Source organism: Microcebus murinus, chromosome 4 (genome assembly GCF_040939455.1).
Source record: "Microcebus murinus isolate Inina chromosome 4, M.murinus_Inina_mat1.0, whole genome shotgun sequence".
NCBI classification, from domain to species: domain Eukaryota; kingdom Metazoa; phylum Chordata; class Mammalia; order Primates; family Cheirogaleidae; genus Microcebus; species Microcebus murinus.
The window spans coordinates 10,894,160-10,963,398 of record NC_134107.1 but is presented as its reverse complement, the minus strand read 5'-3'; the positions used below and the strand labels follow the sequence as shown (position 1 = coordinate 10,963,398).

Sequence of the window (69,239 nt, the reverse complement as noted above, 5' to 3'; positions counted from 1 at the left end):
CCCCAGCAGCGCCCTCCAACTGGCCACGTGCAGCGCTGGTCCGCACAGATGTCGAGGGATGGGGAGGTGGTATGCAGCCACGTCCTGGCGCCCGACATTTTCCATATCACTTTCAACGGGGCAGCTCAAACTTTCTTTGAAATCTCCTGACTCACTAAAAGCCTGCACAATTAAGCAATATTCAAGGCAGTGTCTGCCGGGTCCTGGCTCATCACCAGGGGACCCTCTGTTTCTGGGGCTGTGTAGGGGGGCTCGTCACAGCCATTTCATCCCCTGTGAGCAGGAGACTAGGAACATCATGATGCTGGTGCACAAGGACAGTGAGTTTATCACCATCATTATCATGAATGCCCAGGGTGGGGAACTCTTTCTGGAGAGGCCAGATAGGGAATATTTTAGGCGCTGCAGGCTGCGTGGGAAGCTTAGCACGTTCAGCCCCACCCCCACACATCCTCCAGAAAGGGCAGAGGGGCTGGAGCCTGGGTTGGTAAGTCAGGCCTATGTCAGGAAACTTCCAGAAAAGCCCTGAACTACTCAGTTCACAGAGCTTCTGTGCTGCTGAGCAGGTGGGGGTGCCTGGAGGAGGCAGGGCAGCCCCCAGCCTTCCGCACTCCTGGCCCTGTGCGTCTCTTCCATCTGCTGCTCCCTGCACCCTCGCTTGTGCGCTTTCTGATAGACCAGGACATGGAAGGAAACCGTTTCCTGAGTGCCGGGACCACCGTCGGAGGGGTTGGGAAGCCCCGATTCATACCCTTCAGTCAAGAGTTCCAGGGACCCAGACTTGTCATTGGCATTTGAAGCAGGCACAGTGTTGAGGGACTCAACCTTTTACCTGTGGGACCTGATGCCAACGTAGGGAGGGAGCGGCTGATCTGAATGGAATCCTAGGTCACCAGGTGGCCACCACCAGAACGCTGGTCACGTGGGGAAAATCCCCACACATGTTGATGACCAGGACGTTGAGTGAGCGAGCAGGAAGCAGCTGGGTTTCCCACGTGAGGCAGAGCCTCAGACAGCTTCCCCCAGGGGATGACGGGACTGGCGGGCAGGCACAGCAGCCAGAGGACAGCAGGGCTCCTTCACGAGGAGTCCCTGTTTGGGGGACGTGAGCCTGGGACCAGGGACCGAGTGGTGTGAACGCTGCGCACAGCTGAGCCCTGCCCAGCGCGGTGGCACTCACAGCGGCCCCCTCCAACACTGGCTTGGGGACAGGGCGGGAAGCAGCGGGGGCAGCGCCACGCTGGAGGCGCAGAGGGGCAAGAGCGGCTTGCCAGGAGGAGGAGGAGGCCTCGGGGCAGCTGGAGCACGGCCAGGGGACAGCGTTGAGGGACACTGAGGCTTGTTGGGTCCAATCCTGCAGGTGGCCAGTAAGATGAGGTCAGAGACGGAAGCTCTGGGCTTGGCGACAGGCAGGGCGTGGGGACTTGGGGAGAGCAGCGCCGCAGTGGGGGAACTGGGGGAAGGCAGGTGCCGGTGGTGGGCGCTGAGGGGGAGAGACAGGGTCTCCTGCCTCAGTCTCCTGCCCTTTCTGCCACTCGGCTCTGCCTCTGCAGAGACCTGGACTGGGCGTCTGGTTTCTGCTTCTGGTCCTGGCTGTGCCCTGGCTGGGCCGATGGCCTTGGGCAAATGTCACCTTCCCTAGTCTGCATTTCCATGTGTCAGCAGCTGGGTGAGCCCAGACCAACAAGGCCTCCTCAGGCTTTTATGCTCATTGCTCTGTGGGGCTGGGAGTGACTGAGGCCTTTGGGTGATGGCTTGTGGGGAGGAGCCGAGAACGCCCCCAGTTGGCAGTGAGCTGTCACCCAGGATGGCCTCTCGTCTACTCTGGGCCGAGGGGTCTAGAACACGGGACTGATAGGACACATGGCAGGAGAGGAAGGGGACTGTGTTCCAACAAGCTCTGTGGTGATTTCAGCAGGACAGGTGGCAGGTGGCAGGTGCCCCATGTAGAGGAGCACCAGGTGTATGAGAAGCTGCTTCCCCTGGGGTGACTCGCTGCAGCAGGTGAGCCATGTCCCCCGCACCTGAGTTAACTCAAGGTCAGAGCCGTCAGGAAGGAGGCTGTGGGAATGGGGTGAGGGTCAGGGTGGGGACGGGAGTCCTGCAGAATGAGGAGCCTAAGGGGACAGGGCCATGTGAGGGTTAAGGTCAGGGGTCACCTATACTGGATGGAGGAACACCCAGAGACCTGGTGAAGGGCGTTGCCGGGTGAGTAAGTGAGTCCTGAGCAGAGGACAGTGTGAGTGTCAGTGATCTGGGGGACAAGATCCGCCCTCAACGTGGCCGGGACCACCCAACCCCCTGGGGTGTGGGGAGAACACAGAGAAACACAGATGTGTCCATGTCCCTGCTGGAGCTGGGACACTCCCTTCCTCCCTTGTCCTAGGACAACAGCGCCAGGCTCCCCAGCCTGGGGACTCCAGGGCACATGCCAGTGATCCCCTGGGTGCTCAGGCTTTGGCCGCAGACTGGGGACAGCATGGGCTTCCCTGCCTCTGAGCCAGCGCACTTGCACTGAGCCCTGCTGCCAGCACCCCAGGGTCTGTGGCTGGCAGATGGCCTGTCCTAATAGTTGTCATCCTCCCTCACCTGAGAGCCCATCCCCCTCACATACATCCCTCTCCTCCCCCTGACTGTCCCTGTCCCCACCTGCCCAGCCTGTTCCTGTGTCTCTGCCGAGCCCCGACTCACACGGGCAGCAGAGGCGCCAATGAGGAGGGACATGGGGACAGGGGGACTCGCTCTGCCCGCCCAGCCCCCAGAGGGTGGTCACAGGGCTCAGCCCACCCAGGGATTCCAACTCACTGACGTCCTGGCTACAAACAGGCACGGGCAGGGCTGCTCCAGAATCGCACGCACATCCCGTGTTCTATTTGTCACACTCATTTCGATTGTGAGGGATTCTAGGGCCTGTCTAGCTCCGGCAAATGAAAAGCCACCTGAGGCCTTATCTCTTCCTGAGTGGGTGACGGGCTGCAGAGGACCCTGTCAGAGCAGATGCAGGTGCAGGAGGGACGGACCTGTGACTACAAGCCTTTGGGAAGAAACCTGTAAGATCAACTCGGAGGACAAAAAATATTTGCAACAGTAAAATCATGTTGTGTATTTATTAACCAAATAATCCCAATCAAATCAAAATCAAAGTTGCTTCTGTAGCTAAGGAAAGCGAGACAGCGCCAGCAAGTGATAGATGATGCTGTGACCTGTCACACTGTGACCCGTGGATGTGATCTCTGTGGATAATGTTATTTACTCTCTCCTCTGTAAACACACAAGTCATAGACACAGCCCTCTCTCTCTGGAGTGAGACCTTACATTTTTCAAGTAACGCTGTGCAACACTAGCCTCACGCCTGGAGATGTCTGATCCGGACACCCTGGACCTTCCCGAGTTCTGTCCCCGCCGTGGCAGCAGCACAGGAAAGGACTGATCGTCTCAGGGGGTGGCCCACTGTCCCCAAAGCTCCTGCACACAGTGTGGGGCCTCGTGACACAGAGGAACCCGTCACTGTCCTCTAATGCCCCACTCGGATGGCGCCTCCCCAGCCAGGCCTGGTCCCCACTGTCCCCTTCCCTGCCGCGCCACTGCCAGAGTGACTCTCACGCAGCTCCGTGCTCCTCCTGGGTGTCCCTCACGCTGCCCCGTGTGCGGGAACCTCCGCCCATGGTGTCCTGTCTCCTGACCCAGGACTTCCTGGAGGGGACGGACTGTGTCACGCTCACCATTGTCCCCCTCCTGCCAGAGAGAGTCTTGACCACATGAAATGCTCACTCGTGTTTATTAAATGCAGCAGTGAATGAAGAGTTAGGGTTAAGCGGCTAGATATTTGTTCCTCCAACCCACGAGCTCACGTGCAGGGGGGCACAGGGAGGGTGTCCCCCAAGGCCCCAGGCACGGGCGCCCCCACACAGATGCATGTTTCCTACGCAGGCCTCCTTGTTAAAATCCATCTTAAATCCCCCTCTTCTGTGGATACAGGAGCAGCGCGATCCAGCGGGCTGAGGTGCAGAGTGCAGGCTGCACTGGAGCGTGGAGGCGATTATGCAGACAGTGGCAGAGACATTTCCCTAGGTGTCCGGACAGGGACACCCAGGGTCATGGAGACCTGGAAGAGAAGGACTTCTTTTTGTCCCAATGACAGATGCTTGTAGAATCTTTAGCGTTGCTGTTACTGAGTATAAGACCTCATTGGAACACTACGGAAACGAGGTGCCACTTGCATGCTCCTTGACATCCGCTAGTCTCTCCTGGACAAACAGACACACGGGAGGGGTGTTAAGGGGGAAGGAGGGGCGGCACTGAGGCCCTGAGACCCTGAGACCCCGTGGGGCTCCTCCCATCCTGGGCAGGGAACAACAACCTGCAGGACCCACCAGTCTCCACCCTTGGGGGCATCTGTGCACCCTCTGAGGAGCTCCGGGGCTCACCTGTGGTACTCTTGTTGGTGGGACCTGAGGTACTTGTAAACACAGACGACACCGACCACGGCCACCACAGCGACCACCGCAATCTAGGAGAGCAGAGAGTTGGGGATGGAGGTGGGTTGGGGCCTTGGAGGGGTGAGGGGTGATGGTGATGTGAGCGCAGGACCAGGAGTCTTTATCTGCCATCAAAGTGTGGCCTGCCAAGGACCATCTCTGACTTTGGGGGGTTGGGGTCCCCTGTCTTCTCTCAGCCTCACGGGGCAACATCCCACCAGGTGTCTGTGAGGGTCACGTGTGGGGTGAGAGCTTGGGGATTTCAACACTCCCTGCCAGCGCTCCCTGAGGGACAGGGTCATCTGTCTGGGGAAACACCTTGACAGGTGGCTTCAGGTGAGGGGGGCCTGAGGTGGGATCTGGAGTCACACAGGGAAATGGAGCTGTTTGTGCATGGCGGGAATAGGAATTTGAGGGTCCACGCAGGCCACAGAACGAAAAGCAAGACAGTGGCCGGGGACGGATGGTCTGAGCACCATGGTGGCAGGTGCAGCCTGCAGGGAGAGGCTCCTGCCCAAGACCCAGACTTGCCAAGCAGGGCTGGCGACGCCCCAGGGTGGGGCTGTGATGTGAACCTCCATCCTCCCGCTGACCCTCTGCAGAGAGCCAGCCACTGAGAGGACCTTCTGGGCTCTGACAGTGACATTTTGTGGAGGAGAGGAATGGGGGCTGCCCCTTTGGCTTGGGAAAAAGAGTCAGTGAAATGATCCCCACATTGGACTAATTGAGCAGCAGGAGGGACCCAGGAGCAATGCAGGCCTCTGCTTGTTGCCCCCTAGAACCCCCAGGGGTGCGGGGTCTCACAGAGCAGCTGGGAGGAGAGTTTCCAGAGAATCCATTTGCATTTGAGGGACAAGGGAAGACCCCAGGTGCCATTTGGGTTCCATTATGTGAAATGATAAACATGACAGTATTAATCTTATCTCAATATTAATAAGGCGCATGGCACCTGGTAGGTAACAAAGAAAAATTTGTCAATAATCATTTTTAAACTGGCCTTAGGGGGAGCCAGCTGCTCAGGGACTTGTCCCTTTGGAGAGGCGTCTCCTTAGCCCTTTCCTTCTCCTCCCTCAACTGAGTACTAGTTGCCACACGTCCACTCAGTACCCGAGGCTGAGAGCAGCACCCTGATAGGCACAAGCTGGGAGGGGACAGGTGTAGACCAGAGGAGTGTCACTCACAGCAGAGGGGTAAGAGCCATAAAAGAGCAAAAAGAGGGTCTCAGGGCTCTGAGGGGAGGGAGGTTTGCTTCTCCCCAGGGGCCTTAGCGAGGGTGGGGTGGGAGCGGCCTCCCAGGCAAAGGGGGGGCAGGATGAAGGAGTCGGAGTCAGTGAGTCCCGGGAGCTCAGAGTAGAAGCTGGGCCTTCTGCACTGAATATGCGGTGCTTTTCCATGGTGTTGTTAAAGAAGATTCTTTTTATATCTAGAACCTTCCTAGGTAAAAGGGTCCCTCAAGTAGCTGAGATTATTGCTATTTTATGAGAAATAATTCCTGCTGTCAGACCCTGGAGCCCCTGCATTTTGGGGTCATCATGGGCAAAGGTGGGACACAGGGTGGCTGTCCAGGGTCAGATGGGGCAGCTGAGCCTGGAAGGTGGGGTTTGGGTGGGCATGGGGGAGGTCTCGTCCTAGATCATTCTTTGGTGGACTGAGATTACAACTGAATTCCCAGACTGGGGCTCTATCCACTACAGGGTGTCGGCTGTGCTGCTGGGGTTAGTCTTTCCTGAACCTGCCCAGCTTCCCCTCCCTTAGCTCCTTCCCCAGCTTCCTGTCCCTTAGCTCCTCCCCCAGCTTCCCCTCCCTTAGCTCCTCCCCCAGCTTCCTGTCCCTTAGCTCCTCCCCCAGCTTCCCCTCCCTTAGCTCCTCCCCCAGCTTCCTGTCCCTTAGCTCCTCCCCCAGCTTCCCCTCCCTTAGCTCCTCCCCAAGGAAAAGTCCCAGGTTTTTCCTACTTCCTCCATTCCTGCCCAGGTATCCAGGGCCTCCCCAGGCACCTGGCTCATTACTGGGGCGTTTCTCACTTTCCCTGCTTGTGCCTGTCCTCAAAGGACAACAAACCCCTCCACCCGCATCCCAGCTGCCCGTCCTAGTGTCCAGCAACAGTCACCCCCTCTTAGAGCCAACCATTAACTCTCCCCCAGGCCTAACTGTGCGCTTCCCTAAGAATTTCTGAGAACTGGCCTTGAGCAACTGACTCTGACCCCAAAGGCAGCAGCACGCAGGGCCCGGCGGTTCCTCTGCCATCCGCTGCGGTCCCCTCTGCCCGCCAGCCCACGGAGAACGCGCTGCCCAGGGGCCCTGGGAGGACGGGCTGACCTGCACACAGCGGCCCCTGTGCGTCCTTTGTCACAGCTGCTTCCCTGTCCAGTCCCGCAGTCGCCTCAGGAGCTGAGATGGCCTTTGGGACCCGAGTCCCCATGTCCTCAGCTGCTCGGCTCCTGAATACACCTGCTATGCCTGACACCCACCCCCTCTCCAGGGGGCTCCTCCGTGTGGCCAGCAGCCCACCCTGCTTTGGGCAGCCATTGACCAGCGTCAGCCGACCTTTGCCCTCCTCCTGACAATGTCCTCCCAGTGAGCACAGCCAAGCAGCACAGACACCCAATGTTCCTCCTGGTCCTTTCCTGGTCCATTTCCTGGCACTGACTTGTTCAGGCAGCCATGTCCCTGCCTCAGTGACCCCCACGGTCCCCTGACTGGCTCTACATCCTGACCCTGCCACTCCACATCCAGCTCAGGACCACGGAGGCCTCCCATGGGGACCTCTGGCCATGACCTTCCTCTGGACTCTGGGTGCAGGACACCCCTGCGGGCAGCTGCAGGCCCTTCCTGACCGGCCTCCCTCCCCTCCTCCCCTGACCATCTGCCACCCTGACATCCGTGTCTCTCCCCCCACACCCCAGGCAGGAGGGGCTGCCCTGATGGCCCCAGCCTGACTCAGAGACCCCTCCCTGGGATGCCCACGTCTCTCCCAGAGCCTCCCCTCCTCAACAGGAGACCCAGGACAGCTCTCTGGATACAGAAAGGACATAGCCCCTCCACCACGAACTCCTAATCTCTCACAGAAACTGATAAGAACAGAATTTTTATGCAACTTTTGAAATAAAATCTGGCACTCATACATCCCCATTCTAGGAAACCGGACTGAGTCCTTCTCATGGGGGGGCAGCCCCTGTGGATTTCCCCTGAAATATCAGGAGGCCCTTACCTTGAATATCATCATGAAGCCACAGTCAAAGTATTCTTGTTCCCCTGCTGCAGGACGTTGTCTTAAAGTCTAGGAATTTCACTTTTGATTTCATGTTTTTCACTGCTGCCAGCCAGTGAAGAACAAGAACAGAAAACACGTGACAAGTGCATAAGGCAGTATAATCAATCACCTGGCCCCTCACACCCAGGAACTGGAAGGGAACCAGTGCACCCTGTGTAGCCAGCCACATGCCCTTCCCCCTCTGCCTGAAGCCAAACGCTGCTGAGCCCAGAGGCCTCTCCACTGCCCCAGCCCTCATGCTCCGTGAGTGAGGAAGAAATCTCTGTCCTGTGTCAGTGAGATGCTGGGTTTGCTTGTTTCCAGAGCAAAAGCTGACTCAGTAATCAGGGTGATGATCAGGGGACATTGAGCTGGCTCCAAAGCAGCCCTTCCCCAGGTCAGGACGGACTGTCGGCATGTGGTTGGCTACACAGGGTGCACTGGTTCCCCTGCAGTTGCTGGGTGTGAGGGGCCAAGGGATTATACTGCCTTACGCACTATTCACGTGTTTTCTGTTCTTGTTCTTGACTGGCTGGGAGCAGCGAAACATGAAATCGAAAGTGAAATTCGGATTTTATAGCATTTTTATATAATTCAAGATTGTCAGAGTTGGAAGGGACCCTGGAGATCACTAGTACCACCCCCAACCCATAGGTAAAATGAAGCCCAGAAACTGACATTATCACACAGCCAGGTGGGAACAGAACGAGAACTAGAATACAAATGCCAACTCCCAATTCAGTGTTCTTTGCACTACACCACCTCCCAATCTCTGGTAAGTTATTAAAACTTCTTTCCCTGATAGGTGTGCCAAGGGCCGACATGTGCTGGGCAGTGCAGGCCACCCCGGTGCAGGTGTACTTCCTGGGGGTGGCAAAGAACTGCCACTTGCTTGGGATGAGTATGCTGAGCTGTGCAGGGCAGCTCGTGGTGTAGGCCTGGGCTGCAGGGGGACACAGGGTTTATACTCAAGTTTAGAGTTTCCCTTTCACTTTCCTTCTCAGGAGGGTCTAAAGTGCAGTCAGGCGAAGACCTCTGCTTCGGGTCACCCAGAACCCGGAGTGTGCCCGGGCCCCTCCACACGGGTAACTGTCCCTCGGCAGTCCCCACCGACAGCTAGCTCAGCCCCTGGAGAAGATTAGAGAGCAGCCAGACGAGGTCCCGGTTCTGAACAGCAGAGTCCACGTAGGAGAGGACAGAGGGCAGGGTCAGGTGCTGGGGACACCCCAAATTAGGGAGGAGGACCCTGGCGCATCCCAGGACAGGTGGCCAGTGCCGACTGTGCAGGATGCATGATGACAGGAGCTATGCTGATGAGCCTTAAGTAAATCACACACCCTCTCTGAGCTTCTGTAGCCCTAGATGAGAAATACTTGCTCTGATTTCCCTGCCAGGGTTGAGGGAGGGGCGGCTATTAAAACAGCAGCTCTGGTTTGAACAGGGCTTCCCAGTGTCCACCTCACCTACGCTCCTATATAATTACCTCAGGATGTAGACCAGACGGGGCCACCTGCCCCATTTTCCTGGAGGAGGAAACAGTCTCAGCAGGGTGCACTGGTGTGGAGAAGGTCTCTCAGCTGCCAGGGTCACTGTGGGAACCCGACTGGCCGTGTGGCCTTCAGAGCAACAGGTCCCCACCCGTGTCCCACTCTGATGTCGCCTTGGAATGTTTTTGCAGACTGAGACGTGCTCTCCAAGGACGTGACACGGCTCGGTTCACTCCTGACGTGACGCTGGACAAGTTGGACAAGTTCCCTCAACTCTGTGAGCCCAGGTCCCCACGTGCAGACAGGACATAAAGAGCGAGGCCCTCTGACATGCTGGGTGCTGCAGTATTAATATGAGAATGCTATTAATACTCTAGTATTGATACTGTGGCATTAACATGGAGTATTAATGTGAGAAATTCCATGGCAGCTCCACTGGTGGGTCCCCAAACCCCACCTGTGACTGTCCCTCAGTCACTGCAGCCAGAAAGTGTGTCCTTGTCCTCATTTCCCTTCCTCAGCTCCCCTGTGCAGCTCCACCCCCGACCCCAGAGCTCTCAACTGCAATCCCTGTCCCCAATATGCCTAGGTGTTCCTACTGTCACCACCTGGAGGGGACATTAAACAGCTGTATGCTGGTCACCCACATCCCTGTCCCCAATCAGCCTAGGTGTTCCCACTGTCACCACCTGGTGGGGACATTAAACAGCTGTTTGCTGGGCACCCACATCCCTGTCCCCAATCAGCATAGGTGTTCCCACTGTCACTGCCTGGTGGGGACATTAAACAGCTGTTTGCTGGGCACCCACATCCCTGTCCCCAATCAGCATAGGTGTTCCCACTGTAACTGCCTGGTGGGGACATTAAACAGCTGTTTGCTGGGCACCCACATCCCTGTCCCCAATCAGCATAGGTGTTCCCACTGTCACTGCCTGGTGGGGACATTAAACAGCTGTATGCTGGTCACCCACATCCCTGTCCCCAATCAGCCTAGGTGTTCCCACTGTCACCGCCTGGAGGGGACATTAAACAGCTGTTTGCTGGGCACCCACATCCCTGTCCCCAATCAGCATAGGTGTTCCCACTGTCACTGCCTGGTGGGGACATTAAACAGCTCTGTGCTGGGCGCCCACATCCCTGGCCCCAATCAGCCTAGGTGTTCCCACTGTCACCACCTGGTGGGGACATTAAACAGCTGTTTGCTGGGCACCCACATCCCTGTCCCCAATCTGCCTAGGTGTTCCCACTGTCACCACCTGGAGGGGACATTAAACAGGTCTGTGCTGGGCAACCACATCCCTGTCCCCAATCAGCCTAGGTGTTCCCACTGTCACCGCCTGGTGGGGACATTAAACAGTTCTGAGCTGGGCACCCACATCCCTGTCCCCAATCAGCCTAGGTGTTCCCACTGTCACCACCTGGTGGGGACAGTAAACAGCTCTGTGCTGGGCACCCACATCCCTGTCCCCAGTCAGCCTAGGTGTTCCCACTGTCACCACCTGGTGGGGACATTAAACAGCTCTGTGCTGGGCACCCACATCCCTGTCCCCAATCAGCCTAGGTGTTCCCACTGTCACCACCTGGTGGGGACATTAAACAGCTCTGTGCTGGGCACCCACATCCCTGTCCCCAATCAGCATAGGTGTTCCCACTGTCACCGCCTGGTGGAGACATTAAACAGCTCTGTGCTGGGCACCCACATCCCTGTCCCCAGTCAGCCTTGGTGTTCCCACTGTCACTGCCTGGTGGGGACATTAAACAGCTCTGTGCTGGGCACCCACATCCCTGTCCCCAATCAGCATAGGTGTTCCCACTGTCACCGCCTGGTGGGGACATTAAACAGCTCTGTGCTGGGCACCCACATCCCTGTCCCCAATCAGCCTAGGTGTTCCCACTGTCACCGCCTGGTGGAGACATTAAACAGCTCTGTGCTGGGCACCCACATCCCTGTCCCCAATCAGCATAGGTGTTCCCACTGTCACCGCCTGGTGGGGACATTAAACAGCTCTGTGCTGGGCACCCACATCCCTGTCCCCAATCAGCCTAGGTGTTCCCACTGTCACCACCTGGTGGGGACATTAAACAGCTCTGTGCTGGGCACCCACATCCCTGTCCCCAATCAGCATAGGTGTTCCCACTGTCACCGCCTGGTGGGGACATTAAACAGCTCTGTGCTGGGCACTGACATCCCTGTCCCCAGTCAGCCTAGGTGTTCCCACTGTCACCGCCTGGTGGGGACATTAAACAGCTCTGTGCTGGGCGCCCACATCCCTGTCCCCAGTCAGCCTAGGTGTTCCCACTGTCACCGCCTGGTGGGGACATTAAACAGCTCTGTGCTGGGCGCCCACATCCCTGTCCCCAATCAGCCTAGGTGTTCCCACTGTCACCGCCTGGTGGGGACATTAAACAGCTCTGTGCTGGGCACCCACATCCCTGTCCCCAATCAGCATAGGTGTTCCCACTGTCACCGCCTGGTGGGGACATTAAACAGCTCTGTGCTGGGCACCCACATCCCTGTCCCCAATCAGCATAGGTGTTCCCACTGTCACCACCTGGTGGGGACATTAAACAGCTCTGTGCTGGGCACCCACATCCCTGTCCCCAATCAGCCTAGGTGTTCCCACTGTCACCACCTGGTGGGGACATTAAACAGCTCTGTGCTGGGCACCCACATCCCTGTCCCCAGTCAGCCTTGGTGTTCCCACTGTCACCGCCTGGTGGGGACATTAAACAGCTCTGTGCTGGGCACCCACATCCCTGTCCCCAATCAGCCTTGGTGTTCCCACTGTCACCGCCTGGTGGGGACATTAAACACCTCTGTGCTGGTCACCCACATCCCTGTCCCCAATCAGCATAGGTGTTCCCACTGTCACCGCCTGGTGGGGACATTAAACAGCTCTGTGCTGGTCACCCACATCCCTGTCCCCAATCAGCATAGGTGTTCCCACTGTCACCGCCTGGTGGGGACATTAAACAGCTCTGTGCTGGGCACCCACATCCCTGTCCCCAATCAGCATAGGTGTTCCCACTGTCACTGCCTGGTGGGGACATTAAACAGCTCTGTGCTGGTCACCCACATCCCTGTCCCCAATCAGCATAGGTGTTCCCACTGTCACCGCCTGGTGGAGACATTAAACAGCTCTGTGCTGGTCACCCACATCCCTGTCCCCAATCAGCCTAGGTGTTCCCACTGTCACCGCCTGGTGGGGACATTAAACAGCTCTGTGCTGGGCACCCACATCCCTGTCCCCAGTCAGCCTTGGTGTTCCCACTGTCACCGCCTGGTGGGGACATTAAACAGCTCTGTGCTGGGCACCCACATCCCTGTCCCCAATCAGCCTTGGTGTTCCCACTGTCACCGCCTGGTGGGGACATTAAACACCTCTGTGCTGGGCGCCCACATCCCTGTCCCCAATCAGCCTTGGTGTTCCCACTGTCACCGCCTGGTGGGGACATTAAACAGCTCTGTGCTGGGCACCCACATCCCTGTTCCCAATCTGTCTAGGTGTTCCCACTGTCACCACCTGGTGGGGACACTAAACAGCTCTGTGCTGGGCACCCACATCCCTGTGCACTTCCCCAACCCTGACTATGTCCTTACAGAAACCGCTGTCCCTGACACAGGACAGTGACACCCAATGCTGGGAGCCGCTGTAAGTCCCAGTGGTGGTTGGATCCGCACAGGAAGGAACTCAGGAGCAGCTGCCCGCGCAGAGTGAAGTGAGACGTTAGCCTCGGAGCCCAGACGGAGACTCACGGAGCCTCCCGTGAGGCCAAATGCTGTTTATTTCCCAGCTCTGGGTACGGATGGGGGGAGACTAAAAAAGGCGTCCACATGGGAAAAGGGAAGAGCCTTGGGTTTCATAGAAGGCTTCTCTGGGAGGAGAAAGTACATTCTTTTCAAACAACCAGGAGGGATGAGCGTCCTCCTTTCAGGAGGGAGGAGGAAGTGAGCGCCCTTAGCTCCCTGGGGTCCGGCAAACGCTCCCTGCCTAGCACGGCCCTGGCAAGGGGAGAGCGGTGGGCTTGAGAGGAGGTGTGGGTGGAAGACGGGGAGGGGGGGTTCTGTAAGCCCAGCAGAGATCTGCTCAGAAACGCGGGGAGCCTGCTCCGCAGCAGAGCAGAAGTGCCGCTCCCTGCAGAGGAGGCCTGAGCCGGGTTCCTCCAGGGCCTCTATTGGATCAGCCTAACCACAGGCTAAACAAGGGGAGAAATATTCATGCCATTTCTTGGAAAGGGCAGGTGTTTTCCTGGAATTAGTGAGACTTTGTCCTTTTCGTTGAACAGGAAGCGTTCTCGGGTCAGGCAGGAAGTGGGTGGTTCCCTTAGAAAGTTTCTGGACCTGAAGTGCATAGAGAAGCAGTGAGGGCCAGCGCTGGTCCATTTCTGCAGGATTCTGGCTTTAATGGGTTGGAAGTTGTCCTGCCTCGGGCTGTCTGGTTTTCATGAGGGAAGCTCTAACTTGGTTTTAAAACTTCCTGACTCACTTTAAAAAAGCCTGCACAGTTCAGCAACGCCCAGGGCTATGCCCAGAGCAGTGTCTGCCAGTTCCCAGCTCATCACCAGGGAACCCTCTGATGGGGGGGGGGGTTAGTCACAGCGATTTCACCCCCTGTGAGCAGGTGACTTGGAACATCATGATTCTGGTGCACAAGGACAGTGACTTTATCATCATCATTATCATGAATACCCAGGGTGTGGAACTTTTTCTAGAACAGGCCAGATAGGAAATATTTTAGGCGCTGCAGGCTGCCTGGGAAGCTTAGCACGTTCAGCCCCACCCCCACACATCCTCCAGAAAGGGCAGAGGGACAGGAGCCTGCATTCACAAGTCAGGCCTAAATCCGGAAGCCTCCAGAAAAGCCCTGAACTAGGGGAGGTCACAGAGCTTCTGGGCTGCTGAGCAGGTGGGGGTGCCTGGAGGAGGCAGGGCAGCCCCCAGCCTTCCGCACTCCTGGCCCCGTGCGTCTCGTCCATCTGCTGCTCCCTGCACCCTCGCTCATGTGCTTTCTGATAGACCAGGACATGGAAGGAAACCCCTTTCCTGAGTGCCAGGACCACAGGAAAAGGGGTTGGGAATCCCTGATTTATAGTTACCTGGTCAGCAGTTCCAGGGACCCAGCCTTGTCATTGACATGTGAAGCAGGGACAGTGTTGAGGGACTCAACCTTTAACCTGTGAGATCTGATGACAACGCAGGGAGGAAGCGGCTGATCTGAATGGAATCCTAGGTCACCAGGTGGCGACCACCAGAACGCTGGTCACGTGGGGAAAATCCCCACACATGTTGGTGCCCAGGACGTTGAGTGAGCGAGCAGGAAGCAGCTGGGTTTCCCACGTGACGCAGAGCCTCAAACAGCTTCCCCCAGGGGGTGGCTGGGACTGGCAGTCGGGCACAGCAGCCAGAGGACAGCAGGGCTCCTTCACGAGGAGTCCCTGATGGGGGACGTGAGCCTGGGTGTTAGGGACCGACCTTCCACAGCCCCACCGGACAAAAAAGCAGAGACATCGAGGATGCAATCACACAAGAGGAGGTTTATTTTCTGGCTAGCCAGGGTCCAAGCCCCAGAGCACCAACGCAGTGGCCACTCTCACAGGCAAGGACCCCGACCGGAACAACGGCATGCCTTTTATCCCCATGGTGCACAAGCTGCGCACAAGCTGACTACGCATGGATCATGTGTTGACCTTTAAAATGATTGGTTGCCCACCATTGCCTTTTGAAATAATTGGCGGGTTGGTTGCCCTCTATTGCCTGATGGGCCAGTCGCCCGTGCTTCAATGACCTCATCCCATAATTCCCCTTACAGCGGTGTAGCAAGCAAGCAATGACCAGAAGCAAAGGTTTGTGGTTAGCTCATTGCCCCACCCAAGTAAATTCCCGAAATTGGAAGAATTCCTCTGCCCTTCCTCTGCTCTACAAATTCCTCTGCCCTACACTGGGACCAGGGGCCGAGTGGTGTGAACGCTGCGCACAGCCAAGCCCTGCCCAGCACGGTGGCACTCACAGCAGCCCCCTCCAACACCGGCTTGGGGACAGGGCGGGAAGCAGTGGGGGCAGCGCCACGCTGGAGGCACAGAGGGGCAAGAGCGGCTCGCCAGGAGGAGGAGGAGGCCTCGGGGCAGCCGGAGCACGGCCAGGGGACAGCGTTGAGGGACACTGAGGCTTGTTGGGTCCAATCCTGCAGGTGGCCAGTAAGATGAGGTCAGAGACGGAAGCTCTGGGCTTGGCGACAGGCAGGGTGTGGGGACTTGGGGAGAGCAGCACCGCAGTGGGGGAACTGGGGGAAGGCAGGTGCCGGTGGTGGGCGCTGAGGGGTAGAGACAGGGTCTCCTGCCTCAGTCTCCTGCCCTTTCTGCCACTCGGCTCCGCCTCTGCAGAGACCTGGACTGGGCATCTGGTTTCTGCTTCTGGTCCTGGCTGTGCCCCGTCTGGGCCGATGGCCTTGGGCAAATGTCACTTTCCCTACTCTGTGTTTGAATCTGTCAGTAGCTGGGTGAGCCCAGACCGCCAAGGCCTCTTCCGGCTTTTATGTTCATTGCTCTGGGGGCTGGGAGTGACCGGGACCTGGGAGTGACGGTTTGTGGGAGGGAGCAGAGAACGCCCCCAGTTGGCAGTGAGCTGTCACGCAGGATGGCCTGAGGTCTCCTCTGGGCCGAGGGGTCTAGAACACGGGACTGATAGGACACATGGCAGGAGAGGAAGGGGACTGTGTTCCAACAAGCTCCGTGGTGATTTCAGCAGGGCAGGTGGCAGGTGGCCCATGTGGAGGAGCACCAGGTGTATGAGAAGGTGCTTACCCTTAGGTGACTCTCGCTGCAGGAGGTGAGCCCTGTCCCCCGCGCCTGAGTTAACTCAAAGGTCAGAGCCATCAGGAAGGAGACTGTGGGAACGGGGTGAGGGTCAGGGTGGGAACGGGAGTTCTGCAGAATGAGAGGCGTAAGGGGACAGGGCCATGTGAAGGTTAAGGTCAGGGGTCAGCTTGACTGGATGGAGGAACACCTAGAGACCTGGTGTAAGATACTGGGCTATAAGAACATGGGACACCTTCCAGCTTCTGTTTACTGCTTGCTTGCTAACCCCAAGGCATTATGGGTACATTGTGGGATGCAGAGGAGAAAGACAAAGACTGCGGAAACCTGAGTCTCTCAGCTAGGACCGGGAACAGGTTAGAGCCTATCAGGGGCAGGATGAAGTCAGAATCACTGTGGGGGCGGATGCATGATCAGTGTGTAAACAGCTTGAGTATAAAAGGTCACTAGCACACAAAGGGGGGTCACTGCTCGAAGAAGAGGCCACTGCACTGGCATTCTGGGGCCTCGGACCCTAGCTTGAGCCAGATAACAAAACTCCTTTTGATAATTACAGCCTCGGTGACTCTGTCTCTCTGTCCCTTGGCCCTGTGAATCTTGGCTATATAACACTGGCGAAGGACGTTGCTGGTGAGCGAGTGAGGGTGAGTCCTGACCAGAGGACAGTGTGAGTGTCAGTGATCTGGGGGACAAGTTCCGCCCTCAGTGTGGCCGGGACCACCCAACCCCCTGGGGGTGTGGGGAGAACACAGACAAATGCAGATGTGTCCATGTCCCTGCTGGAGCTGGGACACTCCCTTCCTCCCTTGTCCTGGGACAACAGTGCCAGGCTCCCCAGCCTGGGGACTCCAGGGCACATACCAGTGATCTCCTGGGTGCTCAGGCTTTGGCCGCAGACTGGGGACAGCATGGGCTTCCCTGGCTCTGAGCCACCGCACTTGGACGGAGCCCTGCTGCCAGCATCCCAGGGTCTGTGGGTTGGGGATGGCCTGTCCTGGTACTTGTCATCCTCCCTTACCTGTGAGCCCATCCCCCTCACATACATCCCTCTCCTGTCTCTGCCTGTCACTGTCCCCACCTGCCCAGCCTGTTGCTTGTGTCTCTGTGGATCCCAGACTCACACGGGCAGCAGAGGCACCAATGAGGAGGGATGTGGGGACAGGGGGACCTGCTCTGCCCGCCCAGCCCCCAGAGGGTGGTCCACAGGGCTCAGCCCACCCAGGAAGCCCGACTCGCTCACGTCCATTGCAAACAGACATGGGCAGGGCTGCTCCGGAACCAGAATTTTGCCTGTCCAGTGTTGATTCGTCACACCCATTTTCGTCATGAGCAATTCTAAGGCCTGTCTAGCTCTAGGAAATGAAAAGCCACCTGAGGGCATGGAACCTAGGCTCTTCCTGAGTGGGTGACGGGCTGCAGAGGACCCTGGTCAGGGCAGTTGCAGGTGCAGGAGGGGACGGACCTGTGACTACAAGCCTTTGGGAAGAAACCTGTGAGAGGAACTCAGAGGAGAAAAGTATTTGCAATAGTAAAATCATGTTGTGTATTTATTAACCAAATAATCCCAATCAAATCAAAATCAAAGGTGCTTCTGCAGCTAAGGAAAGCGAGACAGCGCCAGCACGTGACAGGTGATGCTGTGACCTGTCACAGTGTGACCGTGGATGCCAGGTGATCTCCGTGGACAACCTTATTTACACTCTCGTCTGTAAATACACAAGTCATAGACGCAGCCCTCTCTCTGGAGTGAGACCTTACATTTTTCAAGTAGCGCTGTGCAACACTAGCCTCACGCCTGGAGATGTCTGATCCGGACACCCTGGACCTTCCCGAGTTCTGTCCCCGCCGTGGCAGCAGCACAGGAAAGGACTGATCGTCTCAGGGGGTGGCCCACTGTCCCCAAAGATCCTGCACACAGTGTGGGGCCTCGTGACACTGAAGAACCCGTCACTGTCCTCTAATGCCCCACTCGGATGGCGCCTCCCCAGCCAGCCTGGTCCCCACTGTCCCCTTCCCTGCCTGGCCACTGCCAGAGTGACTCTCACGCAGCTCCGTGCTCCTCCTGTGTGTCCCTCACGCTGCCCTGTGTGCGGGAACCTCCGCCCATGACGTCCTCTCTCCTGACCCAGGACATCCTGGAGGGGACGGACTGTGTCACGCTCACCATTGTCCCCCTCCTGCCAGAGAGAGCCTTGACCACATGAAATGCTCACTCGTGTTTATTAAATGCAGCAGTGAATGAAGAGTTAGGGTTAAGCGTCTAGATATTTGTTCCTCCAACCCACGAGCTCACGTGCAGGGGGGCACAGGGAGGGTGTCCCCCAAGGCCCCAGGCACGGGCGCCCCCACACAGATGCATGTTTCCTACGCAGGCCTCCTTGTTAAAATCCATCTTAAATCCCCCTCTTCTGTGGATACAGGAGCAGCGCGATCCAGCGGGCTGAGGTGCAGAGTGCAGGCTGAACTGGAGCGTGGAGGCGATTATGCAGACAGTGGCAGAGACATTTCCGTAGGTGTCCGGACAGGGACACCCAGGGTCATGGAGACCCGGAAGAGAAGGACTTCTTTCTGTCCCAATGACAGATGCTTGTAGAATCTTTACGTTGCTGTTACTGAGTATAAGACCTCATTGGAACACTACGGAAACGTGGTACCGCTTGCATGCTCCTTGACATCCGCTAGTCTCTCCTGGACAAACAGACACACAGGAGGGGTGTTAAGGGGGAAGGAGGGGTGGCACTGAGGCCCTGAGACCCTGAGACCCCGTGGGGCTCCTCCCATCCTGAGCAGGGAACAACAACCTCTGAGGACCCGCCAGTCTCCACCCTTGGGGGCATCTGTGCTCCTCTGAGGAGCTCCGGGGCTCACCTGTGATACTCAGAGTCCTCTCGGTTGGGGGACGCCGATTCCCTTTGTGGTCTGCGTGGAGAGGAGTTGTGGTACATATAGATCAAGCCGCACACGACCAGCACGGCCATAACCACGATCTCACCAACCTAGGAGAGCAGAGGGCGGGGATGGAGGTCAGATGGGGCCTGGGGGGTGAGGGGCGATGGTGATGTGAGCCCAGGACCAGGAGGCTTTGTCCCAGCTCAAAGTGTGGCCTGCCAAGGACCAACTCTGACTTCGGGGGTTGGGGTCCCCTGTCCTCTCTCAGCCTCACGGGGCAACATCCCACCAGGTGTCTGTGAGGGTCACGTGTGGGGTGGGAGCTTGGGGATTTCAACACTCCCTGCCAGCGCTCCCTGAGGGACAGGGTCATCTGTTTGGGGAAACAGCTTGACAGGTGGCTTCAGGTGCGGGAGGCCTGAGGTGGGGTCTGGAGTCACACAGGGAAATGGAGCTGTTTGTGCATGGCAGGAATAGGAATTTGAGGGTTCACGCAGGCCACAGAATGAAAAGCAAGACAGTGGCCGGAGATGGATGGTCTGAGCGCCATGGTGGCAGGTGCAGCCTGCAGGGAGAGGCTCCTGCCCAAGACCCAGACTCGCCAAGCAGGGCTGGCGACGCCCCAGGGATGGGTGGTTTGTGGGCTGTGATGTGAACCTCTGCCCTCCCGCTGACCCTCTGCAGAGAGCCAGCCACTGAGAGGACCTTCTTCTCATGTGACAGTGACATTTTGTGGAGGGGAGGAATGGGGGCTGCCCCTTTGGCTTGGGAAAAAGAGTCAGTGAAATGATCCCCACATTGGACTAACTGAGCAGCAGGAGGGACCCAGGAGCAATGCAGGCCTCTGCTTGCTGCCCCCTAGAACACCCAGGGGTGTGGGGTCTCCCAGAGCAGCTGGGAGGAGAGTTTGAGGAGAATCCATTACATCTGAGGGACAAGGGACAAGGGAAGACCCCAGGTGCCATTTGGGTTCCATTATGTGAAATGATAAACATGACAGTATTAATCTTATCTCAATATTAATAAGGCGCATGGCACCTGGTAGGTAACAAAGAAAAATTTGTCAATAATCATTTTTAAAAGGCCTTTGGGGGATCCAGCTGCTCAGGGACTTGTCCCTTTGGAGAGGCATCTCCTAGCCCTTTCCTTCTCCCCCTCAACTGAGCAGCGGTTGCCACAGGTCCACTCGGTACCCGAGGCTGAGAGCAGCACCCTGACAGGCACAAGCTGGGAGGGGACAGGTGCAGACCAGAGGAGTGTCACTCACAGCAGAGGGGTAAGAGCCATAAAAGAGCAAGAAGAGGGTCCCAGGGCCCTGAGGGGAGGGCGGTTTGCTTCTTCCCAGGGGCCTTAGCGAGGGTAGGGTGGGAGCGGCTTCCCGGGCAAAGCCGGGGCAGGATGAAGGAGCCGGAGTCAGTGAGTCCCGGGAGCTCAGAGTAGAAGCTGGGCCTTCTGCACTGAGTATGCGGTGCTTTTCCATGGTGTTGTTAAAGAAGATTCTTTTTATACCTAGAACCTTCCTAGGTAAAAGGGTCCCTCAAGTAGCTGAGATTGTTGCTATTTTATGAGAAATAATTCCTGCTGTCAGACCCTGGAGCCCCTGCATTTTGGGGTCATCATGGGCAAAGGTGGGACACAGGGTGGCTGTCCAGGGTCAGATGGGGCAGCTGAGCCTGGAAGGTGGGGTTTGGGTGGGCATGGGGGAGGTCTCGTCCTAGATCATTCTTTGGTGGACTGAGATTACAACTGAATTCCCAGACTGGGGCTCTGTCCACTACAGGGTGTCGGCTGTGCTGCTGGGGTTAGTCTTTCCTGAACCTGCCCAGCTTCCCCTCCCTTAGCTCCTCCCCCAGCTTCCCCTCCCTTAGCTCCTCCCCAAGGAAAGGTCCCAGGTTCTTCCTCCTTCCTCCCTTCCTGCCCAGGTATCCAGGGCCTCCCCAGGCACCTGGCTCATTACTGGGAAGTTTCTCACTTTCCCTGCTTGTGCCTGTCCTCAGAGGACAACAAACCCCTCTACCCGCATGCCAGCTGCCTGTCCTAGTGTCCAGCAACAGTCACCCCCTCTTAGAGCCAACCATCAACTCTCCCCAGAGGCCTAACTGTGCCCTTCCCTAAGAATTCCCGAGAACTGGCCTTGAGCAACTGACTCTGACGCCAAAGGCAGCAGCACGGCCCGTGAAGGGCAGGGCCCGGCGGTTCCTCTGCCATCCGCTGTGGTCCCCTCTGCCCGCCAGCCTGCGGAGAACGCGCTGCCCAGGGGCCCTGGGGGGGACGGGCTGACCCGCACACAGCGGCCCCTGCGTGTCCTTTGTCACAGCTGCTTCCCTGTCCAGTCCCGCAGTCGCCTCAGGAGCTGAGATGGCCTTTGGGACCCGAGTCCCCACGTCCTCAGCTGCTCGGCTCCTGAATACACCTGCTGTGCCTGACACCCACCCCCTCTCCAGTGGGCTCCTCCGTGTGCCCAGCAGCCCACCCTGCTTTGGGCAGCCATTGACCAGGGTCAGCCGACCTTTGCCCTCCTCCTGACAATGTCCTCCCAGTGAGCACAGCCAAGCAGCACAGACGCCCAACGTTCCTCCTGGTCCTTTCCTGGTCCATTTCCTGGCACTGACTTGTTCAGGCAGCCATGTCCTTGCCTCAGTGACCCCCACGGTCCCCTGACTGGCTCCACCTCCTGTCCCTGCCACTCCACATCCAGCCCAGGACCACGGAGGCCTCCCATGGGCACCTCTGGCCATGACCTTCCTCTGGTCTCTGGGTGCAGGACACCCCTGCGGGCAGCTGCAGGCCCTTCCTGACCGGCCTCCCTGCCCTCCTCCCCTGACCCCTGCCACCCTGACATCCGTGTCTCTCCCCCCACACCCCAGGCAGGAGGGGCTGCCCTGATGGCCCCAGCCTGACTCAGAGAACCCTCCCTGGGATGCCCACGTCTCTCCCAGAGCCTCCCCTCCTCAACAGGAGACCCAGGACAGCTCTCTGGACACAGAAAGGACATAGCCCCTCCACCACGAACTCCTAATCTCTCACGGAAACTGATAAGAACAGAATTTTTATGCAACTTTTGAAATAAAACCTGGCACTCACACTTCCCCATTCTAGGAAACCGGACTGAGTCCTTCTCATGGGGGGGCAGCCCCTGTGGATTTCCCCTGAAATATCAGGAGGCCCTTACCTTGAATATCATCGTGAAGCCACAGTCAAAGTGTTCTTGTTCCCCTGCTGCAGGGTGTTGTCTTAAAGTCTAGGAATTTCACTTTTGATTTCATGTTTCACTGCTGCCAGCCAGTGAAGAACAAGAACAGAACACACGTGACAAGTGCATAAGGCAGTATAATCAATCACCTGGCCCCTCACACCCAGGAACTGGAAGGGAACCAGTGCACCCTGTGTAGCCAGCCACATGCCGACAGTCCTTCCTGACCCGGGGAAGGCTGCTTTGGAGCCAGCTCAATGTCCCATGATTGTCACCCTGCCTACTGAGTCAGCTTTTGCTCTGGAAACAAGAAAACCGAGCATCTCGACCACTCAGGACAGAGACTTCTTTCTCACTCACGGAGCACGAGGGCTGGGGGCAGTGCAGAGGCCTCTGGGCTCAGCAGTGTTTGGCTTCAGGCAGAGGGGGAAGGTCAGGTCCCCACCTTCTGGGTTACACTCTGGGCCCTGGTGAAAGGAGTGGCCCCACCAGGGGCATCTCCTCCTGGCAAAGTGCACGGGAGCCCAAGGAGCTGACACCAGCCACGCAGGGCCCTCTGTGAACTCCTGCTCAGCTGTGCTCAGAGGCGGTGTGCTCACTCCCTTCCACTGGCCAAAGAGATCACACGACCAAGCCACAGGCAATGAGGAACCCTGGTAGGCCCCAGATAATGGCAGGGACATGTCCTGTATCACCTTGAGGGGGCACAGCAGCAGGGGGTGGGCAGGGGAACCAGTCTGAAGCCAGAGACACTTCCCACAGCCATTCAGAACTGAAGCCCCAGAAAATGCTGGGCTGAGGGACGAGGGACGGCGGCTGGGTGGGGACACTGCATCCAGGTGTGTCCACAGGCACAGGCACAGCAGGTGCGCGTCTAGTGAGGCTCTGGGGTGTCAGGGGATGCGCCGCCTTCACTGGAAGCCCGTGGCTGCAGGTCACACACTGCACTAGCTGGGGCTCTCCAGAGAAGCAGAACTGTTAGGAGACACGTGCATACATATGGGGATTAACTGTGCAGAGTGGCTCATGGGACGCAAGCGTCATCCAGGAAAGCCAGGCTGGATTGAAACTGAGACTGAACCCACCACAACCAGGAGAGCCCTGGGGTCACTCCCCGTCCACGGGCAGAAGAGGAGATGGGAGGTCCCAGCCTTAGCAGTGAGGCAGGAAGAAGGGGTGAAGCCCTCCTTCCTCCACCTCGTGTCCTCTTCAGGCCCTGCAGGGGTGGGTGATGCTGGCACATTGCTGGGGGCACAGAGAGCACCACGTCCCCTACTCAAATGCTCGTCTCTCCCGCAAACGCCTGGCAGATGCTCCCAGAGCGATGTGGAATCTGAGCCCTCCTTGGCCCGGTCAGGTGACACCCAAACTACACCAGGACAGCTACTAAATACAATGGATGTGACAGCAGGAAATCCTCTCTTCAGATAAGGAGATGTCAAGACCCCGTGTGGCCGGGCACCGTGAGACTTTAGTGCCCAGCGTTACTCTGATGACCAGACGACGTGCGCTGTGCCGAGGCCCTGCTCACTCGCACAGGTGAGCCGCTCCCCTGCCCAGCACCCCTCGCTCCCACGGCGCCTGCCAGTGCTGCTGTGCTTTGTGTTCCTGTCACACAGGAAGTGGTGACTGCAGGGTGGTGAGGAAACTGTGTGAGATTGTCTTGCAGAAGGAAGAAATGCCTTGAAAAACTTGCAAATAGCTCCTGATGCCCAGAGTGTGGTGACTCAGGTGCCATCAGACACCAGAACCCCACAGACCCCTTCCCATTGCTCCCCGAGCCATGAAGCCTCCGGCCCCAGTTCTTAAGAAGATGCGCTGGGGAGATTTTGTTCTCTCGTCTTCTCACTTTGGTGAAATCAAATAAACCTTTCTCTGTCTCTGAGCACTATTGTCACAGTGTGTAGCTTTAGCTGCACATCCGGGACACAAGCCTGCATTGGTGTCAGCAACGGTGGGAGGGAGGAGAGGGGCTCTGACCATAAGGGGTTTTTGGGAGCTGTCCCAAACCCGGGAGAGTTAAAGTGTGGTTGCTGCCCGGAACACTGGGGTCCTTGAGACACAGCACCTGGCGCCTTAACTCAGAGCTCTGACATTCTTGGCCTTTCTTCCAGCTCACGGAGGGTGCTGGAGACAGCAGTAGCAGTTATAGAAGGTCACTGAAGTCATCCTGCGCACACAGCCCTCATAACTTATAGCCCCCCCCCGAGGCCCTGCACACTCCTTTCCCAGAATTGTTAATTACGCTTGGGTGCTCTTTCCTTGAACTGTCTGAGTGATCATAGTTGAGTATTTGTAGCTTTTTTGATATCAGAAAAATGTTAAGTTGTAGATTAGAAAACTGCTTAAGCGAGGGAAAGGGCTATCAAAGTGACGTAAGGTTGAAAGAAACAAGAACTGTTTTGTTTTCTGGTTTAATGAAGACATGCACCACCTGTTCCATTGCATTTCACTTCTCCTTTGTTCTTATCTGTATAAATACAGCAACTGAAATAAACGAGGCGCGGCAGTCAGCAAGGACTCCGTCCTCCCGTCCCCATCTGTTTGTGGTCTCTTCATTTCTCAGCCTCGCCTCCTAACTCCAGGTGCCGCACGTCGCCGGCTGGCTCTGGCAGGACAGAATTCACCCCATGACATGGAGCTCCAGGCTCCCTGCAAGACGGGACTGGGGAGAGAGAAGTGAAGAAGGAGCAGGCTTTTGCATTGAGCAATGGCAGGAAGGAGCTGACATGCAGAGGCTGCGGCTGGAAGAGGTTTGGGAGATCAGGAGTCCAGTTTGGAAGTGCTGGGTTTGAGACACCTATGAGACACGCTGTAGGGATGTCGGGGGACAGGGCAGCTGGTCCTGGAGTCTGGGGTTCAGGAGGGAGGTCTGGGCTGGGGACGGATAAGCCATCAGCCTGCATGAGGCCAGCAAGGGCGCCGTGAAGCCAGAAGCTCTGAGGGGTCTGAGATGCTGCTTTGGAGCTCATGTAGCAGCTGCAGCACCTCGGAACTGGTTCCCCAGCCCACTCCCCACGTGGCAGAACCAGATGTCACCTGGGCATGTGGCGAGGATGCCTCTCAGGGGAGGAAACTCCAAATCCTGATACTGAAAGCTTTGTTAGGGAGACTGGGACATCGGCCACTCCCACCCCCTGCAGAGAAACAGAGGCCTTGTGTTTACTTTGGAATGGAAACAATCCCCTTGGGAGGTGTGTTGGGGTCCCCAAGAGCAGCCCCAGGTTGGATGACTCAGTATGAGGACTCACACGGCTGAGCACAGAGGTGGCCTCACAGCTGTGATTGTGACATGAAGGGTCACAGGGCAAAAGCAACCTCCTAAAGGTGCACGGAGGGCAAGTCTGAGGGACCAGACTTGCAGGCCTCCAGCAATCCTCTCCCAGTGGATTGACACAGGACATTCTGAATTCCACCAGAATTCACCTGTGACACCACCTGTGAAATGACTCGGGGGCAGGTTGTTGGGGGCAGGTCACGTAGGCACCCTCTGCAGAGCATGTAGCAAATTCCAGACTCCCAGGGGGAAAGCAGGCATTTGGCATAAACGGCATCATCTGCATAAATAGCTCAGGCACAGTGAGTAGCTCTAGTCCACTAGGGGCTGGGGGCACCCCTCCTGCCAGGATGCCAAGTTTGCAGATGCCAGCCATGGGCGGGCCTCTTGAGCAAGCCATTGTGAGAACAGGGCTCAGTCCTCCCGTGTCCTCTCTTCTCTGTGTAGTTCTTCCCCTGGGCCCTTGGCAGCATCTTTACAGCAAAACTCTCAGCAGGGCCCACAGCAGGACGAGCCCCCTGCAGTGCCAGCCTGTCATGCCCTGCAGGGGTCCTGGGCGTGGCCCATGGCCCATCTCAGTCTGCTCCAGGCTGGGCTCCCCAGAACCGTTTCCTGTTCACCTGTCCCTCCTGCCTGAGGCTCCTCTCAGCTCCAGCACCACCTGGGCAGTAAGTGCTTCGGGACTGAGGCTGCGTCTTTTCTTTTTGTTAAAAAGATGAAAACTCAGATTGCATTTTATTAAATACTCTCAAAATGGGGACGAATTTTCATAGGGAAAATGAAGACAGAATCGGGTTCGTTTACAGCTCAAAGGGGTATCTCCGTTTGAGGAAATGACCCCAGTGTACTTTGGGAGGTGCATGGTACAGCTCCTCTACCAAAATTTACAAATGAAATAAAATGGGAAACTGCCGTGGTTACCCAGGAGCGAGGCTGACGGCGCACAGGTTGCTGGGAAGCCCCCAGAAGGATGTTTCCCTCCTGATCTCTCATTTGTGTTCCGAGGAGCCTCTCTTTGCGTAAAATTGAACATCTGTCAGACATTCAGGCATCCTCTCTTGGTGAAAGGTGTTTACAAGACTAGTGCTGTTCCCACGATCCCCTTCTGCACATGGTCTGCTGTGGAGAACATCACAGGTGCTAATCTTGCAAAATGTACTTTGGGAAATAGTCTTTTTGCCTCTTTTTGGCAGGTGTTTTGCCTCCAGGAGCTTCTTCCTCCTCTTGCTCTGCCTCCTCGTTCTCCTGCAGACTGGGACCCAGCTCCTCTGCTACTTTGCAGTGTCTCAGTAGTCAGACGCCCAGCTAGGCCGGTCCCAGGGGCCCGCACGGTAGCTCTGGAGACATGGCGCATACACCGGCTAGGCCACCCATGCAGGGCCTGCGTTGGGGCGGCAGCCAGGCTAACAGGGCCTCGGTGCGACCTCCAACCTTGGACCTCCACACGGGGCTGTCAGTCTCTATCCTAATAATCCAATTCCACCTTGGTTTTGAGGGACTGCCCAGGGCAGTGGGTTGCACACAGTGTTACTTGTCTCTGACACCTGTCTGCCCCTCTCAGCGGGGCGGGCTATGTCTGCAGCTGCTCCTCCCGGGCAGGGCAGGGCAGGAGCTGGGCCACCCCTGCTGTCCAGACCCGTGCTGCCAGGCTCAGTGTGTGCAACGTGCCGCAGCAGCTTGGAATGTTCCCTGGAGAAGCAGCTCTGAAAACCGCGGGTCATTAATGTCCTCCCTGCTCCCCACTCCCCTCCCTCCAAGTGGCAGGTGTTTTCTCCCGCTCTCTTGTCACAAAATCAGAGTGACAAGGTAATCAAAACTTGACAGTTTTTCAGTCATTCCCTCCATTTCATCTGGAAGCACAGAAGGATTTTCACAGAGAAACATCCTGATAAGACTTAACCAGAGGACACATGACACTCAGGAACTGGGTCAGGTTGAAGTCCCCGATCTTCAAAGCTGTCAGGATGGGCTTGCACAACCTTTCCCTCTTGCTGCCCGGCTCATTGACCCAGGGAGCGGGCCAGGAACGATCGATCTCCCTGTGGGAGCAGATCCGTTTCATGATCAAACTGTCCTGCTAAGCCGTGAGCACAGGAGGAAGGCGAGGGACGTGGCTCTCCGTCCACTGCTGCCAGCGGGGCAGCTCTGGGTAGTGAGCCACAGGGAGCCAGTGCAGAGAGACGCCCCTGAAACAGGGTTCAGAGCTAGAAACTGCCTTTTATACAATGAATAAGAGGCAGTAAGGTGGGCACTGTGCTAGGGGCCTGAACTCTGCCAAGGTGCAGCCGTAGGTAAGGACATATATATAAAACCAGCCATGGTTCCCTGGCTTGCTTTCCTGTAAATGCTACTACTCTGCAGTCACGTAGCTGATGGTCACAGTGATTCTTGCTGCGATATTAAACTCTCCGCTGCCGGGCCTCTCTCGGTGTGCTGGCTTCCTGTCGAGCCTCGGGCACTCAAGCTGGTTGGGGGGAACAATCTGACGACCTGGGTGGAGGGGTCACAGTCCCTGCGATGTGCTCTCCGCCAGCCCGCAGCTGGGGCAGGGTCACCAGTGAGGAACAGGCAGCGTCTGCTCCAGACATTCGGCCGGCCGGCAGAGCAAGCCCTTCCTGGTCAGCATCTGCACTTGACCCGGTGGTCCAGCCGGCAGGCGCCGCATTCACCCAGGTCAGGGCCCGCCCCCAGGTGCCAGTCAGCCCCAAAGGACTAACTCCACCCGGGGCCCAGAGGTTGCACTACGACTCAGTGGCCGATTAAACGCGTTCGAGTTCCCGCTTTACTGCGAGGCTGTCACACACCGACAGCCGTGCAGATGCACTGAACACACACAGGCAGTGACACGACAGGGGAAGGAAGCATGGCTAGTCGCTCTGGGCACCTGCACGCTGACAGGTGAGTGGAGGCCTGGAGTGCCCCACTGCCACCGACCAACCGGCTCAGCCACCGCCCTGCCTTGAAGAGCTTCCAGGGCCGCGCGGCTGTCAGGAGGAGGTTCAGGGCTCCCCATGGCGGTGCCTCTGCGGGCAGCTGGGCCCCGCCAGTCTCTGCCATTTCTATGGCCATTTGGGGAACCTGCCGGGCCACAACGGGCGTTCTCACCTCTGTCCATCATATATATGTTTATGGCTTTGACGTGCCAGCAGTTTTACTGTGGGCCGAGTCACCTGTCATTAAGTGACTCCACTTTGAAACTCTTGGGATCATAAAACGTTGTTATTACTCTTGGGATCATAAAACGTTGTTATTATACATGAGAGTCCCACAAAGAGATTTCTCGAGTCCGCCGCCATTCCAAAGTCTGGGCTCTGCTCATTGAACTCCCGCCTTATGGACCAATAAAAAATTATGTTGGTCCTTTGCCCCCAGTTCCCCGCACAGGGCTCCTTGGCATTTCCCGACAACAGGTTCTTCTGACAACAACCAAGCACAGGTGTTGAGTGGTAGGATGTTCTGAATGACAGGGTGTCTTCTGTTATTCGGAACGAGCCCCTTTCACCCAATCTGAGTTTATGGGAATGAGGTGACTCTTGGCTGAGGAGGGGAGCAGATGGCTTCAGGACCAGGGCTGACCACCCTTATGAAATCAATCATGCCCATGTCATGAAACCTCCCGGAAAGCTCCTACATGACAAGGTTGGTGGCTCACGCCTGTAATCCTAGCACTCTGGGAGGCCGAGGTGGGCAGATCATTTGAGCTCAGGAGTTCAAGACCAGCCTGAGCAAGAGCGAGACCCCTGTCTCTAATAAAAATAGAAATAAATTGCCTGGATGACTAAAATTATATAGAAAAAAATAGCCGGGCATGGTGGCACATGCCTGTAGTCCCAGCTACTCGGGAGGCTGAGGCAGGAGGATTGCTTGAGCCCAGGAGTTTGAGGTTGCTGTGAGCTAGGCTGACGCCACGGCACTCACTCTAGCCTGGGCAACAGAGCCAGACTCTGTCTCAAAAAAAATAAAAATAAATAAATAAATAAAAAACAGCGTTGGGAGTACTTCCGGGGTGTTGGACACAATGTCGTGGTAGCAGTGTGACCTGGCTGGAACAGCCATGGTGACAAAGGTTCTCTGCTTTCATGCCACGATGGCAGGGTATATGGCCTCTTGGAGTGCAAAGCCTAAAATATTTACTACTTGGTCCTTCAAAGAGAAAGATTGCTAGAGGTTTACCAATGTTATTGATTTTTTCAAAGAAACAGCCTTGGATTCACTGATTTTTTTCTATTTTTTTTTTCTATTTCACTGATTGCTGCTTCTATATTATTTCCTTTCTTTGCTTATTTTGGTTTTCATATGCTTTTTTTCCTCCTATCTATCTTCATAAGGCACTATAGAAAGTTAGATCACTGAGTTATTTTTTCTTTTCTAATGTGAGTGAATACTATCAATTTCTCTGTGAACACCTCTTTAGCTCTATCCCTCTGACAATATAGGAATAAACACCAAGGAGCTTCTTCTACTGTCTCACTCGGCAATGAGCAACGCAGGAGACTTCTGTGGCCCTGGCTCACCGGGAGGAGTGTGGAGTCTTCTCCCACCGACGACGAATTCGTCCATTCCGCAGCAGACACCTGCGGCGTGTCCTCTCCCTCAGTTCGGTTGCGACACTGTCACTGGAGACAGTGTCGGGTCCCACAGGGCGAGGGCTCAGCACACGATGTCCCCCACCCCCACCGAGGCCAACTGCCAGCTTCAGCCTGTTTAGCCCGGGCTCACGACCCTCGGCCGCCGTGTTCGGGTGCGATTCACTGGCTGGAGCTGCTGTCGGAACTCAGGGAAACACGTGCCTACGCTCACCAGTTCCTTATGGAGGATGTCAGTGCGCAAAGCCACACCGCCGTCCCCCCGGGTCCTCTCGCTCGCCAGGCAGACAGCCAGCTACTGAGACCGCAGAGACTGCCGGGGAAGAAAGGGATTTCGACGTGAAAGACGAGTGCCTTGCCGGGAGAATGGGAGAAATAGTGTCACATGTGTCTCCCGACTCGCTAGGGGCAAGGGCACGGACGAGGGGCGCGGGCGCAGGTCAGGCTGTGAGGGTTTGACGTCACGGGGTCTTCAGGGGCTGCTCCAAGAATGAGCTGCTGCTGAGGGCTGCTGAGTCCTGGGCAGAGGCTGCTTACCACTGGTTGTTAGGCTTGACTATCAAGTCAGAGGGAACAAAAACTAACCCAAAAAGAGGGTCATTTTGCTAGGCTGAGTACGCTACAAAGGAAAGAGATGAAGACAGCATGAGCGAGGTAGTGGGGAGGGACCGAGCTCACGCCCTCCAGCACCTCCATGGCTCAGCTACCTGGAAGCTCTCCAAACCCCAGCCTCTAGGGTTTCAATGCAGGCGACATTACACAGGCATAGTTGAGAACCTCGTGCAAAAGGCACATGACCTAAATCACCCATAACATCGCTCCTGTAATCCTAGCACTCATGGAGGCCAAGGCGGGTGGATTTCTCGAGGTCAGGAGTTCAAAACCATCCTGAGCGAGACCCCGTCTCTACCAAACATAGAAAAATTAATTGACCAACGAAAAATATATATACAAAAAATTAGCCGGGCATGGTGGCGCATGCCTGTAATCCCAGCTACTCGGCAGGCTGAGGCAGGAGGATCGCTTGAGCTCAGGAGCTTGAGGTTGCTGTGAGCTAGGCTGACACCATGACACTCTAGCCCGGGCAACACAGTGAGACTCTGTCTCAAAAAAATAAAATGAAATGAAATAACAACAATTTAAAAAAAAAAAAAAGGAAACCATTAGAAGTCATGAGGGGCAAGGTGTTATGTTCAGCTTTCCCACATACGCCCACGCCACCTTACAAACTGGATAAACCAACTTACATTCTTACTGGGAATTTCCAGATGATTCCCTTTCCTGAAGGCACTTATTATTGACCTTTTTTTCATTTTTGTCCCTCTAGAGTGACACAGTTGTACACGTGATTTTAACTTGCATTCACTTGATCAGTGATGATGTTAAACAACTCTTCATAGTGTTTTACATGAAATCACAAGAATCATATACAATTAGCAAACCTTCCAATATGATGATGGCCACATGAATATCATTATTTGAAAAATACCTGCTCAACCCTCTGGACGTTTTTTATTGCACTGGGTATTTCTTCACATTTGTCCATTCATATTTTTTAAATTTTAAATCACACTTTTGAGTCTTTGCCTAAGCAAACATCTCGGTCATGTTTGAATGCACTTCTGTGGTTGGGCCATTTTATTCCTTGCTGATCAGTCACCTTTTCAGTCTTTGCTTATCTAGAATTTATATTCTGTGCTGGACATTGTGTGATATAGTAGTCACTATTTACCTCTGTGGAATGGCAAATTTTAATAAGGCAGGCAATTAAATTACAGTGAATTACCTTGGTCCCATGCAAACTTGATTTTAGACTTTGCTAGGTCAGGACTATTCAATTAGCACTTTGCTTCTAAAACATAGCTATTATTACCAGGGCGTATCTTTTCAGCTTTTTTGTTTCAACAGAATCCCTGGGTTGTTAAGCTTTTGGCCCTTTATCAGATGGTTCTGCTGGACCTCCTGGGATGTCTTCCCATATATTTATGCAGCTTAGCTGTGGCTCAAACACAAGGAACATTTTAACACAATTTCTGAGGGCCCTTGCTCTGAAGCTCCCTCGTCTCTGGTACATTTCTTAGACCATCCTGAAATGTGATCTGCTTCCTCCACTTAATGCAGCTGCCAGTCACTGTTTGCCTCCACTTTCCTGCACCGCGGTTTGAAAACTACTGTCAGGGAGCAGTGAGAATGCACGCGAGACTCGCCTCCACGGCCAGTTTTCTATCAGGCATCATGTTGCTGTCCGGTGCCCGCACGTGCTTTTGCAAACAGTTCACACATTCATGGAGTGGTGCAGAGGTAGTACATAGAAGTTTCCTGTACTTTCTCTCAGTTTCTCTCCATGATTCCATCTAAGAAAACTACAAAAAATATCAAATTCAGTATGGTGACATTGTTACAATGCCTGTGGATATTTCCTTTTTACCAAACGTGTAGATTTGTGCAGCCACCAGCACTGTGAAGAGACAGACCGTCCCTGACAACAAGCTCTCTCTCTCATGCTATCCCTTATGGTCAGAGCCCCTCTCCTCCCTCCCACCGTTGCTGACACCAACGCAGGCTTGCGTCCCCGATGTGCAGCTATGCTGACACACGGTGTCACTAGTGCTCAGAGATAGAGATTTCACCAAAGTGAGAAGACAAGAGAACAAAATCTCCCCAGCCCATCTTCCTAAAGAACTAGGGCCCGGCACTTTCATGGCGTGGGGAGCAAGGGGGAGGGGTCTGTGTGGTTCTGGTGTCTGATGGCACCTGAGTCACCGCACTCTGGGCATCAGGAGCTACTTGAAACTTTTTCAAGGCACTTATTCCTTCTGCAAGACAATCTCACACCGTTTCCTCACGACCCTGCAGTCACCACTTCCTGTGTGACAGGAACACGAAGCACAGCAGCACTGGCAGGCGCCGTGGGAGTGAGGGGTGCTGGGCAGGGGAGCGGCTCACCTGTGCGAGTGAGCAGGGCCTCGGCACAGCGCACGTCGTCTGGTCATCAGAGTAACGCCAGGCACTAAAATCTCCCGGCCACACGGGATCTTGACATCTCCTTATGTGAAGAGAGGATTTCCTGCCGTCGCATCCATTGTATTTAGTAGCTGTCGTGGTGTAGTTTTTGTGTCACCTGACTGGGCCAAGGAGGGCTCAGATTCCACATCGCTCTGGGAGCGTCTGCCAGGCGTTTGCGGGAGAGACGAGCATTTGAGTAGGGGACGTGGTGCTCTCTGTGCCCCCAGCAATGTGCCAGCATCACCCACCCCTGCAGGGCCTGAAGAGGACACGAGGTGGAGGAAGGAGGGCTTCACCCCTTCTTCCTGCCTCACTGCTAAGGCTGGGACCTCCCATCTCCTCTTCTGCCCGTGGACGGGGAGTGACCCCAGGGCTCTCCTGGTTGTGGTGGGTTCAGTCTCAGTGTCAATCCAGCCTGGCTTTCCTGGATGACGCTTGAGTCCCATGAGCCACTCTGCACAGTTAATCCCCACATGTATGCACGTGTCTCCCAACAGTTCTGCTTCTCTGGAGAGCCCCAGCTAGTGCAGTGTGTGACCTGCAGCCACGGGCTTCCAGTGAAGGCGGCGCATCCCCTGACACCCCAGAGCCTCACCTAGACGTGCACCTGCTGTGCCTGTGCCTGTGGACACACGTGGATGCAGTGTCCCCACCCAGCCACCGTCCCTCGTCCCTCAGCCCAGCATTTTCTGCGGCTTCAGTTCTGAATGGCTGTGGGAAGTGTCTCTGGCTTCAGACTGGTTCCCCTGCCCACCCCCTGCTGCTGTGCCCCTCAAGGTGATACAGGACGTGTCCCTGCCATTATCTGGGGGCCTACCAGGGTTCCTCATTGCCTGTGGCTTGGTCGTGCAATCTCTTGGGCCAGTGGAAGGGAGTGAGCACACCGTCTGTGAGCACACCTGAGCAGGAGTTCACAGAGGGACTTGCGTGGCTGGTGTCAGCTCCTTGGGCTCCCGTGCACTTTGCCAGGAGGAGACGTCCCTGGTCGGGGCCACTCCTTTCACCCGGGCCCAGATTGTAACCCAGGAGGTGGGGACCTGACCTTCCCCCTCTGCCTGAAGCCAAACGCTGCTGAGCCCAGAGGCCTCTCCACTGCCCCAGCCCTCGTGCTCCGTGAGTGAGAAAGAAGTCTCTGTCCTGAGTCGTCGAGATACTGGGTTTGCTTGTTTCAAGAGCAAAATCTGACTGAGTAATCAGGGTGATGATCAGGGGACACTGAGCTGGCTTCAAAGCAGCCCTTGCCCAGGTCAGGGAGGACTGTCCGGTATGTGGTTTGTGACTCAGGTGGCACTATTTCTCCTCCCGTTTCTGGGTGTGAGGGGTCAAGTAATTACACATGTCATGCATCTGTTGGGTGTTTTTTGTTTTTGTTGTTCAAAATTCAGTTAGAAAATGATTGGCTGGGAGTAGAGGAAGATGAAACTGAAAGTAAAATTCCCAGCCTTTAAGAGAACACCCTGCAGGCAGGGGACAGAACACCTGACACAGCGGCTGTGGCTTCAGTATGTCTGGGGTGGTAAGTAGTTCCTGATATTTCAGGGAAAATCCACAGGGGTTCGACCCCCCATGGGTAGGAATTACTATGGTTTCCCACTCTGGGGACCTGTGAGAGCCAATTTCTAATAAGAAAGTGGTATCAAAATCCTGTTCTTATGCAAAATCTGTTTCCGTGAGAGATTAGGAGTTGGTAGCAGCGGGGCTAAGCCCTTTCTGTGTCCAGAGGGCTGTCCTGGGTCTCCTGTGGAGGAGAGGAGGTGCTGGGAGAGACGTGGGCATCCCAGGGAGGGGCTACTGAGCCAGGCTGGGGCCATCAGGGCAGCCCGTCAGGCGTGGGGTGTCAGGGGGAGAGACCCGGATGTGAGGGCTGTGGGGGCCAGGGAGGAGGGGGGAGGGAGTCTGATCAGCAAGGGCCTGCAGCTGCCCGCAGGGGTGTCCTGCACCCAGAGTCCAGAGGAAGGTCACAACCAGAGGTGCCCATGGGAGGCCTCCGTGGTCCTGGGCTGGATGTGAACTGGCGGGGACAGGAGGTGGAGCCAGTCAGGGGACCGTGGGGGTCACTGAGGCAGGGACATGGCTGCCTGAACAAGTCAGTGCCAGGAAATGGACCAGGAAAGGACCAGGAGGAGCGTTGGGCGTCTGTGCTGCTTGGCTGTGCTCACTGGGAGGACATTGTCAGGAGAAGGGCATAGGTCGCTGACGCTGGTCAATGGCTGCCCAAAGCAGGGTGGGCTGCTGGGCACACGGAGGAGCCCCCTGGAGAGGGGGTGGGTGTCAGGCACAGCAGGTGTATTCAGGAGCCGAGCAGCGGAGGACATGGGGACTCGGGTCCCAAAGGCCATCTCAGCTCCTGAGGTGACTGCGGGACTGGACAGGGAAGCAGCTGTGACAAAGGACACGCAGGGGCCGCTGTGTGCGGGTCGGCCCGTCCCCCCCAGGGCCCCTGGGCAGCGCGTTCTCCGTGGGCTGGCGGGCAGAGGGGACCGCAGCGGGATGGCAGAGGAACCGCCGGGCCCTGCCCTCTGCAGATAGTGGTGCTGCCTTTGGGGTCAGAGTCAGTTGCTCAAGGCCAGTTCCTGGGAATTCTTAGGGAAGCGCACAGTTAGGCCTGGGGGAGAGTGGATGGTTGGCTCTAAGAGGGGGTGACTGTTGCTGGACACTGGGCCAGGCAGCTGGGATGCGGGTGGAGGGGTTTTTGTCCTCTGAGGACAGGCACAAGCAGGAAACTGAGAAACTCCCCAGTAAGGAGCTTGGTGTCCGGGGAGGCCCTGGAGACGTGGGCAGGAAGGGAGGAGGGAGGAAGAATCTGGGACTTTTCCCGGGGGAGGAACCCAGCAGCACAGCCAGCGCCAGGCCAGGGACAGAGCCGCAGGCAGGAAACTCAGTTTGTAATCTCAGTCTGCCAAGGTCTGATCTTGGGCGGAGACTCCCCCATGCCCACGGACACCCCACCTTCCAGCCTCAGCCAGCCCATCTGACCCTGCAGGGCGACCTTGAGTGTCTGCTTTGCACATGATGACCCCGGAACGCAGGGGCTCCAGGGTCTGACAGATGGAATTATTTCCCATTAAAAAGCAATGGAAGCTGCTTGAGGGACCCTTGTTCCTTGGAAGCTTCTACCTATGGAGATTTTCTTTAACAACACCATGGAAACGCACCGCATACTCAGTGCAGAAGGCCCAGCTTCTCCTCTGAGCTCCCGGGACACACTGACTCCGACTCCTTCATCCTGCCCCCGCATTGCCCGGGAGCCCACTCCCACCCCACCCTCGCTAAGGCCCCTGGGGAGAAGCAAACCTCCCTCCCCTCAGGGCCCTGGGACCCTCTTTTTGCTCTTTTATGGCTCTTACCCCTCTGCTGTGAGTGACACTCAGCTGGTCTGCACCTGTCCCCTCCCAGCTTGTTCCTGTCAGGGTGCTGCTGTCAGCCTCGGGTACCGAGTGGACGTGTGACAACCGCTGCTCAGCTGAGGGGGGAGAAGGAAAGGGCTAAGGAGACGCCTCTCCAAAGGGACAAGTCCCTGAGCTGCTGGCTCCCCCCAAGGACAGTTTAAAAATGATTATTGAGAAAGTTTTCTGTGTTACCTACCAGGTGCCATGCACCTTATTAATATTGATTTGAATAATACTGTCATGTTTATCATCTCACATAATTGGAACCCAAATGGCACCTGGGTCTTCCCTTGTCCCTCAGATACAAATGGATTCTCTGGAAATTCTCCTCCCAGCGGCTCTGTGAGACCCCGCACCCCTGGGTGTTCTCGGGGACCACAGCAGAGGCCTGCATTGCTCCTGGGTCCCTCCTGCTGCTCAATTAGTTCAGTGTGGGCATCATTTCACTGACTCTTTTTCCCAAGCCAAAGGGGCAGCCTCCATTCCTCCCCTCCACAAAATGTCACTGTCACAAGAAAAGAAGTCCTCTCAGTGGCTGGCTCTCTGCAGAGGGTCAGCGGGAGGGCGGAGGTTCACATCACATCCCCGCAAACCACCCATCCCTGGGGCGTCGCCAGCCCTGCTTGGCGAGTCTGGGTCTCGGGCAGGAGCCTCTCCCTGCAGGCTGTACCTGCCGCCATGGCGCTTGGAACCTTCTGTCCCCTGCCACCATCTTGCTTTTCTCTCTGCAGTCTCTCTGAACCCTTGAAATCCTATCCCAGCCTGCACAGCACAGCTCCAATTCCCTGTGTGACTCCAGACCCCACCTCAGGCCTCCCGCACCTGAAGCCACCGGTCAAGGTGTTTCCCCAAACACGATGGCCCTGTCCCTCAGGAAGCGCTGGCAGGGAGTGTTGAAATGGTCAGACTCTCACCCCCACACGTGACCCTCATTGACCGGGTGGGATGTTGCCCCGTGAGGCTGAGAGACGACAGGGCACCCCAACCTCCCGAAGTCAGAGATGGTCCTTCCCAGGCCACACTTTGAGCTGGGACAAAGCCTCCGGGTCTGGGCTCACATCACCATCGCCCCTCAGCCCCCACAGCCCATCTGACCTCCATCCCCACCCCTTGGTCTCCTAGCTAGCTGGGATCCTGGCTGGGAGTGTGCTGATCGCGTGCGCCTTGATCTGTATGTTCTGGGACAATTTACCATATGGAACACAAAAGGAATCGGCGTCCACCCACCAAGAGGACACTGAGTATCACAGGTGAGCCCCGGAGCTCCTCAGAGGGTGCAGAGATGCCCCCAGGGGTGGAGACTGGCGGGTCCTCCAGGTTCTTGTTTCCTGCCCAGGATGGGTGAGCCCCACGGGGTCTCAGGGCCTCAGTTCCACCCCTCCCTCACCCTTAACACCCCTCCCGTGTGTCTGTTTGTCCAGGAGAGACGAGTGGATGTCAACGAGCATGCAAGTGGCACCTCGTTTGCATAGTGACACAATGAGGTCTCGCGCTCTGTGTAACAGAAGCTAAAGATTCCAGAGGTGTCTCTCATGGGGACCAAAAGAAGGCCTAACCTTCTGGACCTCCAGGACCCTGGTTGTCCCTGCCGTGACGACCTAGGGAAATGTCCCCACCTGATCACATAATCGACTCCACGCTCCAGTGCAGCCTGCGCTCTGCACTCAGCCTGCTGGATCGCGCTGCTCCTCTAGTCAACGGAAGATGGGGATTTGAGATGGATTTGAACAGAGAGGCCTGCCTAGGGCACGTGCATCTGTGAGGGGCACCCATGCCTGGGGCCTTGGGGGACACCCTCCCTGTGCCCCCCTGCACGTGAGCTCGTGGGTTGGAGGAACAAATATCTAGACGCTTAACCCTAACTCTTCAGTCACTGCTGCATTTAATAAACACGAGTGAGCATTTCATGTGGTCAAGACTCTCTCTGGCAGGAGGGGGACAATGGTGAGGGTGACACAGTCCGTTCCCTCAAGGAAGTCCTGGGTCAGGATAGAGGATGCCATGGGTGGAGGTTCCCGCACACAGGGCTGTGTGAGGGACACCCAGGAGGAGCACGGAGCTGCGTGAGTCACTCTGGCAGTGGCGCGGCAGGGAAGGGGACAGAGGGGAACAGGCTGGCTGGGGAGGTGACATCTGAGTGGGGCATTAGAGGACAGTGACGGGTTCCTCTGTGTCACGAGGCCCCACACTGTGTGCAGGAGCTTTGGGGACAGTGGGCCACCCCCTGAGACGATCAGTCCTTTCCTGTGCGGCTGCCACGGCTGGGACAGAACTCGGGAAGGTCCAGGGTGTCCGGATCAGACATCTCCAGGCGTGAGGCTAGTGTTGCACAGCGCTACTTGAAAAATGTAAGGTCTCACTCCAAAGAGAGAGGGTTGTGTCTATGACTTGTGTGTTTACAGACGAGAGTGTAAATAAGGTTATCCACGGAGAACACCTGGCATCTACGGTCACACTGTGACAGGTTACAGCATCACCTGTCACGTGCTGGCGCTGTCCCGCTTTCCTTAGCTACAGAAGGACTGCGAGGGTGTCTGCGGTGTTTACTCGATTGGGATATTTTGGTTGATAAATACAGAACGTGATTTCACTGTTGCATATATTTTTGTCCTCTGAGTTGATCTCACAAGATTCTTCCCTAAGGTGTAGTCACAGGTCCGTCCTCTCCTGCAACTGCTCTGACCAGGGTCCTCTGCAGCCCGACACCCACTCAGGAAGAGATAAGGCTTGAGGTGGCTTTTCATTTGCTGGAGCTAGACAGGCCCTAGAATCCCTCACAATGGAAATGGGTGTGACAAATAGAACACGGGATGTGTGTGCGATTCTGGAGCAGCCCTGTTTGTAGCAGGACATGAGCGAGTCCAGCTCCCTGGGTGGGCTGAGCCCTGTGGACCACCCTCTGGGGGCTGGTCGGGCAGAGCGAGTCCCCCTGTCTCAACGTCCCTCCTCATTGGTGCCTCTGCTGCCCGTGTGAGTCGGGCTCTGCAGAGACACAGGAACAGGCTGGGCAGGTGGGGACAGGGACAGACAGAGAGAGGAGAGGGATGTATGTGAGGGGGATGGGCTCTCAGGTGAGGGAGGATGACAGTCCCAGAACGGGCCATCAGCAAGCTGCAGACCCTGGGATACTGGCAGCAGGGCTCAGTCCATGTGCAGTGGTTCAGAGCCAGGGAAGCCTGTGCTGTCCCCAGTCTGCGGCCAAAGTCTGAGCTCCCAGGGGACCGCTGGTGTGTGCCCTGGAGTCCGCAGGCTGGGGAGCCTGGTGCTGTTGTCCCAGGACAAGGGAGGAAGGGAGTGTCCCAGCTCCAGCAGGGACATGGACACATCTGCGTTTCTCTGTGTTCTCCCCACACCCCCAGGGGGTTGGGTGGTCCTGGCCACACTGAGGGCGGATCTTGTCCCCCAGCTCACTGACACTCACACTGTCCTCTGCTCAGGACTCACCCTCACTCGCTCACCCTGCAACGCCCTTCGCCAGGTCTCTGGGTGTTCCTCCATCTTTTAGGGACCGACTTTCCACAGCCCCACCGGACAGAAAAGCAGAGACATTGAGGATGCAATCACACAAGAGGAGGTTTATTTTCTGGCTAGCCAGGGTCCAAGCCCCAGAGCACCAACGTAGTGGCCACTCTCGCAGGCAAGGACCCCGACTGGAACAATGGCATGCCTTTTATCCCCATGGTGCACAAGCTGCGCACAAGCTGATCATACGTGGATCATGCATTGACCTTTAAAATGATTGGTTGCCCACCATTGCCTTTTGAAATAATTGGCGGGTTGGTTGCCCTCTATTGCCTGATGGGTCAGTCGCCCATGCTTCAATGACCTCATCCCATAATTCCCCATACAGCGGTGTAGCAAGCAATGACCAGAAGCAAAAGTTTGTGGTTAGCTCATTGCCCCACCCAAGTAAATTCCCGACAATTGGAAAAATTCCTCTGCCCTTCCTTTGCCCTACACATCCAGTCTAGGTGACCCCTGACCTTAACCTTCACACAGCCCTGTCCCCTTTAGCCCCTCATTCTGCAGAACTCCTGTCCTCACCCGGACTCTCCACCCTGTTCCCACAGCCTCCTTCCCGACAGCTCCGACCTTGAGTTAACTCAGGCGTGGGGGACATGGCTCACCTGCAGCAGCGAGTCACCCCAGGGGAAGCACCTTCTCATACACCTGGTGCTCCTCCACATGGGCCATCTGCCACCTGCACTGCTGAAATCATCACAGAGCTTGTTGGAACACAGTCCCCTTCCTATCCTGCCATGTGTCCTATCAGTCCCCTGTTGTGGACCCCTCGGCCCAGAGGAGACCTCAGGCCATCCTGGGTGACAGCTCACTGCCAACTGGGGGCGTTCTCTGCTCCCTCCTACAAACCGTCACCCGCAGGCCCCGGTCACTCCCAGACCCAAGAGCAATGAACATAAAAACCGGAAGAGGCCTTGGCGGTCTGGGCTCACCCAGCTGCTGACAGATGCAAACACAGAGTAGGGAAGGTGACATTTGCCCAAGGCCATGGGCCCAGCCGGGACACAGCCAGGATGGAAGGAGAAACCAGCCGCCCAGTCCAGGTCTCTGCAGAGGCGGAGCCGCGTGGCAGAAAGGGCAGGAGACTGAGGCAGGAGACCCTGTCTCTCCCCCTCAGCGCCCACCACCGGCACCTGCCTTCCCCCAGGTCCCCCACTGCGGTGCTGCTCTCCCCAAGTCCCCACGCCCTGCCTTTCGCCAAGCCCAGAGCTTCTGTCTCTGACCTCACCTTACTGGCCACCTGCAGGATTGGACCCAATAACCTCAGTGTCCCTCAACGCTGTCCCCTGGCCGTGCTCCGGCTGCCCCGAGGCCTCCTCCTCCTCCTGGCGAGCCACTCTTGCCCCTCTGCGCCTCCAGGTGGCGCTGCCCCCGCTGCTTCCCGCCCTGTCCCCAAGCCGGTGATGGAGGGGGCTGCTGTGAGTGCCATTGTGCTGGGCAGGGCTCGGCTGTGCGCAGCGTTCACACCACTCGGCCCCTGGTCCCAGGCTCACGTCCCCCATCAGGGACTCCTTGTCAGGAGCCCTGCTGTCCTCTGGCTGCTGTGCCTGCCCGCCAGTCCCACCACCCCCTGGGGGAAGCTGTCTGAGGCTCTGCGTCACGTGGGAAACCCAGCTGCTTCCTGCTCGCTCACTCAACGTCCTGGGCACCAAAATGTGTGGGGATTTTTCCACCTTGACCAGTGTTCTGGTGGTGGCCACCTGGTGACCTAGGATTCCATTCAGATCAGCCGCTCCCTCCCTGCGTTGGCATCAGGTCCCACAGGTAAAAGGTTGAGTCCCTCAACACTGTGCCTGCTTCAAATGCCAATGACAAGTCTGGGTCCCTGGAACTCCTGACCACCTAGCTATAAATCAGGGCTTCCCACAACACCCCACTGGTGGTCCCAGCACGCAGGGAAGGGGTTTCCTTCCGTGTCCTGGTCTATCAGAAGCACACGAGCGAGGGTGCAGGGAGCAGCAGAGGGACGAGACGCACGGGGCCAGGAGTGCGGAAGGCTGGGGGCTGCCCTGCCTCCTCCAGGCACCCCCTCCTGCTCAGCAGCCCAGAAGCTCTGTGACCCCCCCCTAGTTCAGGGCTTTTCTGGAGGTTTCCTGACATAGGCCTGACTTGCCAACGCAGGCTCCAGTCCCTGTGACCTTTCTGGAGGATGTGTGGGGGTGGGGCTGAACGTGCTAAGCTTCCCAGGCAGCCTGCAGCGCCTAAAATATTTCCTATCTGGCTTGTTCCATAAAAAGTTCCCCACTTTGGGCATTCATGATAATGTTGATGATAAAGTCCCCGTCCTTGTGCACCAGAATAATGATGTTCCTAGTCTCCTGCTCACAGGGGGATGAAATGGCTGTGACAATCCCCACCCCTCTCCTTGCCACCCCCATAATCTGAGGGTCCCCAGATGATGAGCTGGGAACTGGCAGACACTGCTCTGGGCATTGCCCTGGGCATTGCTGAACTGTGCAGGCTTTGTTAAGTGAGTCAGGAAGTTAGAGCTTCCCTCATGAAAACCAGACAGCCCGAGGCAGGCCAACGTCCAACCCATTAAAGCCAGAATCCTGCAGAAATGGACCAGCGCTGGCCCTCACTGCTTCTCTATGCACTTCAGTGCCAGAAACTTTCTAAGGAACTACCCAATCCCTGCCTGACCCGAGGACACTGCCTGCTCGACAAAAGGAGGGAGTCACACTAATTCCAGGAAAACACCTGCCCTTTCCAAGAAATGACATGAAGATTTCTCCCCTTGTTTAGCCTGTGGTTAAGCTGATCCAATAGAGGCCCTGGAGGAACCCGGCTCAGGCCTCCTCTGCAGGGAGCGGCACTTCTGCTCTGCTGCGGAGCAGGCTCCCCGCGTTTCTGAGCAGATCTCTGCTGGGCTTACAGAACCCCCCTCCCCGTCTTCCACCCACACCTCCTCTCAAGCCCACCGCTGTCCCCGTGCCAGACTCCAGGGAACTAAGGGAACTCAATTTCCTCCTCCCTCCTGAAAAGAGGATGCTTATCTTTCTTTCTTGTTTGAAAAGAATTTACTTATTCCTCCCGGAAAAGCCTTCTATGAAATCCAAGCCCCTTTTTTCATGTGGACGCCTTTTTCAGGGCTTCACCTATCTGCAAGCAGGGGTACGAAATAAACAGCATTTGGCCTCACGGGAGGCTTCGTGAGTCTCCGTCTGGGCTCCGAGGCTAACGTCTCACTTCACTCTGCGCGGGCAGCTGCTCCTGAGTTCCTTCCTGTGCGAATCCAACCACCACTGGGACTTACAGCGGCTCCCAGCATTGGGTGTCACTGTCCTGTGTCAGCCACAGCGGTTTCTGTAAGGACACAGTCAGGGTTGGGGAAGTGCACAGGGATGTGGGTGCCCAGCACAGAGCTGTTTAATGTCCCCACCAGGTGGTGACAGTGGGAACACCTAGGCTGACTGGGGACAGGGATTGCAGGTGAGAGCTCTGGGGTCGGGGGTGGAGCTGCACAGGGAGCTGAGGAAGGGAAATGAGGACAAGGCCACAGTTTCTGGCTGTAGTGACTGAGGGACAGTCACAGGTGGGGTTTGGGGACCCACCAGTGGAGCTGCCATGACATTACTCACATCAATACTCCATGTTAATACCACAGTGACAATACTAGAGCATTAACCACATTATCACATTAATACTGCAGCACCGATGGGTCCTTCTTCTGCACCTGGGGACCGGGGCTCACAGAGTTGAGGGAATTGTCCAACTTGTCCAGCGTCATATCAGGAGTGAACCCAGGTGTGTCACCTAGTTCATGAGCACGTCTCAGTCTGCAAAAACATTCCAAAGTGTCACCAGAGTGGGACAGGGGTGGGGACCTGTTGCTCTGAAGCCTACACGGCCAGTCGGGTTCCCACAGTGCCCCTGGCAGCTGAGAGACCTTCTCGACACCAGTGCACCCTGCTGAGACTGTTTCCCCTGCCAGGAAAATGGGGCAGGTGGCCCTGTCTGTTCTACATCCCGCGGTAATCTCATGGGAGGGAGGGGGGGTGGACACTGGGGAGCTCTGTTCACACCTGAGCTGCTGTTTTCACAGTCGCCCCTCCCTCAACCCTGGCAGGGAGATCAGAGCAAGTATTTCTCATCTAGTGCTACAGAGGCTCAGAGAGGGTGTGTGATTTTCTTAAGGCTCATCAGCATAGCTCCTGTCACCATGCATCCTGCACAGTCGGCACTGTCCACCTGCCCCGGGATGCGCCAGGGTCCTGCTCCCTAATTTGGGGTGTCCCCAGCACCTCATCCTGTCCTCTGTCCTCTCCTACGTGGACCCGGCTGTTCAGACCCCAGCTCTCAGCGGGCTGGCCTGTAATCCTCCCCAGGGGCTGAGCTAGCTATGGGTGGGGACTGCCCAGGGACAGTGACCTGTGTGGAGGGCCTCGGGCCACACCATGGGGGTGCACGGCCAGAGCAGAGGTCCTCACCTGGCTGCACTTCAGACCCTCCTGACGACATTTAACAAAACAGTGCACAGCACACCCCCTTTCAGGGAGTCTTGGCGAGAATCTTGATCAATGTAATTTGAGAAAGGAACATCTCGCCTCAGGGCAGGCCTGAGACCACAGAGTCAGTGGCCATTTCTGCTGAGTCCTGGGAGTCCTCATACTTAGTCATCAAACCAGGGATTGGTCTTGGGGACCTCAACTACCTCCCAAGGGGATTGTTTCCGTTCCAGAGTAATGACAATGCAGAGGGTGGGAGGGGCCGCTGTCCCAGTCTTCTTGAATAAGCTTTCAGCATCAGTATTTGCGGTTTCCTTCCCTGAGATGCATCCTGGCCACATGCCCGGGTGGCATCTGGTTCTCACCCCACTGCCGCGTGGGGACTGGGCTGGGGACCAGTGCCGAGGTGCCGCGGCTGCTACACGAGCTCGAAAGCAGCATCTCAGACCCCTCAGAGCTTCTGGCTTCACGGCTCCCTTGCTGGCCTCATGCAGGCTCATGGCTTATCCGTCCCCAGCCCGCACCTCCCTCCTGAACCCCAGACCTCAAGACCAGCTGCACTGCTCCCCCCCCCCCCCGCCATATCCCTATAGTGTGTCTGATAGGTCTGTCAAACCCAGCTCTTCCAAACTGGACTCCTGAACTCCCCAAATCTCTTCTAGCTGCAGCCTCTGCATCTCAGCTCCTTCCTGCCATTGCTCAAAGCAAAACCCTGCTGCTTCTTCACTTCTCTCTCCCCAGTCCCGTCTCCCAGGGAGCCTGGGGCTCCGTGTCATGGGTGAACTCTGTCCTCCCAACGTCAACTCATATGTTGAAGTTCAGATCCCCAGAACCTTAGAATGTGACTGTGTTAGGAGACGTAATGATGCTAAAACCAGGTCATTAGGGTGAGTCCTTACAAAGTGACTGCTGTCCTTCACAGAAGAGGACATTCAGACAAGATGCGCATGGAGGGAAGAGCAGGTGAAGACACCAGGAGAAGACGGCCGTCTGCAGCCACCTGATGTGGGAGAGACGGGGACAACTTAGCGTCAACCCACCCTAGTGCTCCAGGTGGCCGTGGGACGGGAGAAGGGCACGCCCGACCTGTCACGGGCATCAGCAGCACCGACACCCACCATTCACGTCCTGGGTGCTGCTCCCCACTGCTCCTGCCGCCACCCTCATCCTGCCAGCCCCTCCGGGGACTGAGAACCGGCCTACACGCCCAGCCCACTGCTGCCACCACTAGCTTAGAGAAAGCCACATGAAGGCCCGAGAACGGCCCCCCAGGACCCCCAACCCCAGTGCCATGTAAGCTGCTCTGGGGCCTAAAACCAGGGACCCCAGCCCACTGCTGCCTCCACAGGGCCCAGAGAGCAGCTCAGCTGGCACCTAAGACCCCAGCACGGCTTCACCACAGCCTCACCTGCAGACCCCATGCTAAGCCACCGAAGAGATCACAGACATCCCTGACCCGTGAGCTGCTGGAGAAATCACGTGAACATCACACCACCGCACGCACCAAAATCGAAGCCAAAGTTTCCTATGAATCAACGGTGTATATACTCCTTCAGGAAAAAAATTCTCTCCTCTGACAGTAATTTCAAAACATTGGAAGACAGAATTGCTACACCAGGTGCACAGATATCAACAGAAGGTCACAGGAAACGTGAAAATGCACAAAGAAACAGGACACCACAAAGGACAACAGCAATTGCCCGGCAATGGTCCCAAACAAAACGAACTCCCCAAAATGCCACATGAAACATTCAACCTATCGATTATAAAGAAGCTCAGTAGATGCAAGAGAAATCTGAAATCTATTACAAAGACATTGAAAAAATGAATTCAGGATACGAATGAGAAATTTACAAAGGAAATAGAAATCACCTTAAAAAAACAAAAACGCTAACAACGATAAGAAAAAAAGAAAAAAAAAGTATGAACAAAGTCTTTGAGACTTCTTGGTCTACATAAATTACGAATTATCAATATTCCCGAAGAGAAAGAGCGATTAAAAAGTTTAGAAAAGCTATTTAAGGAAATAATCACTGAAAACTTCCCAAACATCACAAGAGATTTGGATATCTTGTAAGATACTGGGCTATTAGGCTAAGGGCCGTCCTTTAGCCTCTGTTTACTGCTTGCTTTCTGACCACAGCTAACTGCAGGGCATTATGGGTGCATTATGGGATGAAATAAGATGCAGAGGAAAAGCGCTGAGACCAGAGCCCCTTGGCTAGAACCCGGAACAGGTTAGAGCCAGTCAGGGGCAGGGTGAGGTTAGAGACTTGGGAAGGATGGCGGATCGGGGGCTCACCAATCACTGTAGGGAACAGATGCATGATCAGCCCATGAACAGCCTGTGCGCGTTAGGTATAAAAAGCTCACTCCCACACCAGGCCGGCTCCCTGCCCGAACAAGAGGCCGCTGTGCTGGCACTCTTGGGCTTGGACCCTAGCTCAAGCTAGACAATAAAACTCCTTTTGATAATTACAGCCTCGGTGACTCTGTCTCTGCCCTGCAAATTCCAGCTCTAACAATCTCAAAACAGAGGGCCCAGTAAGTTCCAGGGAAATATAGTAAAGAAAGGACATCACCATGGCATATTAGATTCAGGACATCCAAAGTGAAAGTGAAAGAGGGAATTTTAAAATTAGCAAGACAAAGGTTATAAAGGGAAGCCCATCAGGCTAACAGACACTTCAACTCAGAAAGCTTATAGGACCCAAGAGAATGGATGGCATTTTCAAAGTGCTGAAAGAAAAACTGGTAAGTCACGGATTTTATATCCTGCCTGAATGAGCTTCACAAATGAGGGAGAAATAAAGTCTTTCCCAGACAAGCAAACACTGAGGGAACTGGTCACCCCTAGGGCGGCCCCTCAGGAAATGCTCCAAGAGATGGTACCCATGGGAATGACAGGTCCACATTCACCATCAAGAAAACACACGAGGCCGGGCGCGGTGGCTCACGCCTGTAATCCTAGCACTCTGGGAGGCCGAGGCGGGCGGATTGCTCGAGGTCAGGAGTTCGAAACCAGCCTGAGCAAGAGCAAGACCCCGTCTCTACTATAAATAGAAAGAAATTAATTGGCCAACTAATATATATATATAAAATTAGCCGGGCGTGGTGGCGCATGCTTGTAGTCCTAGCTACTCGGGAGGCTGAGGCAGGAGGATTGCTTGAGCCCAGGAGTTTGAGGTTGCTGTGAGCTAGGCTGACGCCACGGCACTCACTCTAGCCTGTGCAACAAAGCGAGACTCTGTCTCAAAAAAAAAAAAAAAAAAAAAAAAGAAAACACACGAAAACGCAAAACTCACAGGTCTTATAAAACAATGTGAACTAAAATAAAATTTTAAGGCTCACTCCCCCCCACATCAGCTGACTAAATGGAGCTCCTTGTGGACAAAGGAATATCCAAAAACTAATCTCCCTGCCAGGAGGAAGGTGTCACACATGCCTTATCATGCCCCCCTCCCTTGTTGGGGACATCCTTTGTAACCCACTAACAGGCCTAAGGGTATGCAAGACAAACCTGCAGGTCCTCAATCTACACAACAAATCTATGTCCCCTGGCTTATCTCTTGTAACAGCTCCTTCTGTTGAAACATTACAAGCCTTTAGACAAAGCTTCATGTCTTTAACCAATTACAAGCCAAGGAGTCTTTAAAGGTACCTATAACCTGTAAGTGCCCCTTCCCCCCTTCAAGATGACCCAGTTTTTGGGGCAAGCCAATGTTTGCCTCCCACGTATTGATTTATAACTTTACCTGAAACCTCTGTCTCCCTGAAATGTATAAAACCAAACTGTAACGCCTGTAATCCTAGCTCTTGGGAGGCCGAGGCGGGCGGATTGCTCAAGGTCAGGAGTTCAAAACCAGCCTGAGCAAGAGCGAGACCCCGTCTCTACTATAAATAGAAAGAAATTAATTGGCCAACTGATATATATATATAAAAAAAAATTAGCCGGGCATGGTGGCTCATGCCTGTAGTCCCAGCTACTTGGGAGGCTGAGACAGAAGGATCGCTTGAGCCCAGGAGTTTGAGGTTGCTGTGAGCTAGGCTGACGCCACGGCACTCACTCTAGCCTGTGCAACAAAGCGAGACTCTGTCTCAAAAAAAAAAAAAAAAAAAAAAAAAAAAAAAAAAAACCAAACTGTAACCCAGCCACAGCGAGTCCACTTGCTCAAGGCATCTTGGGAGTGGCTCAGGGTCATGGTCCTCAAATTTGGCTCAAAGTAAATGCCTTTAAAATTATTTTACAGAATTTGGCTTTTTTTCTGTTGACAACAATCACTCTGAGGAAGAAAAGGACTCAAATGGCAACATGATGGAATTTCACCAAAGCACAAAAACAAAAAGACAGAAAAAGAAAGGGTTGATAAAACAACTAGAAAACAATTAGCAATATGACACGAATAAGGACTCACATGTCAATATTAACCTTGAATGTAAATGGGTTAAATGCTCCATTTAAAAGTATAGACTGGTAGAATGCCTCAAAAAGATCCTCCAACTACATGCAGCTTATAAGAAACTCCCCTTACCTGTAAAAACACAGCCTGATAGTAAAGGGATGGCGAAAGACATTCCACACACACAGAAACCAAAAAGGAAGAGTAGCTATACTTATATCAGATGAAACAGAGTTTACATCAAAAACAGTAAAAAAAGAAAGAAAGAAATAAAGAAACAAAGAAAGAAGAAAAACAAACAAGGGCATTATGTGATGATAAAGGCATCAGTTCAGCAAGAGGATCTAACAACCCTAAATACAAATGCACCCAACGTAGGAGGATCCAGATTTACAAGACAGAAGTGACCAGATGGAAAGAAAAAGGCAGACAACAAGACACTACTAGGTGGGGAGGAGGGGCTGGGGGGTTGGATGACGGACAGTTGCTAGGCAGGAACGACGTGCACTGCTCAGGACGGGTGCACTGCCGGCCCGACCTCACCGCAGTGCAACATGTCCATGCCGCCACACTGGACTTATACCCCAGGAATACATGCTAAAAACACTATAAATGAAAATATTTTTAAATGACAAACATCGCTGTTTCCATGTGTTTGTGCAGGAAATCATTAGCCTTTCCAATTAAGGAAAATACCTCGTTTTTAAAGATTATAGTCATCTCAATCTCAGTTAAACTATATTTTGTATTTAGGTATTACCCATTTTCCCCAAAAATAAGACCTACCCAGAAAATAAGCCCTAGCAGGATTTCCGAACATTTGTGCAATGTAAGCCCTACACTGAAAATAAGACCTAGTGATGGGCGTGGCCACGCAGCACATCTGCACAACCCATGCATTTCGACACACAGCGGTAAACAAGATGAGCAGCCCTTCTCATCTGCCTCATGAGAGCTCTGTTGCTTGACATGAGAGATTGGGGCCAATGGTTCTTTTTTTTTATTTTTTTTTTTTATTTTTAAATGTCTTGTATTTTGGTAATGATTGTTTGTTTATTTATTTATTTTCATTTTTTTTTAACGAGACAGAGTCTCACTCTCTTGCCTGGGCTAGAGTGCCGTGGTGTCAGCCTAGCTCACAGCAACCTCAAACTCCTGGGCTCAAGCAATCCTCCTGCCTCAGCCTCCTGAGTAGCTGGGACTACAGGCATGTGCCACCACGCCAGCTAATTTTTTATATATATATTTTAGTTGGCCAATTAATTTCTTTCTATTTTTAGTAGAGAGGAGGTCTCGCTCTTGTTGAGGCTGGTCTCGAACTCCTGAGCTCAAATGATCCACCCACCTCAGCCTCCCAGAGTGCTAGGATTATAGGCGTGAGCGGGCCAGTGGTTCTAAAGGAAATGGAATCGCAAAAAATTCAGGATGGAATTTGGGGTTTGGAGAGTTAGGATGATGTTCCAGAAGACGACTTAACTATATTTGAATAAATGTAGATTGTTGTACTGTAGTTAAAAAATACAACAGATTCCCGTAAAATAAGCCTTAGGATGTCTTCTTGAGGAAAGATAAATATAAGACCCTGTCTTATTTTTGGGGAAACACACTATATAAACAGTGTGAGAAGGAAAGTGAAAGGGAAAATCTCAACTTGGGTATAAAGCTATTTCCTCCTTAAGCAGCAGAACACCAGACCCTCTGGAGGGTGGGCATCTGCCCCCCTGTCAAGCCTCAGTCTGGCTTCCTGACCTTGGGCACACTGAACTCCAGAGCTTATCTTTATTATTTTATTTTATTTATTTTTATTTTGAGACAGAGTCTTGCTCTGTTACCTGGGCTACAGTGCCGTGGCATCAACCTAGCTCACAACAACCTTAAACCCTGGGCTCATGCAATCCTTCTGCACAGCCTCTGGAGTAGCTTAGATTAGAGGCATGTGCCACCATGCCTGGCTAATTTTTTCTATATATTTTTAGTTTGCCAATTAATTTCTTTCTATTTTTAGTACAGACCGGGTCTCGCTCTTGCTCAGGCTGGTTTTGAACTCTTGACCTTGAGCAATCTGCTCGCCTTGGTTTCCCAGAATGCTAGGATTACAGGCATGAGCTCCAAACCTGGCCTAGAGCTTATCTTTGATAAGCTTTCATGTACAGGTGTATTTGTCTTTTATTTTTATTTATTGATTGATTTTTGAGACAGAGTCTCACTCTGTTGCCTGTGCTAGAGTGCTGTGGCATCAGCCTAGCTCACAGCAACCTCAAACTCCTGGGCTCAAGCCATCCTCGTGCCTCAGCCTCCCGAGTAGCTGGGACTACAGGCATGCACCACCATGCCCGGCTAATTTTTTCTATATATTTTTAGTTGGCCAATTAATTTCTTTCTATTTATAGTAGAGACAGGGTCTCCCTCTTGCTCAGGCTGGTTTCGAACTCCTGACCTTGACGATCCACCCACCTTGGCCTCCCAGAGTGCTAGGATTACAGGCGTGAGTCACCGCGCCCAGCCTGTATTACGTCTCTTAAAATCCACCTGTCCTGCTGGTGTCTGGGCGAGTGAGGCAAAGTGGGGGGCCCTGGGGCCCCCGTGGGAGGCAGACTCACGGGATCCAGGGGCTGAGCCTGCCCGAGCGGGAGGCCTGTGCATCAGAGGCAGCTGGGGGGAGCCGGAGTGTGGCACCTGGGGACCCCGGGTTTGGACAGGGAGCAAATCGCCACATGTCTGCTTCCCCTGCTGACTGGGGCTCTGACCTTGTCAGCCCCAAACACTTCCTTCTCCTTCCTCCGTGGCATTCGTCCTGCCTTAAGGGTGCATTCTCACATCAGCGTTCCCAACTCTGAAACCCGCCCCGCCGGGCTGGCACCGGCGCAGGTGTGCAGAGTGGCCGGAGCTGGCTGAGCTCCCTGGTGTGCAGCTCACTTAGGCTCTTGCTAGAAACGAAGCAATTCCGGGAAGGTCCTGCAAGTGCCAAAGGGGGCGTCCACTCCCCAGCACCCGCTGACTCTGGGAGGGGCCTCATCCCTGCCACAGCAGTCAGGGCTCTGTTAACCTGAGACCATGTCCTTATTCAGGCAGGGGCTGAGGCTCACATTGCATTAGCCACAGCTGCTGGCCACACTGCCTTGACCTTGCTAGTAGACATCTGGCATTAGAATGAAAAGTCCTGGTTATCCCCAGACAGAGACCATCTCTACCCTGCGGGCGCCGGCGGCTGTGCGGGCCTGTGGCAGGACAGAGGAGGAGCTGGGCAGGCGGCCAAGGAGGGCTCAGATTCCACATCGCTCTGGGAGCGTCTGCCAGGCGTTTGCGGGAGAGAGGAGCATTTGAGTAGGGGACGTGGTGCTCTCTGTGCCCCCAGCAATGTGCCAGCATCACCCACCCCTGCAGGGCCTGAAGAGGACAAGAGGTGGAGGAAGGAGGGCTTCACCCCTTCTTCCTGCCTCACTGCTAGAGCTGAGACCTCTCATCTCCTCTTCTGCCCCTGGACGGGGAATGACACCAGGGCTCTCCTGGTTGTGGTGGGTTCAGTCTCAGTGTCAATCCAGCCTGGCTTTCCTGGACGACCCTTGAGTCCCATGAGCCACTCTGCACAGTTAATCCCCATATGTATGCACGTGTCTCCCAACAGTTCTGCTTCTCTGGAGAGCCCTAGCTAGTGCAGTGTGTGACCTGCAGCCACGGGCTTCCAGTGAAGGCGGTGCATCCCTTGACACCCCCAGAGCCTCACCTAGACGCGCACCTGCTGTGCCTGTGCCTGTGGACACACCTGGATGCAGTGTCCCCACCCAGCCGCCGTCCCTCATCCCTCAGCCCAGCATTTTCTGGGGCTTCAGTTCTGAATGGCTGTGGGAAGTGTCTCTGGCTTCAGACTGGTTCCCCTGCCCACCCCCTGCTGCTGTGCCCCCTCAAGGTGGTACAGGACGTGTCCCTGCCATTATCTGGGGGCCTACCAGGGTTCCTCATTGCCTGTGGCTTGGTCGTGTGATCTCTTTGGCCAGTGGAAGGGAGTGAGCACACCGCCTCTGAGCACAGCTGAGCAGGAGTTCACAGAGGGACCTGCGTGGCTGGTGTCAGCTCCTTGGGCTCCCGTGCACTTTTCCAGGAGGAGACGTGTCTGGTCGGGGCCACTCCTTTCACCTGGGCCCAGAGTGTAACCCAGGAGGTGGGGACCTGACCTTCCCCCTCTGCCTGAAGCCAAAGGCTGCTGAGCCCAGAGGCCTCTCCACTGCCCCATCCCTCATGCTCCGTGAGTGAGAAAGAAGTCTCTGTCCTGAGTCTTCGAGATGCTGGGTTTGCTTGCTTCCAGAGCATAAGCTGACTCAGTAATCAGGGTGATGATTAGGGCACAGTGAGCTGGCTTCAAAGCAGCCTTCCCCGGGTCAGGAAGGACTGTCCAGTATGTGGTTGGTGACTCAGGGGATATTATTTCCTCTTCTGTTTCTGAGTGTCAGGGGCCAAGTGATTACACATGTCATGCACCTGTCGTGTGTTTTTTGTTTTTGTGGTTCAAAATTAAGTTAGAGAATGATTGGCTGGGAGTAGAGGAAAATGAAATTGAAAGTGAGGTTCCCAGAGTTTAAAAGAACGCCCTGCAGGCAGGGGACAGAACACCCGACACAGCGGCTGAGGCTTCAGGATGCCTGTGGTGGTAAGCAGTCCCTGATATTTCAGGGAAAATCTACAAGGGAACGACCCCCCATGGGGAGGACTCAGTAAGGTTTCCTAGTCTGGGGACATGTGAGTGCCAGCTTCTAATTCAAAGGTTGTATCAAAATTCTGTTCTTATGCAAAATCTGTTTCTGTGAGAGATTAGGAGTTCCTGGCGGAGGGGCTATGTCCCTTCTGAGTCCAGAGGGCTGTCCTGGGTCTCCTGTGGAGGAGGGGAGGTGATGCAAGAGACGCGGGCATCCCAGCAAGGGGCCACTCAGCCAGGCTGGGGCCATCAGGGCAGCCCCTCAGGTGTGGGGTGTCGGGGGAGAGACCCGGATGTGAGGGCTGCAGGGGTCAGGGGAGGAGGGGAGGGAGGCCGGTGAGGAAGGGCCTGCAGCTGCCCGCAGGGGTGTCCTGCACCCCGAGTCCCGAGGAAGGTCGCGACCAGACGTGCCCATGGGAGGCCTCCGTGGTCCTGGGCTGGATGTGGAGTGGCAGGGACAGGAGGTGGAACCAGTCAGGGGACCCTGGGGGTCACTGAGGCAGGGACATGGCTGCCTGACCAAGTCAGTGCCAGGAAATGGACCAAGAAAGGACCAGGAGGAACGTTGGGAGTCTGTGCTGCTTGGCTGTGCTCACTGGGAGGACATTGTCAGGAGGAGGGCAAAGGTCGGCTGACCCTGGTCAATGGCTGCCCAAAGCAGGGTGGGCTGCTGGCCACACGGAGGAGCCCCCTGGAGAGGGGGTGGGTGTCAGGCACAGCAGGTGTATTCAGGAGCCGAGCAGCTGAGGACATGGGGACTCGTGTCCCAAAGGCCATCTCAGGCTCCTGAGGCGACTGCGGGACTGGACAGGGAAGCAGCTGTGACAAAGGACGCACAGGGGCCGCTGTGTGCAGGTCAGCCCATCCTCCCAGGGCCCCTGGGCAGCGCGTTCTCCGTGGGCTGGCGGGCAGAGGGGACCGCAGCGGATGGCAGAGGAACCCCAGGCCCTGCCCTCTGTGGGCCGTGCTGCTGCCTTTGGGGTCAGAGTCAGTTGCTCAAGGCCAGTTCTCAGGAATTCTTAGGGAAGCGCACAGTTAGGCCTTGGGTAGAGTTAATGGTTGGCTCTCAGAAGAGGTGACTTTCCTTGAACACTAGGACGGGCAAGTGGAATGAGGGTGGAGGTGTTTGTTGTCCTCTGAGGACAGGCACAAGCAGGGAAACAGAGAAACTTCCCAGTGATGAGGTCGGTGCCCGGGGGCCTGGGAGATTTGGGGAGAAAGGGAGGAGGGAGGAGGGGGAAGGGAGGAAGAACGTGGGACTTTACTTGGGAGGAACCCCAGCAGCACAGCCAATGCCCTGCAGCACACAGAGACACAGTCAGGAAACCCAGCTTGTAATCTCAGCCTCCAAGGTCTGATCTCTGGCGGAGACCTCCTCTCATGCCAACCGACACCCCACCTTCCAGCCTCAGAAGCCCATGTGACCCTGAAGGGTGACCTTTAGTCACTGCTGCTTTGCACACGATGACCCCGGAATGCAGGGGCTCCAGGGTCTGACAGCGGGAATTATTTCCCATCAAAGAGCAACAATCTCAGTGCTTGAGGGGCCCTTGTTCCTTGGAAGGTTCTAGGTATAAAAAGAATTTTCTTTAAAAACACCATTGAAAACCACCGAATACTCAGTGCACAAGGCCCAGATTCTCCTCTGAGCTCCCGGGACTCACTGACTCCGACTCCTTCATCCTGCCCCCTCTTTACCCGGGAGGCTGCTCCCACCCCACCCTCGCTAAGGCCCCTGGGAAGAAGCAAACCTCCCTCCCCTCAGGGCCCTGGGACCCTCTTTTTGCTCTTTTATGGCTCTTACCCCTCTGCTGTGAGTGACACTCAGCTGGTCTGCACCTGTCCCCTCCCAGCTTGTGCCTGTCAGGGTGCTGCACTTAGCCTCGGGTACCGAGTGGCCGTGTGACAACCGCTGCTCAGTTGAGGGGGGAGAAGGAAAGGGCTAAGGAGACGCCTCTCCAAAGGGACAAGTCCCTGAGCTGCTGGCTCCCCCCAAGGCCAGTTTAAAAATGATTATTGAGAAACTTTTCCTTGTTACCTACCAGGTGCCGTGCACCTTATTCATATTGATAAGATTAATACTGTCATGTTTATCATTTCACATAATTGGTACCCAAATGGTACCTAGGTCTTCCCTTGTCCCTCAGATGCAAAAGGATTCTCTGGAAACTCTCCTCCCAGCTGCTCTGGGAGACCCCGCACCCCTGGGTGTTCTCGGGGACAACAAGCAGAGGGCTGCATTGCTCCTGGGTCCCTCCTGCTGCTCAGTTAGTCCAATGTGGGGATCATTTCACTGACTCTTTTTTCCCAAGCCAAAGGGACAGTCCCCATTCCTCCCCTCCACAAAATGTCACTGTCAGGAGCCCAGAAGATCCTCTCAGTGGCTGGCTCTCTGCAGAGGGTCAGCGGGAGGGCGGAGGTTCACATCACAGCCCGCAAACCACCCATCCCTGGGGCGTCGCCAGCCCTGCTTGGCGAGTCTGGGTCTCGGGCAGGAGCCTCTCCCTGCAGGCTGCACCTGCCGCCATGGCGCTCGGGACCTTCTGTCCCCTGCCACCGTCTCGCTCTTCATTCTGCAGCCTGTGTGCACCCTCGAATTCCTATTCCCAGCCTGCACAGCACAGCTCCATTTCCCTGTGTGACTCCAGACCCCACCTCAGGCCTCCCGCACCTGAAGCCACCGGTCAAGGTGTTTCCCCAAACAGATGACCCTGTCCCTCAGGGAGCGCTGGCAGGGAGCGTTGAAATGGCCAGACTCTCACCCCACATGTGACTCTCACAGACAGCGGGTGGGATGTTGCCCCGTGAGGCTGAGAGAGGACAGGGGACCCCATCCCCCGAAGTCAGAGATGGTCCTTGGCCGGCCACACTTCGATGGCAGACAAACCCTCCTGGTCCTGGACTCACATCACCATCACCCCTCACCCCCTGAGGCCCCATCTGACCTCCATCCCCGCCCCTCTGCTCTCCTAGATTCCTAACTTGGCGTTATGCGCTATCCTGTTCACGGTCTGCTTCCTGGCAACTTTGGACTCAATGAAGAAACAAAATGGACCGTGCAAGAACCAAGAGCATACCAAGAAGCAGTGGTGAGCCCCGGAGCTCCTCAGAGGGTGCACAGATGCCCCAAAGGGTGGAGCCTGGCGGGTCCTCCAGTTCTTCTTCCCTGCCCAGGATGTGAGGAGCCCCACGGGGCCTCAGGGTTTCAGTGCCGCCCCTCCTTCGCCCTTAACACCCCTCCCGTGTGTCTGTTTGTCCTAGAGAGACGAGTGGACGTCAACCAGCAGGAAAGAGCTAACTCACTTGCGTAGTGTTCCAATGAGTCCTTACAGTCTGTATAACCGAAGCTCAAAATACTAGAAATGTCTCTCATGGGCACCAAAAGAATTCCTTCCCTTCTGGGCCTCCATGACCCTGCTTGTTCCTGTCCTGACAACTGAGGGAAAAATCTCTGCAGCTCTTTGCATAATCGACTCCACGCTCCAGTTCAGCCTGCGCTCTGCACTCAGCCTGCTGGATCGCGCTGTTCCTCTATTCAACAGAAGATGGGAATTTAAGATGGATTTTCACAAAGAGGCCATGCCTAGGGCATATGGATCAGTTTGGGGGACACCCATGCCTGGGGCCTTGGGGGACACCCTCCCTGTGCCCCCCTGCACGTGAGCTCGTGGGTTGGAGGAACAAATATCTAGACGCTTAACCCTAACTCTTCAGTCACTGCTGCATTTAATAAACACGAGTGAGCATTTGATGTGTTCAAGGCTCTCTTGCTGGCAGGAGGGGGACAATGGTGAGGGTGACACAGTCCGTCCCCTCCAGGAAGTCCTGGGTCAGGAGAGAGGACGCCATGGGCGGAGGTTCCCGCACACGGGGCAGCGTGAGGGACACACAGGAGGAGCACGGAGCTGCGTGAGAGTCACTCTGGCAGTGGAGCGGCAGGGAAGGGGACAGTGGGGACCAGGCCTGGCTGGGGAGGCGCCATCCGAGTGGGGCATTAGAGGACAGTGACGGGTTCCTCTATGTCACAAGGCCCCACACTGTGTGCAGGAGCTTTGGGGACAGTGGGCCACCCCCCGAGATCATCAGTCCTTTCCTGTGCTGCTGCCACGGCGGGGACAGAACTGGGGAAGGTCCAGGGTGTCCGGATCAGACATCTCCAGGCGTGAGGCTAGTGTTGCACAGCGCTACTTGAAAAATGTAAGGTCTCACTCCAGAGAGAGACGGCTGTGTCTATGACTTGTGTATTTACAGAGGAGAGTGTAAATAATGTTATCCACAGAGATCACCTCACATCCACGGTCACACTGTGACAGGTCACAGCATCACCTGTCATGTGCTGGCGCTGTCTCACTTTCCTTAGCTGCAGAAGCACCTTTGGTTTTTATTTGATTGGGATTATTTGGTTAATAAATACACAACATGATTTTACTGTTGCAAATATTTTTGTCCTCCGAATTGATGTCAAAGGTTTCTTCCCAAAGGTGTAGTCACAGGTGTGTCCCCTCCTGCATCTGCTCTGACCAGGGTCCTCTGCAGCCCGCCACCCACTCAGAAAGAGCTGAGGTTCCACGACCTCAGTGGCTTTTCATTTCCTAGAGGTAGACAGGTCCTAGAATCGCTCATGATCAAAATGGGTGTGACAAATGGAACAGGGGACGTGCGATATACTGACCTGGAGCAGCCCTTCCCGGGCCTGTTTGTAGCAGGACGTGAGCAAGTCGGGCTCCCTGGGTGGGCTGAGCCCTGTGGACCACCCTCTGGGGGCTGGGCGGGCAGAGCGAGTCCCCTGTCCCCACGTCCCTCAACATTGGCGCCTCTGCTGCCCGTGTGAGTCGGAGCTCTGCAGAGACACAGGAACAGGCTGGGCAGGTGGGAACAGCGACAGGCAGAGAGAGGAGAGGGATGTATATGAGGGGGATGGACTCACAGGTGAGGGAGGATGACAACTATCAGGACAGGCCATCCCCCAGACACAGACTCTGGGGTGCTGGCAGCAGGGCTCAGTCCAAGTGGGGTGGCAAAGAGCCAGGGAAGCCCGTGCTGTCCCCAGTCTGCGGCCAAAGCCTGAGCACCCAGGGGACCGCTGGTGTGTGCCCTGGAGTCCGCAGGCTGGGGAGCCTGGCACTGTTGTTCCGGGACAAGGGAGGAAGGGAGTGTCCCAGCTCCAGCAGGGACATGGACACATCTGCGTTTGTCTGTGTTCTCCCCACACCCCCAGGGGGTTGGGTGGTCCCGGCCACACTGAGGGCGGATCTTGTCCCCCAGCTCAGTGACACTCACACTGTCCTCTGGTCAGGACTCACCCTCACTCGCTCACCAGTAACGCCCTTCGCCCTTCTCTGGGTGTTCCTCCATCCAGTCAGGCTCACACCTGACCTTAACCTTCACATGGCCCCATCCCCTTACGCCCATCACTCTGCAGAACTCCCGCCCCCACCCTGAGCCTGACAGCGAGCCTGACAGGGCCCCCGTCTACACGTGGCGACCTGGGCTCACAGAGTTGAGGGAACTTGTCCAACTTGTCCAGCGTCACGTCAGGAGTGGACCCAGGTGTGTCACATACCTGAAGAGCACCTCTCAGTCTGGAAAAACTTCTAAAGGGACACCAGAGTGGGACAGGGGTGGGGACCTGTTGCTCTGAAGGTCACACAGCCAGAAGGGTTCCCGGTGACCCTGGCAGCGGAGAGACCCTCTCCACACCAGTGCACCCTTTGGAGACTGTTTCCTCCGCCAGGGAAATGGGGCAGGTGGCCCCCTCTGGTCTACATTGCAGGTTACTTTTGATAATTAAATGAGAGCTGAGTGGGGTGGACACTGGGGAGCCCTGTTCAAACTGGAGCTGCTGGTTCACCTGTCACTCCTCCCACAGCGCTGGTAGGAAGATGGGGACAAGGATTCATATATATATTTTATATGGTGTATATGTTATGTGCAATTATACGTAGTATATAATAATAATTAAAGTCTTATTTTTCATTTGGCCTCTTTGTTTCCTGGGTGGTGTTCCCTGTTTCCCTTGTCTGTACTTCTTCTCAATGTGGGAGTTTCTCTGATGTCCCCCAAGCCCCCCTCCCATGGCCTCGTACCTGGAAGTGCCGGTGCGCCAGGGCACCGCGGTTAGGAGCCACACGCTCTGCAGGCCGCATCCCTGGGCTCTCATCCTGGCACTGTATCACGTGCTCTCATGATGTTGGCAAATGACTTAGCCGCTGTGACCCTCAGTGTCCTGCTTTATGAAACGGGATATTAACAGCATCTACTTGTCTCCAAGACTCTGGCTGTCCACACGGATTCGTTCTCCCTGTCTTATAGTCATGGCTTCGTGTCTGGGCGTGTGGCTGTCCTGGGGAGAGCACCGCAGCCTCCCTGGCGGTGGCGTGACCGTGAGACCGAGTGCCTGCTGATGGAAGGCGAGTGTCGACGGGAGAGTCAGTCCCAGGCCTGGGGCTCGTCTGCTGTCTCTATTTGCCTTAACAGGGCCAAAACCAAGAGATGGTGGCAACCCAGCTTCAGCCACTTGGACAATGAGGATGCCCTGGGGGTGGTGGGGTGACAGCTAGGGCAGACCTGAGTGTCCCTGGGAGCAGAGCTGCCCCACTGACCTAGACCGTTTTCTGCAGAGTTGCTAGGTGAGAATGAAATAAGCACCCGAATTCTTTAAGCCACTGTATTTGGAGTATCTTGTTGGGCTTCAAAAGCTGCTTCATGAGCTTTGTGGGCCCTGGCGGCAGATGGAGCCAAATCCCAGCTCCCGGGGAGGCAGGGGCAGAGCCCAAGGAGCCTCTCGCCTCCTGCCTTCCCTCTGCCGCCGCCCAAAGCCCCTGCAGACTCAGGCTCGTGACCCCAGGAGCCAGGCCGGATGGGGTGGTGACAGGTGGACAGTTTAATGAGGTGGGGAGAGCGGGCGCGGGACCGTGGGGCCCTGGGTCTCGGTTGGCCTTCCTCTTGTCTGGCCAGGGTCCCCCGAGTAGTGGACACAGTAGAGCTGGACACTTCCACTGATGCGGAGGTCCCGCAGCCGCTCCAGGGCCTGCCGGGCCAGGGTGGTGGCCCCCAGCCCCTGCCCGTTGAGCGCCAGCTTCAGCCCTTCCTCCTGGCACAGGAGCAGCACCTGGGAAGAGGCGAGAGTGGAGGGGGCGTCCAGGCAGGCCCTGCCCCGCTGGCCTGTGCTCTACGCAGCGAGACCCTCCTTCCTCAGAGATTGCACCCCGGGCTGCAGAGAATAGGATGGGGGCCCCGCTTGTCACCAGCCCATTGCAGCCTTCAACAAGGCCCCCCAGCCCTGGGACTTAGTGTCACCAGCTGTAGCTGGGGTTGCCTCCTGCTGAGAGGTGCTTCTGCACGTTGCCATCATTAGGGGGGCGTTTTAATCATTAGCGGATGCTGGGGTCCCACCCGCATTAACCAATCCGAGTTCTGGCATCGGCGTGGAGGGTTGAGGGCCACCGCAGGGACCTCGTCTCTGTCCCAGGACGTCTCACCCCAACCCCACCAGAACCAGCGTCTGCCCACATTCTCCCAGAGCATTCTGGGAATTCAGCTCTGCCGTCATCCTGGAGGGACGTGGCCGCCGGCTCTGACCCACCTCGAAGAATCGCTGGGGGTGAAAGAGGAAGGGGGCCGAGATCAGTTTCTTCCGTCCCCACGGGGAGATCCAGGCCAGAGTCCTGTCTGCGAAGGAAGCCCTGAGTGTCACGGGAGAGTGGGCGGCCTCGTCCCTCAGGCTCAGAGTGAAGCTGCAGAGGCCGGAGAGGGAGAGAGAAGGGACCAGCTGCTGCTGCCCTGGGGCGGCCGCTCAGGACGCAGGCGGGAGTGGCGGGATGAGTGTTAGGGCCGAGGACAGGCTCAGGCAGACGCTTGGACACAGCACAGCGCAGAGTAGTGGACACGTCCACTTTGCCTTCAGATGAACCTGAAGTTGAACCCCTGGGTTGCTGCTTACTGACGGAGGGCCAGGGGGTGGGCTGGGAAAGATCTAGCCTGAGCCTCGGTCTCTCCCCCGGAGGTGGGGATACAGTGGCAGCTCACTCCTGTTGAATGCTAAGTCTGTGCCAGGCCCCGTCTTAAATGTTTTGCGAGTTGCTCAGTGGTCAGAGCCAGGCTGCCCAGGTTCAACCCGGGCTGGGCCACTTCCTAGTCCTGTGACCTTGGTCCAGTCCTTGATCTCTCTGAGCCTCAGTGTCCTCACTGTGCTGTGGGGATGACAACCGAATTGCACCTGCCTGTGGGGCTGTTGTGGGAATTAAATGGGCTCATACATGTCATGTGTGCAGGACAGCAGCTGGCACACGGTCAGCACCTGGACGGAACTGCCGCTGTACACACGGTGCTCTGTCTCGCAGCGGTGGCCTCACGGGGCCGCGGGCACGTGGAGACAAGCGCAGGAACATGAGCAAGTCCTGGCACGCGGAGGTGGCTTGGGGACGCGAGGGCTGCCTTCCCTGATCCTGCACACGCTCTGTGCGAGAGGCTTGCAGCCCACGTAGCTCGCGAGCACAAGACGTTGGGGAACCCGCTCTGTTACCAGCGGTGGCTGTGGGGCCTCGGCTGGGACATGAAGCAGGACTCACGACTCCAGACCTGGGGCTCTGCCTACTGCCTGGCACCTGCCCCTCTGAGGGGGCAGCCTGATTCTTCCTCATGTCTTGGGAGCTTCCAAGGTGCCCTTCTTTGAAGCTGTACCCTGCGGCGGCTGTAGCCCGACTCCTCAGCAGGAAGCCCTTGGGCGTAGGAGATGCAGGGTGCAGATGGCGGGGCAAGGCGGGGGAAGCCTGTCCTGGGCTGGCCTCTCGGGGACTTGTGGAGGATCCTCTGCAGCTCTGGGAAGGAGCTTGGAAGGCCAGGACCCTGCAGCGTGGACTGCACGGAGCCTCCAGCCCCGCTGTGGCCAGGAGCTGGTCAGGCCCAAGACCAGCCCCGACCCGCTGTCCCGTCCCCCAACCCCAGACAGGCTCTGTCGTCCCACTGGCCTGACAACTCTTGGCGGCCTCAGCATCCCCCACCTCGCCCCGGTCCAGCGCAGCCCTAGGCGGGATCAGGGGCCCCCTCGGATGCAGAGGAGCTCTCTGAGGCTGCGCCATAGCCCCCAGTAGTGGTGCAGGTGGGGAGGGGGCTGAGGTGGTGAAGAAGGGACGGATTTCCACTGCAAATGAACACTGTGCCCTCCAACTCTCGCTTCCTCTGTCCAGTTCACGGCCTCAGCTGCTTTCAGAAAACAGCAGCCGCAGCAGCAGCGTTCACGCAGGCTTGTTGAGTCCCAGGCGCTGTGCTAAGTCTCGATGTTGGGGACCACAGCTGAAGTGGCCCACAGGGATATTCTGCCTGGTCCATGGTATTCTTCAACTTTACAACATGCAAACACTGAGAGTTTATATAAAAGATGGCTTCTAGGTTGTCTTTCAAAACAGAAGATCTGGCACGACTGGGTCTATGGAAATATTCTTTCCACTTCCCCAACGGGGTGCCTCACTATGTATGTGACCATTCTGGCCTCTGAGGACACATGCATGTCACTAATGACCTTGTGACTTTGAGCTAGGCGATGACCCTGGTCTCACGCCCTCACGTTTGGGGAAGGAAGTGTTCATTCTATCAACAAGCACGTTTCCATTTTCCCTATGGGGTTGGGATTATCTTCCTTCTTTTTCCAATAGGGAAGCTCGGACTCAGAGAGGTTTAGTGACGTTCCCCAGACCACACAGCTTATAAGAGGCAAAACCAGGAATCCAGCCCACTCCCGCCTGCCTCTGGAGGACCATGCCATCCTGTCCCCGCGTCATACCTGCCCCGGAACTCATGGACATGGTCTGGAGCATGAAGCGCCAGGGGCTAGTGAGGTCAGTGACTTAGAAAATAAAGACAAAATACAGCAGGCAGAACACAGGGTGTGCCCTTCCCTGCCCTCCCCTGCGTCCACCCAGACAATTCTGATGGCACCCACAGTTGTGGACACGTGCCGGGTACTCTTCTGAGCACCACCCCTGCAGCCGGAGTTGTTATTATCCCCTTCTTACAGAAAAGTAAACTGAGCCACAGAGAAAAGTAACTACCCTAAGGGTGCATGGGCAGTAAGTGTCCTAAGCAGAGGCCAAAGTCATAAAATGCATCGCATCTCCACTGTGCTGGAGCCATAGGACTGGGTTTGAGCGCCCCCTGCAGGAAATGCTAGGTAGTGTCCACTTAGCAACTGTGTCCCTCCAGGTCCCAGTTTCCAAGGACCAGCCTCCTCTCCGGGCCTCAGCCTGCACTGCAAAGGGCCTTTCTGGGGCCCCTTTCCTGGGACCTGTGAGGAGGGGCGAGTTGGCCTGACCGGATGTGCCAGCAGGGAAGATGCTCCCACAGGTGGGGCTGCAGGTCCCAATTCCAGCCTGACTCTCATGGGCCCCGCGACCTTGGGCAACTCACTGCTCCTTTCTGCCCTTCTGTTTCCTTATCTGTGGGAGGGAGATTAAATGGGGTGCTGGGAGATTAAAAGCGGTGGTGTTTTATTAGCATGTGCCTGGCACAGAGGTGCCGCTCCCTCCTCTCCCCCTGGAAGCCAGATACTTACTCCTTCGGCTCCTGAAGGACCAGCCCCCGCACCACGATGACCTGCCCGGGCCAGAGACCCCGGGGAAGAGCATGTGAGCAGGGCACCTCCTGGAGGAACAGGGGAGATGACCGACAAGACCTCTCACAGGGGCTCAGAGAGGGCCACCTGCCCCCGGGGCCAGGGGAGCACTGGGGCAGGCATGTTTCTGCCCCAGTGGGCCCCAGTTTCTGCCCCCATGCCCGCAGCCAGGAGATCAGCTCTGCGCATTTATTGGATGCCTAGTGCAGGCCAGGGCCCCCGTGCTCTGCTCCTGCTGGAAGCTTCCCCTGGCCCCTCCAGGCTGAGCTCAGTGCCTCCCTGTGCCCCGATGAGCACCACGGCCTTCTCCCCTCGCTGCACCCTCAGCTGTACCAGCTCACAGGCTGGTGGGCCATTCCCCCACCAGCCTGTGAGCACCTGGAGGGCTGGGACTGGCTCGTGCTCTATCCGAGAGCCTGGTACCAGGCCTGGCACCCAGGTACAGGTATCAAATAACGGTTTGTAGAATGAAAGAGGAAAGGGAAAATGAAGCTGGAGCTTCAGCTTGTAGCTGCTGGCTGCCTGCAGCTCTCTGTAGAGGAAGGGGAGCCCAGAGGCTGAGGGTGTTTCCCACCAGGGGGGCTCCCAGGCCTTCCACCGATGCCCTCCTGACCCCAGGGCACAGGCCAGGGGCTGCACCTCCAGGGGAAGGGGGAGGGAGGCTCACTCACCAGGCTGGGGCTCCTCAGCAGGAAAGGCTGTCGGGGAAAGGGGAAACAGGGCGACACAGGCATGTGCGTTTGCTCAGTGAAAGGGAACCTCTCGCTCTTATTCTCAGGAGTCGGAGAGATTTGGGGCTTGTCTGTCTCTTGCAGCAGGTGAGTCACTGGGGCCCCTGTGAATTCAGAGGTCCACCAGCTCGGGAATAAAGGGGAAGAGCTGGACGGTGGATCTGTCATTCACTTGTGTGGCCTTGGCAAGTACGTGGGCCTCATCTCCCCTTCTGTCCTGCAAGGCCACCCCCAGCCACCTCGCAGGGCTGCTCTGAGAATGGAAAGCTCCAACTGAAAGGCATCTCCTGATAGGAACACGAGGCTCTGCCCCTCCAGGCAGCCAGCCCACCCCCAGCCATCTTCCCAACCGGCCCGGGAGAGGGTCTGGGAGAGCCAAATCCAGACCCTCCTGGATGGAAGCAGAGCCAGGCGGGAGCCTCAGTGAGGCAAGGGGTGGCCCAGCCTGGAGCAATGAGCTCCGGCGGCCTGGCGGGGCAAGGGAGGCCGGTGGGGGAGGACCAGCCAGCTCAGCCAGTATGGCTGCTCGCCCTTCTCCCCAGAGACTCACGTGTCCAGCCGGGTACTCTCTGCTGCCCTCCACAAATGGCTTCGGGAGGAGAAAACAGAACAGCAGTCAGGGCTGGCCTCTCGGGGACTTGTGGAGGATCCTCTCCAGCTCTGGGAAGGAGCTTGGAAGGCCAGGACCCTGCAGCGAGGGCTGCATGGAGCCCCCAGCCCGTGTGGCCGGGAGCTGGTCAGGCCCATGACCAACCCCAACCCGCTGTCCCATCCCCCGACCCCAGACGGGCTCTGTTGTCCCACTGGCCTGACAACTTCTGGAGCCCCCCACCTCGCCCCGGTCCAGTGCAGCCCTAGGCGGGATCATGGACCCCCTCGGATGCCGCGGAGCTCTCTGAGGCTGCGCTGTAGCCCCCAGGGGTGGTGGTGGTGGAGAGGGGGCTGAGGTGGTGAAGAAGGGACAGATTTCCCTGCAAGACCCCCGCCTGTGCCTGAGAGGCCTGTGCCTCAGGTGGCTCGTCAGTGGTTCCCAAACCTGGCATTTTGGAAGCGCCAATTCCTAGGCACCCCCCTTCAGGCTTACTGAATCAGAATCTCTGGTGCCTCCAAAATCTGTATTTGGTGTCCCCAAAATCTGTATTTTAAATAAGCTCGTCAGGTGGGAATGAGATGGCCGCTGCAGGCTGTTCGGGCCTAATGCCCAAGACGTTCGCCTCCTGGCCGCTGTCCTCAGCGTAACGGCCGCAGACTCCGGGGCCCCTTTCTGCCGTCACCTTCCCTTCCCCCTCACCCCACCCACACGTGACACTGTGGATTCCTGCCCCCGGGCTGTTACTGGGGTACAGGGCCCCTCTGTCTCTCGGTCTAGGCTTGGGGACGGGTCCCAGGCCTGTCCAAGGTCAGCGGAAATCAGCGGCCTTGGCCCCACGGAAACTTACGTTGATGTTCAGGAATCCAACAGCCTCCACCACGATGTCACCAAATATGCCCAGGGTGTCCACACGAGACAGCGGGAGCCGGTGGCGGTAGTGGAGAAAGTGGTGTCCGTTCACACTCACCTGGAGAGAGGCAGGGTCTGCTCAGCGGCGGCTACCGGCCATCGAGCTCGTAATGATGTCCTGGCGTCGCAATGACATCCCGGTGTCATGCAGCACGTTTACCTGGGTTCTCCTCATTTAACTAACACCGACTCTACCGGGTAGGTACACTTTGCAGAGCCTCGGGAGCCTAGGCCACCTACCGAAGGCTGCAGAGCTGGCCTTGGGACCGAGGCACCGTCGGCGCCCCTCCCTACGCTGACAAGGCACTTCCCACGGCCCTCCCTCGGCCTCAGCACACCTGCGGCATCACCAGCTTCCGTCCAGGTGAGGACACTGAGGCTCTAGAGCCGATTGATAACCTGCACCCTACAAGCCCCCTCCCGCCAGCTGCCCGGTCCCCTGGAGAAGTCTGCAGGTCCCACTATCCTCCTGGCAGGAGTCCACATCAGAGGTCAAAGCCTCGAGGTCCCGTTCTCTCTCCCCAGCCCCTGCCCGGTGGGCTGTGCGATGGGGACAACGGAAGCACCCACCTCGTGGGGCTGTTGTGAGGATTTGTGCGCTGATGGACTCAAAGAGCCTACAACAGTGCCTGGCACACAGCAGGCGCTCCCCGAGTGCTGGCCATGACCATGGCAGGGGCGCCCTCTTTGGGGTCAGGCACCACAGAGCTTTCTTGTTGCCATGAGAACCCAGGGCAGTCTCCCCTCCCCTCCCCCAGTGCCACTCAACACAGTGACAGGGGACTCAGGAAGGGTGGAAGGACACAAGTTCCAGACCACCCAGTGCCCGCCCCTTCCACTCACCTTCACGTCCTCATTCCCAAAGAGGAAGAGGATGAGGAAGCTGTCCCCTTTCTGCAGGGGCAGGTGGGGCCACCGGGCCTCCCTTTGCCAGCGCCCGCCGCGCAGGGTGTTGCAGATGACGTGGGGCTTGGAGGTGTGGAAGCGAGGGTTGAAGTGGATGGCGATGTCCGGCCGGGGACACAGGCTGCAGCCGCACTGGAAGTCCACCTGAAACCTGGCGCAAAGCGCAGCCCGCGTCAGAGACCCGCAGACCCCCAAGGGCAGAGAGGGGCCCCGAGCTCGATGTCCCCAGGGCTGAGCCCGGCACCCCCGGAGCCACCTCCTTACCTGCGTGCGCCTAGAGGGACCCCTCCCTGCAGCATGACCATCTTGCCTGTGTGCAGGCCGCCAAAAATCGTCGTGACATAAGGAACCACCTGAACAGGGGAGAAACCCACCCGAGCAGGGCTGGAGAAAGGGCCTGGGACCCTTTGTCAGGGAGCAGGGAGGGAAGTGAAACAAGAAAACTCAACTTTCCCTTCCATGCAGAAAAAACGTCCTTACAGGGAAAACCCAGCTTTCTCTGAAATAGTGTCTTCGGCCGACTCCCCCTTCTCGGCGTCATACTTCAAAGCCGCTTTGCACCGGGGACCCAAACTCAGCCCCACTGCCCCGGCGGGGCCCCGCCAGCTTCCTCCCCAGCTCCGGGGCACAGTGGGCCGCCATGTCCCCAGCGAGGCTTGCTGTCCACGGATGCCACCCTGGCCCCCAGAAGCCTGGTATCCCCGCTTCCCGAGGACCGCTAGTGGCTGGAGCCCAGGAATTGGGAAGTGAGGGAGGGACCAGGTGGGAGCTGGGAGCTGACCCTGTGTGGACCCCGGAGAGATGCCCAACGGTGGCCTTGGCAGGCTCCTCTTCCCCCACGGAGAAGCTTCCCGGCCTTCCTAAAACACGTGCACACACACGTGCACACCTCCCTGCCTCTTCTGGGCTGTCCCCCCACTCTACCCCCCCGCACCTCCCAACTCTTTCTCCAAGCACCATCCACTTGGGGGCCTGAACTGCTGCTCCACTGCCCTGAGCTTCCAGAGCATCTGCTCACGCCGCTGCGTTGGCCCTGGCTCCGCGGGACTGGCCGGCTGTTTTTGCCGGGAGCCACAGACGGCTGAAAGCTGCAGTCTCGCCTTTCCCGTCTGCAGGCTCAGCGCCTGCCCGGCACAGCCGGGCTCTGCATAGGTATTTGCAGAAGGAGTGTGAACAGTACGGCAGGTGCACAGCTGGCGCTGGCGCAGGGTCAGCCTTCCTGTGTCGCTCCTACTGCCAGCAACCTTCAGAAGCCCAAACCGCCCAGAGACAGCCGAGACCCCGCAGTGCTGCCCTCCAGGGGGGAGGTCCCCTCCACCCGGCCACCCAGGCGTCTGGACCCAGCCGGAAGGCAGGAGCCCAGAGACCCAGGAGGTTCCAGAGCAGAGCGGCGGCTCACCGGGTGGAAGACTGGTGGCTGCAGGATGAAGCTGTCAGGAATCGGGTCCAGCTTTTCTTCAGGTGGCATGGGGTGGCGAAGCTCCAACTTGGGCTGCAGTTCCTGGTTCCGGGAGCCCTGCCCCCTCGGGACTGACTCGCCTTCCCCAGCCAGGGCCCTAAGCGTCCCGGCTGTTCGTCTCCCCTGCCCCAGCTGGGTCCTAAGCCACTGGGAGCAGGCCTGGGGGCAGCAGTCCACCCGGGGCCCTGGTGGTGCAGAGCAGAGCTCTGGGTGGTCTGGAGCTGCCAGCAGAAACTGTCCCAGGCTGGGGAACTGCCACTCTCCAACCAACTAGCTCACCCTCTGGGGCTGAGGCACGGAGCCTTTGCAGAGGGAAGCCAGAGGCTGGCTCCGCTGGGGCTCGAGCCCTCACTGGGCGAGAGGAGGGGCTGTTGGTGTGCAGGTGCAGGTTCCGGGAGCAGCCCCGCCCCCAGCTGCCCCGGACAGCCCAGGCGACTTCCCATTCCTCCCCCTGCCACAAAAGGATTTCACCTCTTCCCCTCATTTCCCTGCCCCTTTCCCTACTCTTCCTTTCCCAAGTTCTACAGTCCCCGGAGACTCCATTTCGGCATCGGCTGGAAATACCAGGACCCGGCTGGGGTCACAAGAAGGTGGAGTGAGAAAAG

General features: G+C 56.4%; 1 protein-coding gene and 4 long non-coding RNA genes across 5 annotated transcripts; 2 read left to right on the top strand and 3 right to left on the bottom strand.

The window, feature by feature from the left end:
* Positions 1-3,761: 3,761 nt before the first annotated feature.
* On the bottom strand, positions 3,762-7,795 carry LOC142870574 (uncharacterized). The gene is made up of 3 exons (XR_012918907.1): positions 7,687-7,795; positions 4,428-4,510; positions 3,762-4,247 (listed from the first exon to the last, which is right to left on the bottom strand). It is a non-coding gene; the product is annotated as an uncharacterized LOC142870574 (long non-coding RNA).
* A 10,436-nt stretch (positions 7,796-18,231) lies between these two features.
* LOC142870573 (uncharacterized) lies at positions 18,232-22,214 on the bottom strand. Its single transcript, XR_012918906.1, has 3 exons — positions 22,090-22,214; positions 18,897-19,024; positions 18,232-18,716 (listed from the first exon to the last, which is right to left on the bottom strand). It is a non-coding gene; the product is annotated as an uncharacterized LOC142870573 (long non-coding RNA).
* Positions 22,215-34,418: 12,204 nt separating this feature from the next.
* LOC105867404 (uncharacterized) lies at positions 34,419-38,273 on the top strand. The gene is made up of 3 exons (XR_001152287.3): positions 34,419-34,495; positions 37,491-37,618; positions 37,790-38,273. It is a non-coding gene; the product is annotated as an uncharacterized LOC105867404 (long non-coding RNA).
* A 15,000-nt stretch (positions 38,274-53,273) lies between these two features.
* On the top strand, positions 53,274-57,177 carry LOC105867541 (uncharacterized). Its single transcript, XR_001152336.3, has 3 exons — positions 53,274-53,383; positions 56,402-56,517; positions 56,690-57,177. It is a non-coding gene; the product is annotated as an uncharacterized LOC105867541 (long non-coding RNA).
* A 3,042-nt stretch (positions 57,178-60,219) lies between these two features.
* Positions 60,220-68,904, bottom strand: LGALS12 (galectin 12). Its single transcript, XM_012757736.3, has 9 exons — positions 68,575-68,904; positions 67,440-67,528; positions 67,113-67,326; positions 66,208-66,327; positions 65,319-65,357; positions 64,709-64,735; positions 63,978-64,066; positions 61,014-61,164; positions 60,220-60,539 (listed from the first exon to the last, which is right to left on the bottom strand). Exons 1-9 carry the CDS (start codon positions 68,641-68,643, stop codon positions 60,312-60,314), a joined length of 1,026 nt encoding a protein of 341 aa, XP_012613190.2. The 5' UTR covers positions 68,644-68,904; the 3' UTR covers positions 60,220-60,311.
* Between the last annotated feature and the right edge of the window lie 335 nt (positions 68,905-69,239).

What these genes read in the sequence shown, in the direction of transcription:
- LGALS12 (XM_012757736.3), bottom strand. Translation starts at nt 68,643, where the DNA reads ATGCCACCTGAAGAAAAGCTGGACCCGATTCCTGACAGCTTCATCCTG. An exon ending in TGCTGAGGAGCCCCAGCCTG is followed by an intron (nt 64,067 to 64,708) that starts GTGAGTGAGCCT and finishes CTGTTCCTCCAG; the next exon opens with GAGGTGCCCTGCTCACATGC. An exon ending in ACCCCCAGCGATTCTTCGAG is followed by an intron (nt 60,540 to 61,013) that starts GTGGGTCAGAGC and finishes GCCTCTTCCCAG; the next exon opens with GTGCTGCTCCTGTGCCAGGA.